Source organism: Phyllobates terribilis, unplaced genomic scaffold (genome assembly GCF_046119375.1).
Source record: "Phyllobates terribilis strain yellow unplaced genomic scaffold, ASM4611937v1 Scaffold_5__5_contigs__length_657084704, whole genome shotgun sequence".
Lineage (NCBI taxonomy): Eukaryota > Metazoa > Chordata > Amphibia > Anura > Dendrobatidae > Phyllobates > Phyllobates terribilis.
The window spans coordinates 14771503-14843591 of NW_027362765.1; the positions used below are offsets into that span (position 1 = coordinate 14771503).

General features: G+C 45.7%; 1 protein-coding gene across 1 annotated transcript; it reads right to left on the reverse strand.

The window, feature by feature from the left end:
- Positions 1 to 23522: 23522 nt before the first annotated feature.
- LOC141270567 (uncharacterized) lies at positions 23523 to 41241 on the reverse strand. Its single transcript, XM_073680640.1, has 6 exons — positions 41177 to 41241; positions 32659 to 32880; positions 32215 to 32338; positions 32037 to 32131; positions 31748 to 31838; positions 23523 to 26277 (listed from the first exon to the last, which is right to left on the reverse strand). Exons 2-6 carry the CDS (start codon positions 32674 to 32676, stop codon positions 25163 to 25165), a joined length of 1443 nt encoding a protein of 480 aa, XP_073536741.1. The 5' UTR covers positions 32677 to 32880; positions 41177 to 41241; the 3' UTR covers positions 23523 to 25162.
- Between the last annotated feature and the right edge of the window lie 30848 nt (positions 41242 to 72089).

Consider the following 72089-nt stretch of genomic DNA (forward strand, 5'->3'; position numbering starts at 1 on the left):
AGGCAGAGCAGTCAGAGTGTCCAGGCGAGAATTGACATTCCGCAGGTGACCCAGGATGGACTCCTGTTGGGACCTCTGACGGGACAGTTCATGACACAGGTCCGAGAGCGAGGGAGCTTGGGTGCCACCGGGTTCCATGGCCCGAGCAAACTGTAACGGGTCTGGGAGGCGGAACCTCTGAGCTACTATACAAGGGGGCGGTCCTTGTAAGGGAGCGGGTGGCGACCAGGGTAGACGGGCAGGCAGTCACAGCAGGTGACTGGGACAGTCTCTGAATGAACGGACAGGAGGTCATGGCAAGTGACCGGGGCAGTCTCTGGATGAACGGGCAGTAGGTCACGGCAAGTGACCGGGGCAGTCTCTGGGTAAAGGATTGGTACGACCTGTGGCGGCAGATGATAGACGTGAGCTCACAGGTGAGCAGGCGAGAGTCTCTGGATAATCGGGTGGTCACAGCATGTGACGGCGGAGCCTCCAGGAAGACCAACAGACAGGTAGCAGATGAGCGCTCCCAGGTGAGCGGGCAGGAGTCTCTGGACAGGCGGGTGGTCACAGCACGTGACGGCAGAGCCTCCTGGTAGGCTAGCAGACAGGCAGCAGATGAGCGCTCCCAGGTGAGCGGGCAAGCTGGTCCTTAGACAGACTGACAGGAGTTGGAAGGCAGACCGTCGGACCTCAGGCAAGCAGGCAGGTAGAAGATGTGCGCTCCCAGGTGAGCGGGCAAGCTGGTCCTTAGACAGACTGACAGAAGTTGGAAGGCAGACCGTCGGACCTCAGGCTAGCAGGCAGGTAGCAGGATATCAGGCAGGAATTAGACAGCAGACTGGCAGGAATCTGGCAGGAATCTGGCAGGTAACTGGCAACGGGACCTGAGGGCTGAAGCAGAGTAGTGAACAGTGCTACAACATTGCTCGGGCACCTCCATTTTGGAGGAGGTGCCTTATATATGGGAGGTCCTCCGGCAATTGGCCGGGGACTCCTTAGGACGGCGCGCGCGGTCCCTTTAAGAGAGGGGGAGCGCGCGCCCTAAGCACACTGCCGGGGAAGGATCGCGTGCCGGAAGCAGCGGGGAGAGCAGTGCTGGAGGACGCCGCGCCAGGAGCGGGGAGGTGAGAGGGACGGCGTCTCTGCCTAGAACGGGGCAGAGACGCCGATGCTACACAGTGATGGTATTCCCTGGAAGGAAGCGTCATAAGAAAAGTTTAAGGTCTCTTCTTGTTTTGGTCGTGTTTAGGGTTGTTTTTTATAAGTTGAATGCTGTCAAAGTGCACAGTCTTTTTTTCTTTGTTTCCATGCAATATAATCTGTTGGGACTCATGGGGGTGATAGACCAACCTGGTGAGCCCCATAAATATATAAAATGGGTGGAAATGGTTGGATATGTCAAGCGGGAAATAACGAATATGGGCAGTAATAGTGTAATGGCCACTTGTTCCCATCTTCTTAAATTAGGTAAATGGCGTCGCAACTGAAATGTATGACATGGAATATCAGAGGCCTTAAATCCCCTAAGAAGAGGGTTAAAGTATTCTCGCAAATTAAAAATGACCAGCCACATATCCTGGCTTTAGTCAAAACACAGCTCACTAGAGATTCAGCTAGGGGCTAAATAAACCCTGGGTGCAATGGTCAATACATTCTTATCATACAAGCTATTCAAGAGGAGTTTCGCTTTTGATCCACAAGGCCATTAGTTGGGAGGTTAGGGAGGCCCGCAGAGACTCAGAGGGAAGATTTGTTTTTATAAATGCTACAATTGACTCCAGAGAGTATGTAATACTATATATATAACCCACCCCCTGCTAATCTAATAATTATCCAAAAGGCAGTAAGCTTTGCACGAAACCTTCCTGATGCTCAGGTCTTGTGTATGGGGGATTTTAACCCGATTATGGACGAAAATTTAGATAGATTGAGACTAGGTGACAACACCATCTTCTAATTTGTTTTCAACCTATAAGGAGAGTATTGGTTGGATAGACTTGTGGAGATTACATCACGCTGGAACTGAAGAATACACATGTCATTCCTCAACAAAATCTACGTTATCCCGGTTAGATTATATTTTCGGTTCTAGTAATACGGCAACCTAGGTAGATAGTATTGAGCATGGGGTAAGAGGGATCTCAGATTATAGTCCGGTGATACTAATACTTAAATTTGACCAGATACGAGACAGGCCCACATAGAAACTCAATCCTTTTTGGTTAAAATTAATAGGTCCTAATGATAGAATACCGGATCAAATAGACTGTTTCGTGGAAGTACATCCATTGTCAAGGAACATTAAGATTTTTTGGGATACACTGAAGGCATACCTTAGAGGATGCCTCTCCTCATACATCAAGAGAACGACTTCACAGGTTGATACAGAGTTTGAACATAAATTAAAGGAAGCTGAACAGACTTATGTTTCAGACCCGTCTGATGAGAATGGAGTAAACTGGCTACACTCATATAGATTGTATACACAAAACTTTGACACTAAATCTAAACGTAAATTATTCTAGACAATCATATTTTGAACTGGGGAACCAATCAAGTAAGTTGTTGGCCTTTATGGTCCGCAGACAAAGACTCTAGTGCTATTCTTAGGATTCGAACATTAAGGGGTCAAATTAGTGATGAGCGAGCACTAAAATGCTCGGATACTCATTGCTCGGGTCGAGCAAATTGGAATACTCGGGTGCTCGACCCGAGCAACGAGCCCAATGTAAGTCTATAGGAAACTCGAGCATTTTTCAGGCGGCTCCCCGCCGGCGGTCTGCAGATGGCCTAAAAATGCCCAAATCGATGGGAACAGTGCTCAAATGACATGGGAACAACATGGGGAAGACCCCTGGAAGCATTTCTGACTCCCAGGTCCCTGCTGTCAACAACGTTGTTAGAGGTATTACGCCACTTTTACAGACTCACATTGAAACATGCAAGAACGAATCCAAAATAGATTTTCCTGGGAAATATGTTAAGGAACATCCTTTCCAGGGTAATGACTTGTATATAAGGCAAAATAAATAACCAAAAGCAAAAATACTCCTCCACACCTTGGGCTATGTTCACACGTAGCGTTTTTTATGCGTTTTTGCACTTTTGCATTGCTTTCAACCAAGACAAATGCATTCACTGGGAAATGTCATTTTAAGATTTTACGACCTTATCTGGTCATGTGGCGTGTGACACATCATCAGACACATGCATACAGTGCTGAAAAGACATGGGAACAGCATGGGGAAGACCTCTGGCAGCATTTCTGACTCCCAGGTCACTGCCTAAAAGTGTGCCCATCATAAGTGATCCTTGGCACATACGAAGATGCCTCCCGCCATGCACATGTCGTTGCAGACTTGCAACAATCACCGTCCACGTCCTTGTCCCTATCCCATTCCTTGGAATGCAAGCGCAAGTATGCAGCCAGCCACCCACCCTCCCGCAGGCTGCAATACTATACTGCCATATTTTTGACAGCTGCTTGCACTTGTAATGTGGCCTTTTAGGCTCGTGGAGATGGAAGCTGTCCAAAATCTTATGGCGGTGGCGACCGGGTGTCCATACTCCCCAGCCGCCACTATTTTTTCCAGTATCGTCTCCGCCTTCCACAAGCACGGGTCCCACAACATTACCCGTGCCCTCCCCAGTGCACTTACTGGGAAGGACCGCCTAATCACAAACACGTGGACAGGTGAATGTGGCCAGGGACGATACGGAGCCAGTCCACAGCTTTTTTTGCTGAGTTGTATTTAGCTCGGTGAAAGGACTGGCATAGAGGGAAACCGTATCTACTCTGGGTGTAATTTCTCCCAGGAAGTCCTCTAATGCAGCTTGTTGCAGAAGCAATGACAACCCGTCCAACATCAACTCTCACTTGTCGGTGGTGCTTTGACACACACACAGATCTTTCTTTTCGTATTTAATTTCATGACTACAGAGTTGGGCAATGGCCTGATCTGCAATGCAGTTTGAGAAATAACATGCATAAGCACGTCTGATCCACATTAAAAAATCATTCATAGTGTCTGGGAACCTTCCCCCCCACTTTTCTTAGCCAGGGCTGCTTCCTGGCAGGGTTGGACGGACCCCCTAGAAAACCAGAGACTCCTCCGGTGGGCCCTGGCTTCTCCTTCAGGAAAGTTCATAGTGCCGAGGTGAGGCCATGATGATGATAGAGACCATCATCTGCTTAGTTTTCTGTTACTTGGAATGCAAGCGCAAGTATGCAGCCAGCCACCCACCCGCCCATCCACAGGCTGCAATACTAAACTGCCAGATTTCTGGGCAGCTGCTTGCTCTTGAAATGTGGCCTTTTAGGCTCTTGGAGGCGGAATCTGTCCACAATCTTATGGCGGCGGCGATCGGGTATCCATACTCGGTCCCCAGCCGCCACTATTTTTCCCGGTATCGTCTCCGCCTTCCACAAGCACGGGCCCCACAACATTACCTGTGCCCTCCCCAGTGCACTTACTGGGAAGGACCGCCTAACCACAAACACGTGGACAGGTGAATGTGGCCAGGGACGGTACGGAGCCAGTCCACAGCTTTTTTAGCTGAGTTGTATTTCACCACCGCCATATTTTTTAGCTTGGTGAAAGGACTTGGGAAACCATATCTACCCAGCTGTCATTTCTCCCAGGAAGTCCTCCAAAGCTGCTTTCACTTGAAATGTGGCCTTTTAGGCTCATGGAGGCTGAAGCTTTTCATAACCTCATGCCGGCAGCGGCCGGGTGTCCATACTCAGTCCCCAGCCGCCACTATTTCTCCCAGTATCGTCTCCGCCTTCCACAAGCACGGGTCCCACAACATTACCCGTGCCCTCCCCAGTGCACTTACTGGGAAGGACCACCTAACCACAAATACGTGGACAGGTGAATGTGGCCTGGGACGGTACACAGCCAGTCCACAGCTTTTTTTGCTGAGTTGGATTTAGCTTGGTGAAAGGACTGGCATAGAGGGAAGCCGTACCTACTCTGAGTGTCATTTCTCCCAGGAAGTCCTCTAATGCAGCTTGTTGCAGAAGCAATGGCAGCCCGTCCAACATCAACTCACACTTGTCGGTGGTGCTTTGACACACACACATCTTTCTTTGCACATTTAATTTCATGACTACAGAGTTGTGCAATGGCCTGATCTGAAATGCGGTTTGAGAAATACCATGCATAAGCACATCCGATCCACATTAAAAAAGCAGCCATAGAGTGTCCGGGAACCTTCTTAGCCTGGACAGCTTCTCGGCAGGGTTGGACGGTCCCACCAGAGAATCCTCTGGTGTGCCTTGGCTTCTACCTCAGGAGAGTTCATGATAGCGCTAACTTTGCAGCTGCTATGTGGCTCTTGAGGAGGGGAGAATGGTGAGCCCTCAGAATCAAATGCTCTGGTGGGCACAATGTTTTCCAATCTGAAACAGCTTCTCAGTGGGAGCTGTATTTCACCACAGTCATATTCTTTAGCTCGGTGTAAGGACTGGCATAGAGGGAAACTGTATCTACTCCGGCTGTCATTTTTCCGTCACCAGGTTCCGCCAATTGTCACACACGACCATGCCTGGCTGTATGTTCAGTGGTGAGAGCCTGCTGCTGTGTTACAGCTTTCAACAACTCTGCAGCGCTGGGCGGTTTGTCACCTAAGCATTAAGCATGTTATCTTCAGCACAGCCTGTTGCCGCTTGGCCAAGGCAGTGCTGCAGTGCTGTCAGCTTGTGACTGATGTGGTCATTTCGGAGATGGAGGAGGAGGTGCAGGAGCTGAACAATGTGATTACATTGAGGTTAAATTGGTGACACTGTCTTTTATACTAAAGAAAGATCCTATTGTTTTGGGGTTTTTTACGTTATTTTTAAGACAAATGCATTCACTGGGAAATGTCATTTTAACATTTTACAACCTTATCTGGCAATGTGGTGTATGACACATCATCAGACACATCCTGTTTTATTTATGATGGAGGGACTCTGAAAGTCATAAAGTCTATTTTTATAGGGCCATCAGACGGCCCTTACTATTCTTAAAAGGTTAGCAGTCGGCCCTCGCTATTGTTAGAGAGCCATCAGCTGGCTATGCTTTGTTGTTCCCATTATTAACAAGTGGGTCTCCTATACTGTTATTGCGTATGCAGTGACTGCAAGGGCTGCCAAAAATTTGGACGCAACCCAGTACCCCTTTGAAGAGAAATAGAGGAGGGTCTCAGTAAAAAAAAAATGTTCCCATTATAAAGGAACGGGTCTCCTATAGTGGTAATGCCCATGCTGTGACTGCAAGGGCTGCCAAGATTTGGGAAAAACCCCACTAAGAATTTAAAGACACATACAGCAGTGCCACAGTAACGACAAATTCCCATTAGAAAGGAGAAGGTCTGCTATACACTTATAGGGTATGCAATGAGTCCAACTGCTGACCAATTTTAGGAAAAAACCCACTAAGAATTTTAAGACACATAGAGCAGGGCCACAGTAACGACAAATTCCCATTAGAAAGGAGAGAGTCTGCTATATAGTTATAGGGTAAGAGACAATCGCCTTCCTCACCACTTGTTTCGGCGCAATAACATCTCCTGAGGTATAATCCATATGGCAAAAAAAGTTGTTGATTGATTGGGGACGCAATTGTGTTTTGTTTGACTTTACGGAATAGTTACCATACATTAGGCTATTATGCTTTTTTGTGCTATACCACTAGGTAATGGGGCAATACGGAGCTCCATAGCATGGGTTGATAATTAATCATCCTTTTTGGCCATTTTCTTTAGTTTCTCCTTATTGTGTCCCATATCAACATCGATTTACATAATACTTGCCATGGCTCTATTCCCCTCTCCACCCTTTCACACACGCCATTTACTTCCTATATTTGTCGTTTTTATGTGTAATTTTGCACTAATAAAGTTCTTACCTTTTGCATCAACCTGTAAGACTTCAGTTTTTTGCCTTTTTTCATGTTTTTTGAAGTGGTTGTTTCTAGTGATATTCATCTGTCATCTGCGGCAGATGCTTTTTTCACTGATTATGTATTTGAGGTTCGTGGTTCTAATAGTTATACGGTATGCAGTGAGTCCAACGGCTGACCAATTTTAGGAAAAACCCCACTAAGAATTTAAAGACACATAAAGCAGGGCCACAGTAGCGACAAATTCTCATTAGAAAGGAGAGGGTCTCCCATAGTGTTGGCCTATGCAGTGAATGCAAGGGCTGACAAAAATTTGGAGGCACTCCAATGCCCCTTGGAAGAGACTTAGAATGCCTCATAAAAAAATGTTCCCATTAGAAAGGAGCGGGTCTCCTATACTTGGAATGCCCATACACTAAGTGTATGGGCTGACAAACAATTACCCCTGGGAGGTATACATGAACATACTGTATAATTATTATTTTTTTTATGGGCATCATAAACACCCTTTAAAAAAATTATGTGGGTGTTGCATCACGGACCACGGTCACCCTGGTGATATTGTGGTGGAGGATGAGGAGAAGGAGGGGGACAAGAGCAAATAGCCAAAATCAGGAAGCGTATACCCATGTGTGGGTGTGAAAAGGTGCATGGGAATACACCTCCCAAGAAAAGACACTGGATTTGAGTTTATGTTACGCTGCTATCATTCGGTGGTGTTGAGAAGTCTGGCCCAATCCAGCCCTTTTGTAAAAGTGAACGAGTCAGCCTGTCAGCATTTTCAGTTGACAGGCGGATGCGCTTATTAGTTATAATTCCACCAGCGGCACTAAAAACCCGCTCTGATAAAGCGCTGGCGGCAGGCCAGGCCAGGACCTCCAAGGCATAGAGCCAGTTCATTCCACGTATCCAGCTTGGATACCCAATTATAAGGCACAGCGGAATCACGGAGGACATTGGTACGGTCGGCAAGGTACTCTCTCAGCATCTTCCCAAACTTTGCACTCCTTGTGAGAGTACCCCGCACCTCAGGGCCTGTGCTATTGGGAGGGTCTGAGAAAACTGTCCCAGAACTTTGACAGTGTTGCCCTGCCTCTGCTGGATTGAAGTTGTGTCTCTCTCGCCTATACTCCTTGGCTGTCCAATGAACTGTGACCTCTGCCGCCAGCGTTTTCAGATGGGAATTTTTTTAATAGTTCGGCAACAAGGGCCTTCTGGTACTGCCCCATTTTTGTACACCTGTCCGCCTCAGGAATAAGAGATATAAAGTTCTATCAGAGGCCAGCAGCTGACATCTGCGTCCCAGCGCAGCAGCGTATGACGACACTGCCATGCGCAGATGTCAGCTGCTGGCCTCTGATAGGCCGGCGCCTGGCACTGGTATTGCTGTGCAGAAAGCCGGTCTCTGCGCAGCAATACACTGCATTACAGCACTGATGTTGACGGCTGCTGGAGAGAGCCGCGATCGTTATGGGGTCTGTGCCTGCAGGCCACAGGTGCAGAAAGGACGCCAAGGGAACGGAGGACAGGTGAGAATCTTTTTTTTTCTCTGTCATGTGAAATACAGCACAGGGGACCTTTGCTCAGTATGGGGGGGGGTACTGTGCGCAGTATGGGGGGGGCCCTGTGCGCAGTATGGGGGGGGGGAACGGACCCTGTGTGCAGTATGGGGGGGGGGTGGACCCTGTGCGCAGTATGGGGGATGGACGGATCCTGTGCGCAGTATGGGGGGGACCTGGATGGGGGACATGTCTGCAAGATAAGGATCAGGATGGAGGACCATGTCTGCAATATGGGGGACCATGTCTGCAATATGGGGGACCTGGATGAGGGACCATGTCTGCAATATGGGGGACGTGGATGGAAGACCATGTCTACAATATGGGGGACCTGGATGGGAGACCATGTCTGCAATATGGGCACCATGTCTGCAATATGGGGGACCATGTCTGCAATATGGGGGACCTGGATGGGAGACCATGTCTGCTATATGGGGACCATGTCTGCAATATGGGGGACCTGAATGGGAGACCATGTCTGCAATATGGGGCCATGTCTGCAATATGGGGGACCATGTCTGCAATATGGGGACCATGTCCATGTCTGCAATATGGGGGACCAGGATGGGAGACCATGTCCGCCATATGGGGGACCTGGATGGGAGACCATGTCTGCAATATGGGGGACCTGATGGGAGACCATGTCTGCAATGTGGGGGACCTGGATGGGAGACCATGTCTGCAATATGGGGGACCTGGATGGGAGACCATGTCTGCAATATGGGGGACCTTGATGGGAGACCATGTCTGCAATATGGGGGACCTGGATGGGAGACCATGTGTGCAATATGGGGGACCTGGATGGGAGACCATGTCTGCAATATGGGGGACCTGGATGGGAGACCATGTCTGCAATATGAAGGACCTGGATGGGGGACCATGTCTGCAATATGAAGGACCTGGATGGGAGACGATGTCTGCAAGATGAGGACCAGTTCAAAAGGTGTATAGAAAATAAAATGGTATCACTAAAAATGTCACTTTGTCATGCAAATAATGCGGCCCCCCAAATTAAATGTTTCTCTGTGTGCGGTCCATATGCCCAGCTGAGTTTGAGACCTCTGACCTACACTAACTAGAAACAAGCGAATCTCTCCCTAGCTCAGCAGCACCTCTCCCTACACTGTCTGATTCCGGAGTAACTGTGACGAGCATGGCGGCGCCAGGTCTGATATAGACCTGATGATGCTGTGCGGCCAGCCAATCACTGTAATGCCACAACCAATATGGCTATGCCATTACAGTCAGTGGCAGGCAATCCCTGCATGTTCATTGGCTCTCTAAAGAGCGCCAAACATGCAGGGAGGAGACTCAAGCTCCCACCGAGCAACCCGGAAATACTTGGCAAGCAATGAGCATGTCGAGCAGTGAGATGCTCGTGCGAGCACCGAGCAGTAGCGAACATGCTCGCTCATCACTAGGTCAGATAATTACATCGGCAGAAGATATTCTAAGTGGCTTTCATAACTTTTATAAATCATTATAAAAATCCCAAAGTGCCCACAATAAATTAGAATGTCTCAATGGCAGATCTTGAATTTCCAAAACTAAGTGTCACACAACAATCCTTTTTAGATGCAGATATTACTCTAGAGGAAATAAATGCAGCCCTGGCAGATATGACTTTGGGTAAAGCTCCGGGCCCTAATGGCTTACCACTAGAACTCTACCATAGATACCAAAAGGTCTTGATGCCGCACCTTCTAGAGACTTTCTCAGAGGCGATGCAAAGTTCTTCCTTTCCTGAATCCTTTTATGATGCTAATATTATTGTCTTAAAAAAGGAGGGAAAAGATCCTCTGGAGTGTGGATTATATCGCCCTATTTCACTATTAAACGTGGATTACAAAATTCTTACAAAAATTCTAGCCATGAGACTTAATAAGGTGATATTATCTGTTGTCCATTCGGACCAAACAGGCTTTATGCCAAGAAAAAAAACACTTCTATTAACATCAGAAAGGTACAATCAAAAGCTTAATATAGCTCTCTGGTACGGGGAAATGACTGGGCCTTGGCTTCATTGGATGCGGCCAAGGCTTTTGACTCACTGGAGTGGCCGTTTTTATTTGCTTGCCTACAGAAATTTGATTTTGGCCCTAAATTTCGGGCCTGGATTCAAATATTGTATGCGGCCCCCAAAGCTAAGATAGTGATAAATAATATATCCTCTACATCTTTTTCAATGGAAAGGGGAACTTGCCAAGGATGCCCTCTGTCCCCGACTCTATATTCGCGCAGGCAATTGAAGCATTAGCTATAAGAATACGATCATCTGAGGATATCAGGGGAATTACAATTGCAGACAGAACTGATAAAATTGGTTTATATGCAGATGACATGATAATTTTTATGGACTAGGTTAAAGGTACTCTCCCATATGCTATATCTACTATTGATAAGTTTAGTGAATATTCAGGTCTCTTTATAAATTGGGATAAGTCTTCTCTTATGTCTCCGTCGCCCACTCCGAATGCTGATTTGGAAACGTTATCTCCTTTACCTGTAGTGTCATGTTTACTTGGGAATTATGATTAATAGAAATGATAGAGAGGACATTTCGAGTAATATTCTCCCTTTATTAGAATACGCTAAATGTAAATTTTCTTTGTGGGAGAAATTACCGTTATCAGTGTCGGGAAGGATTAATTTAATTAAAATGATTTTACTCCCTAAATGTAACTATATATTACAACAGCGCAGTACTGGTCCCTAAAAAATTCTTCATGTCTCTTAACTCTTTGATGTCCACATTTATTTGGGGGAATTCCAGACGTAAACTCAGCTTATCTACCCTTCAAAGGCCTAAAGATATGGGAGGAGTAACTCTGCCCGATTTCCATCTGTATTATCTAGCAGGTCAACTAAAAGCGATCCGTAGTTGGATGCCTGACTCCCAGTTACCGAATTCTGAGAACCACTTGGCACACGTTTTAGGCACTGGTTGTTTACTGGGTGCTACGCACATGCCCGTACTGACTGGCATGAGCGTGGTTAGTGATCCCAGTGGACCATGAACCGAGGAGTGCATGGGGGGCGTGACTAAGTATCAACTCGGTCCGACCAAGGTCACACGGCGGCTCAGTCGACTCCGTGAACCAGGGAGGAACCGAGCAGAGGGACCAGGTGCTACTCCAGGTCAGACCCCGGTCACAGCTGTTGACCCACACCGGGGAATGCAGGAACAGGCAAGTTAGGCTGGCATACAGACAGGTGGGTACTGGCTGGCACGGCTGGTATGCAGACAGGTGAGTACTGGCAGGCATGGCTGGTATGCAGACAGGTAGGTACTGGCAGGCACGGCTGGTATGCAGACAGGTGGGTACTGGCAGGTAGGAACGTAGGCAGGATAGGGACCAGTACAGAGTGGGATACAGGAACAGAGCCGCAGGTGCGGCAGACAAGCAGAGCAGAGCAAAACCCGCAGGTGCGGTAGATGAGCAGAGCAGAGCAAAACCCGCAAGTGTGGTAGACGAGCAAAGCAGAGCAAAACCCGCAGATGCGGTAGACAAACAGAGCAGAGCAAAATCCGCAGGTGCGGTAGACGAGCAGAGCAAAACCCGCAGGTGCGGTGGACAAGCAGAGCAGAGCAAAACCCGCAGGTGCAGTAGACAAGCAGAGCAGAGCAAAACCCGCAGGTGCAGTAGACAAGCAGAGCAGAGTGTTGCTCAGGCACCTCCTACTGGGTGGAGGGGGTTTAAGTATCCAGTGACCCACAGCAATAGGCTGGGGACGCATTAGGAGTGCGCACACAGTAACTATAAGAATCAGGCAGTAACCGTGCCGCCACCCTAAGCAATCAGACAACAGACATGCACGCAGCATGCCGCCAGGGATGTTACACTGGGTTTTCTAGAATTGAATAAATCTACTGCCATTAAGTTGTTACCCCTACATAGATTGGCGAGAACAGTATGGAAACAGGCAAAGAAAAGGATTAACTCTTTACATGTTATAGCTGAAATGCCTATATGGGGGAATCCGTACTTTGCGACATTAGTGGGACATCCATCTGCCTCCTTTTGGATTGCTAGTGAGGTTTATTTGTTAAGAGACATTTATGAAAGGTCTATACTGATGTCATTTGAACAGGTGCAAAATAAATTCAAAATTCCAAGATCTCAATTCTTCAGGTACCTCCAACTTAGAACTGGGCTCAGATTTCACAAACAAAATTTAGATATAAATCAAAATATTTCCTCATTTCTCTTAATAGGAATACTTAAATCTCAAGGTCCACAAAGTCTTATATCCAGCTTGTATACATACTTGTTATCAACAGGCTTAAATCGGAACCCTTTGCCAGCTAAAAATAAGTGGAGACTTCTCATTCTGAATATGGGGGAGGAGGAATGCGAGGGAGTTTTGGAGTCCCCGTTCTTTGTCTCCCCCTCCACCAATAATAAGTTGATTCAGAAATATATTATTCATCTATCATACCTCACACCCCTCAGACTATATCAAATAGGGCGTTCCTCTAACTCAGAATGTTTACGATGTCATGCCATAGATGCTGACTTTGTTCATTTAATTTGGGACTGCTCAATTATTAGGGCCTTCTGGCAGGAAGTAACCTCTTTATTATCTTCCTTAATATCCATCCCAATTCCATGCGATCCTTTGATTTGCCTTTTTCGGGTAGTGGAGGATGATGCCTGGAATCACTATATTAAGATTTTATTAAGAGAAACCTTATTTTTGGCCAGGAAATTGTTGGCATTGAGATGGATGGGCAATACACAGCCAACATTGCGATCTTGGATTGCTTTGGTTAACTCAATCATCCCATTCAAAAAGATAGTATACCAAAATAGAGGTTGTCCGTTAAAATTCTCCAAAATATGGGACTATTGGAATTCTTCGTGTCTTACTGTCTCTACTTAGGCAAAGGGTCTGAGCTGGGATAGTAAATCTGAAATGGATGTGAGAACAAATAGAAAACTACAACTTATAAGTGACAAATGTTGTTTATAGGGGCAGGCATGTAGGTTCATGTAAACTGCTCAAAAAAATAAAGGGAACACTTAAACAACGGAATATAACTCCAAGTAAATCAAACTTCTGTGAAATCAAACTGTCCACTTAGGAAGCAACACTGATTGACAATCAATTTCACATGCTCTTGTGTAAATGGAATAGACAATAGATGGCAATTATCAAGACACCCTCAATAAAGGAGTGGTTCTGCAGGTGGGGACCACACACCACATCTCAGTACCAATGCTTTCTGGCTGATGTTTTGGTCACTTTTGAATGTTGGTTGTGCTTTCACACTCATGGTAGCATGAGATGGACTCTATAACCCACAGAAGTTGCTCAGGTAGTGCAGCTCATCCAGGATGGCACATCAATGCAAGCTGTGGCAAGAAGGTTTGCTGTGTCTGTCAGCGTAGTGTCCAGAGGATGGAGGCGTTACCAGGAGACAGGCCAGTACACCAGGAGTCGTGGAGGGGGCCGTAGGAGGGCAACAACCCAGCAGCAGGACCGCTACCTCCACCTTTGTGCAAGGAGGAGCACTGCCAGAGCCCTGCAAAATGACCTCCAGCAGGCCACAAATGTGCATATGTCTGTACAAACGGTTAAAAACCGACTCCATGAGGGTGGTATGAAGGCCCGACGTCCACAGATGGGGGTTGTGCTCACAGCCCAACACCGTGCAGGACGCTTGACATTTGCCACAGAACACCAGGATTGGCAAAGTCGCCACTGGCGCCCTGTGCTCTTCACAGATGAAAGCAGGTTCACACTGAGCACCTGTGACAGACGTGACAGAGTCTGGAGACGCCATGGAGAGCGATCTGCTGCCTGCAACATCCTTCAGCATGACCGGTTTGGCAGTGGGTCAGTAATGGTGTGAGGTGGCATTTCTTTGGAGGGCCGCACAGCCCTCCATATGCTCGCCAGAGGTAGCCTGACTGCCATTAGGTACCGAGGTGAGATCCTCAGACCCTTGTGAGACCATATACTGGTGCAGTTGGCCCTGGGTTCCTCCTAATGCAGGATAATGCCAGACCTTATGTGGCTGGAGTGTGTCAGCAGTTCCTGCAAGATGAAGGCATTGAAGCTATGGACTGGCCCGCCCATTCCCCAGACCTGAATCCGATTGAGCACATCTGGGACATCATGTCTCGCTCCATCCACCAACGTCATATTGCACCACAGACTGTCTAGGAGTTGGCGGATGCTTTAGTCCAAGTCTGGGAGGAAATACAACAGTAGACCATCCGCAACCTCATCAGGAGCATGCCCAGGTGTTGTAGGGAGGTCATACAGGCACGTGGAGGCCCCACACAATACTCAGCCTCATTTTGACTTGTTTTAAGGACATTACATCAAAGTTGGATCAGCCTGTAGTGTGTTGTTCCACTTTAATTTTGGGGAGTGACTCCAAATCTAGGCCTTCATTGGTTAATAAATTTGATTTCCATTGATGATTTTTGTGTGATTTTGTTGTCAGCACATTCAACTTTGTACAGAACAAAGTATTCAATGAGAATATTTCATCCATTCAGATCTAGGATGTGCTATTTGAGTGTTCCCTTTATTTTTTTGATCAGTGTATATTATGATGAGAGTAAATTTGAGCATGGAAAGGATAAAGACAGCACAAGTTTGATAAGTTGTGGTTGAGGGTTCAAAGTTTGAATTGTATCCTAATTAGGTAAATAACCTTTTTTCTTTCTTTTTTTATATAAATCCAGAAGATGCGACATCCACAGCGCAAAGAAACCACTCATATGTACGTGATAACTCATCCGACCAGTTTATTTTAATGTGTTCTCATTGCTGTAAGAGATGTAGAGCTGTGTTGATGTGATGTCTCTGGATGTTTTCTATTACCAAATGTAATGTCTAATTGTTTATAAGATTGTTTAACCACTTCGCGCCAGAGCCTGTTTTTGCCTTCGTGACCAGGCCAATTTTTTCAATTCTGACCACTGTCACTTTATGAGGTAATTACTCTGGAACGCTTCAGCGGATCCCCCTGATTCTGAGATTGTTTTTTTGTGACATATTGTACTTCATGATAGTGGTAAAATTTCTTTGATATCACTTGCGTTTGACTGTGAAAAAATCGGAAATTTGGCGAAAATTTTGAAAATTTTGCAATTTTCAAACTTTGAATTTTCATGCCCTTTAATCAGAGAGATATATCACACAAAATAGTTAATAAATAACATTGCCCACATGTCTACTTTACATCAGCACAATTTTGGAACCAAAATTTTTTTTTGTTAGGAAGCTATAAGGGTTAAAAGTTGACCAGCGATTTCTCATTTTTACAACAAAATTTACAAAAACATTTTTTTAGGGACCACATCTTATTTGAAGTGACTTTGAGGAGCCTTTATGACAGAAAATACCCAAAAGTGATACCATTCTAAAAACTGCACCCCTCAAGGTGCTCAAAACCACATTCAAGAACTTTATTAACCCTTCAGGTGCTTCACAGGAATTTTTGGAATGTGGAAGAAAACAATGAACATTTAACTTTTTTTCACAAAACTGCTACTTTAACCTCAAATTTTTAATTTTCACAAGGGCAGCCAGAAAAAATGGACCCCAAAATGTGTTGTGTAATTTCTCCTGAGCACGCTGATACCCCATATGTGGTGCAAAGCCACTGTTTGGGTGCACGGCATGGCTTGGAAGGTAAGGAGCGCCATTTGACTTTTGGAATGGAAATTTGACTGGAATGGATAGCGGACGCCATGTTGCATTTGGAGAGCCCCAGAGGTGCCTAAACAGAGGAAACCCCCAAAAAGTGACCCCATTTTGGAAACTAGACCCCTTAAGGAAATTATCTAGATGTGTGGTGAGCACCTTGAACCCCCAGGGGCTTCACAGAATTTTATAATGTTGAAGTGTGAAAATAAAAAAACAAATTTTTAACACAAAACTGCTACTTTAGCCTCAAATTTTTAATTTTCACAAGGGCAGCCAGAAAATATGGACCCCAAAATGTGTTGTGTAATTTCTCCTGAGCACGCTGATACCCCATATGTGGTGCAAAGCGACTGTTTGGGCGCACGGCATGGCTTGGAAGGTAAGGAGCGCCATTTGACTTTTGGAATGGAAATTTGACTGGAATGGATAGCGGACGCCATGTTGCATTTGGAGAGCCCCTGAGGTGCCTAAACAGAGGAAACCCACAACAAGTGACCGAATTTTACAATCTACTCCTCTGTATAAATTAATCTAGTGGTGGGAAAATAAGTAGATAGGTAAATGGTCACTAAACCCATAGATGAATTCCCACAGAGGTGTTATTTCTATAATGGGGTCACTTCAGGGGGGATTATGCTGTTCTGGCACTTTTCAGAGTACCAGAGCTAAAGAATCCCCCCTGAAGTGACCCCATTTTGGAAATGAAACCCCTCTGGGAATTCATCTATGGGTTTAGTGACCATTTTAACTCAATGGATGATTTCCAGAAACAAGCACGCAATGGAAGGTTTAGATTCTGGAGAACCCCCCCTGGAAATTAAGTGAGCTCTACTCGAATGTGTCATTCACTAAATGAACCAAATGTTTGAATGACAAATTGGGATACATTTTTACAGTTTAAAAACGTGGTTCTGTGTGGAAGATTTTAAAGCAGTCAGTGATGCATAAGGCTGGCAATGATGGGCATTGTGGGCAATAGTAGCGGGTATCACGCCTCATTCCTCTCTTAGTACATACACGACATCTTTTCTGGGGGTTCCTTCTTGTTTCCGTTGCTGGAATAAGTGCAATAAAATGTCGCTCAGTGAGTCTTTTCACATCCTCAGATTCTAATGGATGAGCGGGGCTAACACTTTGAAAGACAAGATTTTCAATTACCTTTTCTTGATAATCAAGAAAAGGATCTGAATTTCCTGCTTTTTTGTACAACACAAAAGAATTGTATGTGGCCACCTGAAACAAATAAATAACCAACTTTTTATACCAGGTATAGGACTTTTTTGATACCTGGTATGGCTGTAGAACCTGGTCTGCAAGGTCCACACCCCCCATGTGTTTGTTGTAGTCAATGACTGACACAGGTTTTTGCTTCGGAGTGGTGGATCCTAGTTCTACAGTGGCCCTTGTGGCATCTGTGTGGATCGAGTAGAAGGACAAAAATATCCCTCTTATCCCTATATTTCAGGGCAAGCAGCTCTCCGTTGCGTACAGCCCCTGACTGCCCCTTTTGAAACTTTTGGTTGACCAATGGTTGTGGAAACCCCTGACGGTTTTTACGGATGGTCCCACAAGCCCCGATGTTGTGTTCAACCAGACTTTTAAATAGGGGTATGCTAGTGTAATAATTGTCCACATATAGATTGTAGCCTTTTTGAAAAAATGGACTTATCAGCTCCCAAACAATTTTTCCAGATGTCCCCAGTTAAGTAGGGCATCCTGGTGGGTTTAGTTGGCTATCTTTCTCCTCATATATGCGAAAAGCGGATGTGTATTCGGTTGAACTTTCGCACATTTTATAGAGCTTTATTCCAAATCTTGCCCTTTTAGATGGGATAAATTGCTTGAGGTGCAGTCTTCCTTTGAATTTTACAAGGGACTCGTCTATAGAAATATTTTGTGTTGGGGTGTAGAGGCTTAAGAATTTTTCTGACAAATTTTCAATGATGGGTCTAATTTTATATAACCTGTCATGTTCTGGGGCATTTCTGGGCAGGCATTGACTATTGTCGTTAAAATGCCAAAACCGCATGAGCATTTCATAACAGGTCCTAGGCAGAATGACTGAAAACATAGGGGTGGCTTGAACAGGGTGGTTGGACCAGTAGGAGCAAGTTCAGAGAAGAGCGACCAGAATGGTGACTGGTCTGCAAACCATGTCCTATGAGGAACGGTTGCAGGATTTGGGAATGTTTAGCTTGCAAAAAAGAAGACTGAGAGGAGACTTAATAGCTGTCTACAAATATGTCAAGGGCTGTCACATTGTAGAAGGATCATCTTTATTCTCATTTGCACAAGGAAAGACTAGAAGCAATGGGATGAAACTAAATGGGAGGAGACACAGATTAGATATTAGAAAAAACTTTTTGACAGTGAGGGTGATCAATGAGTGGAACAGGCTACCACGAGAGGTGGTGAGTTCCCCTTCAATGGACGTCTTCAAACAGAGGCTGGACAGACATCTGTTTGAGATGATTTAGTGAATCCTGCTTTGAGCAGGGGGTTGGACCAGATGACCCAGGAGGTCCCTTTCAACTCTACATTCTATGATTCTATGATTCTATGATCGAATGCTCGGTTTTTTAACAAGCCCCATGGCAAATGTAAGTCCTAAAAATTTTTTTATTTCCGGGACATTAGTTGGTGTCCATAAATTTGCCCTAGCATAGTAAGATCGGGGATTCTGGCTTATGAATTGGGATGCATATAAATTTGTTTGCACGACAATATGCTCTAGCAAGCTGTCTGTAAAAAACAAATTAAAAAAATGAATTGGTCCAAAATCTTCCACCTCCACATTTATACCAGGAATGGCGTTGAAATCAGGGCTGAATGGAGCAGCCGAATCTGAAGCCTCCCATCTGGGAAATGCTAGATCATGCGGCAATGCCCCTTGTACACTGGCGTGCGCCAATTCACTAGTAGCAGGGACAGCGCTTGTACAGGGCAGTGTTCCCTGATTTGGAACAGAATCACTGCTCATTTCTGGGCTCTCAGTGTCGCCGCTACTAAAGCCCTCAAAATCCATATCTCCATCTGAGATTGCGCTGTCATCAGTGTCAGAACACAGCAGGGCATACACCTCCTCTGCAGTATAAGTCTGACAGGCCATTTTATTTTTATATTTTTTGACTGGACTGAACGGACCGGACTGAAAGGACGGGACCGGACTGGACTGACCGGACTGATCTGACAGGACTGACTGACTGATCTGACAGGACTGACTGACTGATCTGACAGGACTGACTGGACTGATCTGACAGGACTGACTGACTGACAGATCTGACAGGACTGACTGACTGACAGATCTGACAGGACTGACTGACTGATCTGACAGATCTGACAGGACTGACTGACTGACAGATCTGACTGACTGACAGATCTGACAGGACTGACAGATCTGACAGGACTGACGGACTGACAGATCTGACAGGACTGACGAACTGACAGATCTGACAGGACTGACAGGACTGACTGACAGATCTGACAGGACTGACTGACTGACAGATCTGACAGGACTGACTGACTGACAGATCTGACAGGACTGACTGACTGACAGATCTGACAGGACTGATCTGACAGATCTGACAGGACTGATCTGACAGGACTGACTGACTGACAGATCTGACTGGACTGATCTGACAGGACTGACTGATCTGACAGACTCACTAACCCTAACTCTTACTTTCTTTTTTATTTTATTTTTTTTTTACTTTCACAGTGGCAAGGCTGACAGCTCTTGTCACACTGTTTCTCCTCTGCTCTCTCACTGAGATCGGAGGAGAAACTGCATTTATCAGGCAGATCGCCCGGGAAAGTTTGTTGCTAAAACAAACTTCCCTGGTGATCTCTCTGATTGGCTGGTGTGACGCTGACATCATCGAGACCTGAGCCAATCAGGTCTCGATGATGTCAGAGGTCACAGCACCGGGATCCCCGCCGCTGACAGGTATGTGGGGGGTCCCGATCGCCGACCACCGGCTGTCCCTATCTTTTAAATGCCGCGATCGCTATGGATCGCGGCATCTAGAAGATAGGAACAGGTTAACATCATGGGGACCTGATCCAATCAGGTCCCCATGATGCCACATGTCAGAGCTATCGCTCTGAACCGGTACCGCAGCGCTAGCAGGACCCTGGGGGTCCTGAGCGCTGCGGGACCACCCACCGTTTTTAAACGTCGGCGCTGCACAGAGCCCAGGCAGCGCCGACGTTTATGTACAGTGGGCGGTCCTGAACCGGTTAATAAAACAAATTAAGTATAAAAAAAAGATTAATTTCTTACATTCGATTCTAGACTTCTTTCTACCAAACTGCGGAGCAGTGAGCGACGGCACAGTGAGAGATTTCACTAAGATACTGCGGATATGGATAAAAGATATCAAGGAAAATGGAATCCATCAATGCTTGCAGATTACTGTTAGACAATTGTAAGAAATGACTCGATGCAGGAGTACAAGAGACAAGCAAAAAAAATGGTAACTGACGGAGGACCAAATTTTGTAGTGCAATCTCTGTAACTGTTTATAATTCGCAAGTGTTTAGACAGGTTTTACTTACTTGAATTGTTGCTAAGTTTCCTAGAAATAACTATCAGAAAATTGGTATAACAAAATATTCTGCACCTTGTAGGGAATGCTACTCACTTTGGTGCATGGGGAGGCAAAACAGGATGCATTTCCATTTAAACGTCTATGTTGGTTTATTCATTAAACCATTCATTGGCACAGGAAAAATAAACAGCCTTCAGTGCAGGCGAAACAAAGCAAACAGTTCCTTTGATAAAGTCTCTTGAGAACCAGTCCTGGTCACACAGGCTGGATAGCCTCGAGTACGCTGGCTCAGTCTGGATATACAACACAGGAGGCCTTGTCCCTCACACGGACCAAGCGTCAAAACAACGGACTCCATTTTAACCTGTTAACCACACCCAGAGCTGAGGTATGTAGGCAGCCAGATCTCTCAGGCTTCCAGGAAAACCTGGCCCCAATGCACCAAACAATACTCTTAGTGCTGTATGCTCTAGAACACACATGTCCAACTCTGGCCCGCAAAAGGATTATATTTGGCGCGCAAAGCCGGCAACCCCCCCCTCACCATTATCCTGTATGGAGGACTATGTGAGGTCCATTATGTTGAATAGAGGACTATGTGGGGCCCATTATACTGTATGGAGGACTATGTGGGGGTCCATTATACTATGAGGAGGACTGTTATTAGATATCAAGGTTGGCCTACGACTTTGTCCAAGTTTTTTATTTTTGCCCTCTCTGTATTGGAGTTTGACATCCCTGCACTAGAGCAATACTCCAGGATTACCTCACAGATGACAACCATCTCTGTAATACATACCTCCCATCAACTATATGTCCAGTAGCTGCCTTACAATCTTTCTATTTGCAAAAATAATAATGTTTCAAAGTACTGAAATGCTTATGCATTAATTATGTGTAGCAGTAAACAGTTTGGTATCGTAGAAACAAGAGACAACAAAAATTTTCATTGTCAGATTTGAATTCAGGAGGCTTATTTTATAACTGAACTTGACAACTTTAACAGTGTTACATGGTCTGAAAGTCCTTTAGTTAGTCGGGTGGAAGGTTCTTAAGCTGCTCACTCAGGACGTGCAACCTCTGTGCAGCTCCCGGTACCTTCCTCTCCTGCTCTGCACCAATCAGTTACCGTATTTTTTGGACTATAAGACGCACCGGACCATAAGACGCACCTAGGTTTTAGAGGAGGAAAATAGGAAAAAAAAATGTGGTCATGATGTCCTGTTATGGGGGAGGGGGTCTGCTGCTGACACTGGTATTGGGGTAATGTCCCCCAATTCTGTTAATATGCTCCATCCTGGTATGTATGGCCCCTCCTTCCTGGTATACGTGGCCCCCATCCCATCCTGGTATACGTGGCCCTCATCCCCATCCTGGAATGCATGGTACACATTGATCCCCCATCCTGGTATGCATGGCACCCCTAGATCCCCCATCCTGGTATGCATGGCACCCCTTGATCCCTCATCCTGGTATGTATGGCACCCCTTGAGCCCCCATCCTGGTATGCATGGCACCCCTTGATCACTCATCCTGGTATGTATGGCCCCCTTCATCCCCATCCTGGTATGCATGGTACCCCTTGAGCCCCCACCCTGGTATGTATGGCACCCCTTGAGCCCCCATCATGCTGCCCACAAAAAAAAAAATAAACAAACAATCATGCTCACCTCCTCCAGCGCTGTCCAACTCTGCTGCCAAGACTCTCACTGTGTGAGCCGCGCATGGCAGGGCGCGCACAAGGCGTTTCTGCCATGCGCCCTCACACAGTGTGAGATGCTGTGCTGGAATAGTCACTGCTCCCCACGCCAGGACTCTGTGCGTGGGGAGCAGTGACCATTCAGTCTCTTCAATAGCCAGCGCAATGCACCGCAGCGTGGCTCCTGCTGCCGCTCTGCGGTCAGTGTGCCCGCTACTAAAGACCATGAATATTCACTACAACCCATGGGCGTGGGTTGTAGGGAATATTCATGAGCTTTAATAGCAGGCACACAGACGGCAGAGCGGCAGCAGGAGCCGCGCTGCGGCTACAGTGTGCCGGCTATTAAGGAAAATTAATATTCATTGCTGTCCACGTCCATGAGCATGGGGAGCAGGGAATATTCATTTTTTTTAGTAGCGGGCACAGAATAGACTGCAGCAGGAGGCTGCTGCCTCCTGTGCCCCGCTCATCCCAAGCTGCCGCTCCCCCACTCCCACCACCATGCATGGCCATACAGTAATATAGTATTCGGACTATAAGACGCACCCCCCACTTTCCTCCAAAATTTTGGAGGAAAAAAGTGTATCTTATAGTCTGAAAAATACGGTAGATAATTGTGGTGCTGGGGAACAGAGAGCAGTTCTTTCACTGTTCAGGATGGAGACTAGCAAAAACTGTGTCTTATGACTATGTTATATGTTTTTGTACAATTTGCCAATAACATAAAGTTTTCCCCCGTCTGAGTTATTTTTGAGGGTCAACAAAATATGATTTTTCAGCAATTCATTTTTCACACTCTAGGTATCATAATGACATTTCTCTGTGTGGGATTTTTGATGTTTAAAAGGGTTGTCCACTACTTGGACAACCACTTCTAATTCCTCATGTTTGGTTCTATTAAAAAAAAAACACTTATACAAACCTCCCATGCCGGCGCCATTCCAGAGGCCACTGATTGGGCGCAGGGCTTGTATGATGTGAACACCTCACGTGAGTGCCGAGAATTTGAGTCCAGACACAGCTGGAATGGCACCAGCACTGGAGCTGAGTATGAATCCAAACCTGAGGAATGACAAGCGAAAGTATTAGTAGTGGACAATCCCTTTAAGAAGATACAATTTTCAGTTAAAACGTTTCCAACATTCTGAACATGAAAAAGGCTTCTCCCCGCTGAGTGACTTCTCTGATGTTTATTAAAAGTTGATTTCCAAGTAAAACATTTCCCACATTAAGAACATGAAAAAGGCTTCTCCACTGTGTGAGTTCTTTGGTGGTTATCAAGATGCTCTTTCTGATTAAAACATTTCCCACATTCTGAGCATGAAAAAGGCTTTTCCCCTGTGTGAATTCTCTGGTGACTAACAAGATCTGATTTCTTTTTTTTAATAAGATAAATTTTTATTAAACATAACAAAACTTGGAACAGATATCATAGACTCATAGAATGGTAGAGTTGGAAGGGACCTCCTGGGTCATCTGGTCCAACCCCCTGCTCAAAGCAGGATTCACTAAATCATCTCAGACAGATATCTGTCCAGCCTCTGTTAGAAGACGTCCATTGAAGGGGAACTCACCACCTCTCGTGGCAGCCTGTTCCACTCATTGATCACCCTAACTGTCAAAAAGTTTTTTCTAATATCTAATCTGTGTCTCTTCCCATTCAGTTTCATCCCATTGCTTCTAGTCTTTCCTTGTGCAAATGAGAATAAAGATGATCCTTCTACAATGTGACAGCCCTTGAGATATTTGCAGACAGTTATTAAGTCTCCTCTCAGTCTTCTTTTTTGCAAGCTAAACATTCCCAAATCCTGTAACCGTTCCTCATAGGACATGGTTTGCAGACCAGTCACCATTCTGGTCGCTCTTCTCTGAACTTGCTCCAATTTGTCAGTCTTTTTTAAAATGTGGTGCCCAAAACTGAACACAGTATTCCAGATGAGGTCAAACCAAAGAGGAGTAAAGTGCGATAATGACTTCACGTGATCTGGACTGTATGCTTCTGTTAATACATCCCAGAATTGTATTTGCCTTTTTTTCTGCTGCATCACACTGTTGACTCATGTTCAGTCTATGATCTATTAGTATACCTAAGTCTTTTTCACATGTGCTGTTGCTTAGCTCTATTCCTCCCATTCTGTATATGCTTTTTTCATTTTTATTGCCCAGATGTACTTTGCATTTTTCCCTGTTAAAAACCATTCTATTAGCTGCTGCCCATTGCTCCAGTTTATTTAGGTCTTTTTGAAGCCTCTCTCTCTCTTCTCTAGTATTAGCTATCCCTCCTAGCTTTGTGTCATCAGCAAATTTAATCCGTTTACCCTCAATTCCTTCATCTAAATCATTGATAAAGATGTTGAACAATACAGGTCCCAGGACAGAGCCCTGTGGTACCCCACTTGAGACATTCATCCAACTGGATGTGAAGCCATTTATGACCACTCTTTGAGTCCGATCACTAAGCCAGTTATGAATCCACCTAACAGTTGCCTTGTCCATTCCATACTTGGTAATTTTTTCAATAAGGATGGTGTGAGATACTTTGTCAAATGCTTTGCTGTAGTCAAGATATACTATATCTACAGCATTTCCCCGATCCACCCAGTCAGTGATTCTGTCATAGAAGGAAATTAAGTTAGTCTGCCATGACTTGTTAGTTACAAACCCATGCTGACTCTGGTTAATCACTTCATTCTCATCCAGGTACTTACATACAAGATATTACATGGCAATACTCATTTTACAATACTACAATAAGTCCCCCCATGGAGACCTTTCTTTCATTTTATTTTATTCCCCCCTTCTTTCCTTACTTTACTTCTTTTCTTTCCTTCCCCTTCTCCCTTTCCTTTTCTTCCCCTTTTCTTCTTTAACAAGATCTGATGTCTGGTTAAAATATTTCCCAAATTCTGAAGATGAAAAAGGCTTGTTCCCTTTGTGACTTCTCTGATGATTATTAAGGGTTGTTTTAAAGGTAAAACATTTCTCACATTCTGAACATTTAAAAGGCTTCTCCCTATTGTGAGTTCTCTGGTGACTAACACAATTTGATTTCTCTGTAAAACATTTCCCACATTCTGAACATGAAAAAGGCTTTTCCCCTGTGTGAATTCTTTGGTGATTATCAAGATCTGATTTCCGGTTAAAACATTTCTCACATTCTGAACATGAAAATGGCTTCTTCCCTGTGTGACTTCTCTGATGATTATTAAGGGTTGATTTCCAAGTAAAACATTTCCCACATTCTGAACATGAAAAAGGCTTCTCCCTAGTGTGAGTTCTCTGGTGACTAATACAATTTGATTTCTCTGTAAAACATTTCCCACATTCCAAACATGAAAATGGTTTCTCCCCTGTGTGGGTTCTCTGGTGACTAGCAAGATGCGATTTCTCTCGATAACATTTTCCACATTCTGAACACGAAAAAGGCTTCTCCCCTGTGTGGGTTCTTTGGTGACTAGCAAGATTAGCTTTCTGGCTAAAACATTTCCCACATTCTGAACATGAAAATGGCTTGTCCCCTATGTGAATTCTCTCATGCCTAGCAAGATCTGATTTCTGGTTAAAACATTTCCCACACTTGGAACAAGAATATATTTTCTCCGCTGTGTAAATATTTTGATGTTTAAGAAAAGACTTTTCGAACGGAAAACTGTTTCCATATTCTGAACGTGAAAATGGCTTCCTTGATTTAGGAGCAGTTTGTTTTTTAATGCTTATTTTGTGACTTGGATTTTTTCTAGTAGTTGGTAATGAATCAGAAGACAGGACCTGTTTCAATGGATCAGATGATACATCTTTGCGCTGATGGCATGATGGTACATCTGGAGTAATGGAATTCACTTCAATTACATCCTGTGTGATCTCAAGATCATCTGATTTGAAAATTGAAGATGTCAGCTGTCCATCTGATCTCCTGGTACAGTCATCTGCCAAGAATAAAACAAATTATTATTTTTGAATAAAATATCCTTGACATTTATATTTTTTAAACATTTCTTTTTAAAGTTATGTAAAAATATTGACTTATTCACCAATACAATGACAGTTCACAGTCTAATAGAAAACCTCTTAGCATGAAACAGTGGAGCGTGGTTTTCAACTGTTTGTTCATTCTGTCTCACAAACATGGAATAAAAAGCCACCAAACAATATTACGTAGGCGAAAATGTTACCAATAAAAACTTCTCATCTCACAAAAAACAAGTCACCAATCAGGTCCATCATCTGTCAGCGGAAAAACAGAGGTTTCTACATCATTAGTGGCTCAAAGGCTCTTGAAAAGAAACATGGCTTCCATAAACTAATCCAGCAATATCCGCTCTCCCAAAGTCAAATCTTCCCCTCGCTTCTGAGTCTTGCAGTGTGCCCAAACAAACCACATTAAGCAATCATATATTAGGTATTACTATAGTGAGAAGAACCCTCTTAATTTACAGTGTGTGTGTCTCCTGGACCACAATCTGGGCACCATGTGTTGAGCAATAAAATGGCAAATGTGCAATTTTCACTTTGCAACATCCACTGCGTGCTAATTTACGGAAAGTGGCTGTGAAGCCAAAATTGTCAGTACTCCTATAGATTAATTCACAGAGGGTTAAAAATTTCAAAATGGAGTTACTTTATGGGGATTTCCATTGCTCTGGTTTTCTGCCATTTTGTTATATTAGGGCTTCTGTAAATGGTGTGTCCCATCTCCTCTGGGATCTGCTCCTGCGACGTCTGCTTCTGTCACCAGGAGCCGCCTTATTCATTCTGCAGGAGGCACTGGTGATGGAGGAGATGTCAGAACCAGAAGCTCTGGGTGGCTCATGCTCTGTCCACCCACTTAGATTAGGGTTGCTGGGACCAGTAGTACCATCCAGTCTGGGTATGTGCGGTCCAATCTGCTCCCTGCTTCAGCTATTTGGAAAGCACCACACCCTACTAAAGCTGGAAGCATATTGCCGGAAGCTGCCAGATACAGCCTTGTTCTCCTCTGGTTCAGTCCTCTGTGCTCAGCTCCCGGCTTGTGTATTTGTTTCCTGTTGTGACCTCGGCCCGTTTACTGACTACTCTTGTGTCTTCTGATTTTGTATTTTCTCTGCCCTCCTGGTTCTGACCCGGCTACCTGACTATTCTTCTTCCCATCTCACACCACAGAACAGCAGGTAACACCGTGGCCCAAGCCTAAGGGTCTCTGTGTAAGTCCATATCCACGTAGAAGGGTTAAAGGGTGATACGCATCGTAGCCAAGAGATAAAACCTCTTGAGCTTTGGAATACATTAGCTAGCACAGTAGATAGCTGTATGAATGGAAATATAACAAACCTCCTGGTGTACCCATAAAAGAGATGGGGGAAACGCGTTGAGGTGTATGAAACAACGGGAGGGAGTCTAGATTAAGAAAACCCTATATGAAAATCAGCTAATAATAAATGAATGGCACATGTAGGGAGTCCGGGATGCTGGGATAATTGTTCAATGTAATATTGTTGAAATAAAATAGGGGTGGCATAGTGGTCGCCTAACACAGGGGTCTCAATCTCAGCCGGGTAAATGGTCCGCACATAGAAAAACTTTGAATGTGAAGGGCCGCATTCTCTGCATGAGAAGATTACGTTTTCAGTGAGGCCATTATTTTTTTATATGACTTTTTGAGCTTTTTTTTTTTTTTTTTTTTTTTTTTTTACAAGTCTTCTCTCTATTACTTAAATTTTTACATAAAACAGCATTTTTAGTGGCCAAATATTATTCCTTTATTTTACTTTTTAAAAAAAAAATATATATATATGTTTTGCCTTTTTTTTTCCCCTCTCAATCGGCCCCACACAGTAATATACTGTAGTTTTACAATAAGCCCCATATAGTAATTCTGCCCCCCATCCTATAATGATGTTTCCAATCCTGTAATAATGTCCCCTGTCCTATAATAATGTCCCTTGTCATGTAATAATGTCCCCAATCCTGTAATAATTTACCGTGTCCTGTAATAATGTTCCCAATCCTGTAATAATGTCCCTCACCCTGTAATAATATACCCAATCTGGAAATAATATCCCTTGTCCTGTAATAAGGTACTCAGTCAGTAATAGTGTCCTCTGTCCTGTAGTAATATCCGCAAGCTTGTAATAATGTCCCCTGACCTGTAATAATGTCCCTCATCCTGTAATAATGGTCCCTATCCTGTAATAATGTAGCTGTCCTGTAATAATGTCCTTCAGCCTGTAATAATGTCCTTCAGCCTGTAATAATGTCCGCTATCCTGTAGTAATGTCCACATCCTCGTCCCATTTTATAGTAATGTCCCCGCCCTGGTCCAATCTTATAGTAATGTTCCCGTCCTGGTCCCATCTTATAGTAATGTCCCAGTCCTGGTCCCATCTTATAGTAATGTCCCCGTCCTGGTCCCATCTTATAGTAATCTTCCCATTATGGTCCCAGCCTATAGAGATGTTCCTTTCCCTGCCCCCCTTCTTGTAACAGTGTTCCACATTCTGTCACTCTTTAAACACACACACACAAAAAAAATCTTCTTATTTGACCTTGCTCCCTTTGAGAAAAGCGTCCTCTTCCCCCTCCACAGCCGTGGTGCTTAGCAATGACGTCATGTGCAGTCGCACCTGGACGCTGACGTCAGCTGCTGGCCATTGACTGGCGGGTGGCTGGTATTTTGGTGTAGAGAGCTGGTCTCTGTGCTGCACTACATTTCAACTGAATGTGTGTCCTCGGACACACATTCAGTTGAAAAAAAGCACTGACGTTCGTGACCCGTGGCTCATTGGATGCAATTGTTTGAGGAGCCTGAGGGCCGCACAACAGAGCCTCGGGCCGCGTGTTTGAGACCTCTGACCTAACATCTGGACAGTATTTGAAGAGCAAAGGGACCATACATACTATCAGCTGTGTATAAGTTGAATAATAAAGATGGTCTATTGAAGGAGCTATGATGCAAGCAGTATAATGCACCAACCATGTGCATTACAAAAAAATCCTTGTATAAAGAATATTTAATCCCCTGTGGGAAAAGAAAAATGTATTTCCCCTAATTAAAAGATTACCATTGATATTTCATTAGTGAAGTATTATCACGGTATATACATATAAGGTAATACTAGCAGCCTAAAGGCTCACCTAGTGCTCATTTGATTAAGGGAAATGTGCAATAAGTGGCAATGTATATAGCTGAAGGAGTTATCTGTTGCCTATTTCATTAAAGTGTAATAAGAGGTGTCTATACATACTGTATATAACAGTACCAAGCATAATTGAATTAAGTGTATAGTTTGGGGTAATTATACAATTATGTGAGGTAGGAATCAAAGTATAGTGCTGCTGTCGAATTAAATAAAAGAATTATTATGATTAGAAAAAAAAAACGCACATGATTTTTTAGTACATTTTGCTTATTGTTAGTATCCAGCTCTGACCTTATCCAAAGGCCAGAGAGGGTAGACTGCACGAATAGTATGGTGGATAATGGAATATAATTTTAATATCCTAATAAATGTTGCATTTTAATATAGTTAGTCCATAAGTCCACCCCAGTCAGTAAGTTGTTAAAGAGTGATGAGCAAGGCAATCCCTGGGATCTGGAAAACTGAGTAGATAGCTTCAAGCCTGTTCGTGGTAGCCATCTTTTGAGCTGCCAGGTGAACACGAACAGTGACCTCAATACATTGTGTCTACAAACTATTCCACCAAAAGTATGCAGAGAAGAAAAGAAAGGTAGCACTCACTATCGGAAACAGTAAAACATTCTTCAATTCAGACAAAACTCGTCATGAGAAGCGATAGGCTGGTGCGTATGGGGGTGTGCAAGACCGGATGACGGCCATTCCGCGCCGGGAATGCGCTTCTACGGGTGCATACTATACAAAAGGAGAAAAAAGCAGCAATGAAATTTTTTTGGGAAAAAGTATGCAAAGTTATTAAACATATAATATACAAAATATATGGACCAACAATGAGGAGGAACGCAGCAGATGTAATAATGTACTAAAGGTAGCATCAAGTGTAGGACACATGGAAGATGACTTTCAGAAAAAGGGAGGAGGGGGGGAGGAGAAACCACCCAATGTATGCATGTGTCTACTGATCCCGAGTCAACCCTTAACCAAGGCGGCAGTCACACAGGATAGACATGTGCACCCACCACCCTTCACCTACTCCCCCTGACTTGACTTTTGGCAGCTGTACTCTTGGTAGGTACCACTTATCCTTTGCCCATGTTCCGTCTTTCCTTCTCCCTCCCATTGTGTCTATGGAGTCTTTGACAAGACTGATATTTTTTGCACATGTTCATCCTGTGTGACTGCAGCCTTGGTTTAGGATTGACTCAGGATCAGTAGACACATGCATACTTTGGGTGGTTTCTCCTTCCTTCCTTTTTGGGGCTTATTGATTGCTTCATGCCATCTCTGTGCAGTCTATTTATACTTATTAGTTTCAAACAGTTTGACTTTATTACTGGCCAGTGGGCATTGTGCAATTACATTATACCAGAATTTCTGGGTCATGATTTGGGTGTTTTTTGTCATCTTCCATGTGTCCTACACTTGATACTACCTTTAGTACATTATTACATCTGCTGCGTTCCTCCTCATTGTTGGTCTGTATATTTTGTACATTATATGTTTAATAAATTTGCATACTTTTTTTTAAAAAAAAAATTTCGCTGCTTTTTTCTCCTTTTTTATAGTATTACTCGGCAGCACTGTTCTAGGGTCATCCCCAGATCCACTGGGACGGGGTGTGATCCACCTGTTCTATATGGCGAGTTTTTGTTATATAAGGGTCCATACTACTGTAGTTTTTTGTTTGTTTTTTTTTCATTATAGAGGACTACAAGTCCCATAGGCTTAAGAAAATGGTGCCCTTGGTACTCCATTTCTTTTGAGACTCATATTTCAGCAAGATCTGAATTGAAATAGCTAAATGGCGCTCCTTCCCTTCTTAACCTGCCATGTGTCCAGACAGTATTGTACAACCGTATATGGGGTATTGTCGGATTCAAGAGAAGTTCGAAAATTATTTGCAAGGTCCATTTGTTCCAATTATCCTTTGTGAAGAATTCCAAAGTTATCACCACATAAAGTGACACACGTCAGATTTGAAAAATGGGCCCTGATTAGGAGCACAAAACTGGCTGCAGGAAGGGGTTAAATCAGAGTATTTTTGGGCACTAACTACTGTAGTCAAAAACTGTGAGTATAGACAATAACATCTACTGAAATGATCAAACTCAACCGTCTTTATCAGTAAAAAAAAATGAGTAACCATTGGAGAATGTTAATGCTCTTGCAGCAAAATGGTGATCACACGATTGTGATACGGCCGGACTACACGACCGGTAAAGCAGCCACAGCCGGTTTCTGAGAAGAATCTGTGACTTCTCTGCATTTAGTGGTCACTACTCACCTGGGTAGTCATATTTAGGAATCTCCTCCTTACACCGCTCATCACCCCTCACATATGTCTCTGTAGTATTAATATGGGTCTGATCTTCACCCTGAAACAAATATTATAAAAGTCACAGACAGATGGAGGAGTCACATCTATGATCAGCTCTAATCCTGCCATCTCCACCGTTCTCATTACACAAGTATAAAACATATAATACTGGTGGATAAAACAAGACCAAACACAAGACCTTCACAGCCGTCTACACATCATAGGGGAGATCTCATGACACCTTCTCTCCATCTACCTGATGATCCTGAGGAACATTGGGATCTTCTTTACAGTCCTGTGGAAGAAGAGGACGGGGACATCTCTCTGGTGTTGTCCTCTTACTGGACAGATCTGGAGGAAACACATACAAGGACTGAATTCATTCTTTACATACAGATAATTATAGGCCGTGAGTATTTCGTCCTGTCTATTACCTGGAGATGTGAGGGGCTGGGGAACCTCCATCATGACGTCCTTGTACAGATCTTTGTGTCTTTCTAAATACTCCCACTCCTCCATGGAGAAATAGACGGTGACATCCTGACACCTTATAGGAATCTAACACATACAATGATACTGTCATCCCCCCGATACCTTAACAGTGTTACTGTATAAAGTCCCAGCATTCCCAGCAGTGTCACCCCTCCAGTGAGCAGCTCAATCATCTTGTAGGTGAGTTCTAGGATCTTCTGGTCATTGATGTCCTCATGTATCAGGGGGTAAGGTGGAGGCCCCGTGATTGGGCTCAGGGGTTTTCCCCATCCCTCAGACACATGGACCTGACGGCGCTCACTAGAGGTCTTCTTCACTACTGTATAATCCTGGTTATGGAGAGACACATTAATAAATCTCACTACAGACATTTCCAGAGTCCTCACCTCTCCAGTTCTGTCCATCTGTTATTCCCATAGATAAGAATGATGTAATGTGACGTCATCAGAATCTCTCACCTCTCCAGTAAGTCGGAAGAGAATCTCTAGGGTGAGGTATAATATCCTCTCCGCCATCTTGTCTCTGTCCATATCCATTTTTTATGGGTAAATCAGGAAAATTCTCTTATATAGAAGATCTTCACTGAGAGGATCCGATATTGTAGAGACCTGAATGAGAAGAAGATGAGCCGATGTAACATCATAAATACAGTAATAATTACTGGAGATAATAAGGGGAAACATATGAGGAGATTTATTATTTTCAGTATTCAGTTTTCTCTTTTAAATCTATATATATATGTATAAAGTAGAAAATTTGTGTGGTGGCCTATTGAATACAAAACTACATTTTTCACCCGGTTTGAGTGAAATTTTGCATGGCCTGTCTTTATCACCAGACTAAAAATACTGCGGACATTAAAACTCGAAATTTCCCCCTTCACGAGATTTGGTCCCCCAAATTTAGGCTCTATAGAAATAAAGGAGAATATGGGTGTCTGTATGTTGAATGCAAAACCACAGTTTTTGCTCAAGGGTCTTAAAGAATAAGGCGCCCAAAGAGTCGCTCTTGAAGGGGCAGCAACCATATAGTCGCTAAGGTAGGGCAACCTGATAAGTTGGTCTAAAGTCTGTAATTATAGCAACGGCTGTTGCAGAAGTAACCGGGGCCTCATTTATGAAAATTGCCCCACAGTAAGACTGTTTTGGTTGCCTATAGCAACCATAGAGCAGCTTTCAGCATTGAAGCAGATGAGGTAAAGTGAAAGCTGAGCTCTGATTGGTAGCTATGGACAACTAGAACAGTCTGACTGGGAAGCAGTCACAAATTTTCTGATTTATATACTGTATATAGATTCACCTATTAGATCTCTGATCAGTGTGGAGTGATTACTAAGAGTTATAATACTAAGGACTAGTTTTTAAAATGCTGCCCAAAAATGATCATATATTGGGCGAGATAATCCAAAAGCTAAAAAAGCAAAACTGTCTCAAACATCTGAGACAAGTGAACAATGTGAGTCCTGGCTTGAAAGAAAACAGATGACACAGGCTGAATCAAAGGCAGCTGAAACATCTGAACAACAGGAACATCGTCTTCAGGAGAATCGGATGAGACAGGTTGAATCAAGGGATACGGAAACATCTGAACAAAAGGATGAACATCGTCAAACTGACCGGAATCGACATATGCAACTTATGCAAAGACATAGGCAAGCTGACTTGAGTTTGGAAGCGTTTCACTATGACCCAATTTAGGACTATAGGTCACATCTGAAAATCATAATAGGCAAAATGGACATAATATGCGAACATTGTCAAGCAAAAAAGTTTAACTTGAAATCGCCTGGTATGTGCTGCTCAAATGGCAAAGTCAGTTTGCCACCTTTAATTCTACCTCCTGGGCCATTCTTTTCATACATGTCGGGAACAATTCCTGAATCCACGCATTTTCTGTAAAGTATAACGAGATACAATTCATCCTTCCAGATGACATCATTTGGTACGACAGCTGGACTCGAGGAAGCGGGATTTATGCCCCAGTCCCAGACTGGGACTGTCAGGATGCCATGACATATGCTCAGATATAAGGCCATCCAGATTTTTTTATTACATTGTAATACAACTTGGCCAGAGATAAGGGAAGAGCTTCTGAATAGTCTGGGCCCCTCTGATCAACATTATTTAACAGCAAGGGTGTTTAAAAAAAATGATCAAGGTCATGGAAGTAATTACAAAACGTCACATTTTTGGGGAAAATTTATGTTGGATGTACTCAATTAAGTAACAAAAAAGAGGTCTTTCGCATACACATACTGATATGGCTGAAGGACAAGATATGACCGTTCTATTTCGGCTGAGCTTCCAAACCCAGAAGAGGACCAGGTACTTTTTGAAATTATTTTGAAAAATATGACCACACGGGCCATGTGGAGCCACTTAACCCAAGATTGCCATGCATGAAAGAAGGAAAATGCACTAATAAGTATCCTCGCAATTTTATTGAAGAAACACAGACAGGAGATGATGGTTATCATCTGTACAGAAGACGGAAACCTGGACAGGGAGGATATATCACAATAATCAGATTTAAAATGTTTAATCAGTACACAGATATTGAAATAACCGATGGGTTGTACCTTACACTGCACTGCTTTGAAAAATGTTTGAAGAAGCACATTAACGTAGACTATTGTAATTCTGTGAAGTCAATCAAATAGCTTTGCAAATATGATAAGGTGGGCTTTGATGTGTAAATTTTTCAGCTACACAATCAAAAATGTGCATCTGATGAGATTATACTCTATCAGATGGGAAGGTATATAAGTACACTGCTCAAAAAAATAAAGGGAACACTCAAATAACACATCCTAGATCTGAATGAATGAAATATTCTCATTGAATACTTTGTTCTGTACAAAGTTGAATGTGCTGACAACAAAATCACACAAAAATCATCAATGGAAATCAAATTTATTAACCAATGGAGTCCTGCATTTAGCGTCACCCCCAAAATTAAAGTGGAAAAACACTACAGGCTGATCCAACTTTGATTTAATGTCCTTAAAACAAGTCAAAATGAGGCTCAGTATTGTGTGTGGCCTCCACATGCCTGTATGACCTCCCTACAACGCCTGGGTATGCTCCTGATGAGGTTGCGGATGGTCTCCTATAGGATCTCCTCCCAGACCTGGACTAAAGCATCCGCCAACTCCGGGACAGTCTGTGGTGCAAAGGGACGTTGGTGGATGGAGCGAGACATGATGTCCCAGATGTACTCAATCGGATTCAGGCGGGCCAGTACATAGCTTCAATGCCTTCATCTTGCAGGAACTGCTGACACACTCCAGCCACATGAGGTCTGGCATTGTCCTGCACTAGGAGGAACCCAGGGCCAACCGCACCAGCATATGGTCTCACAAGGGGTCTGAGGATCTCATCTCGGCACCTAATGGCAGTCAGGCTACCTCTGGCGAGCACATGGAGGGCTGTGCGGCCCTCCAAAGAAATGCCACCCCAAACCATTACTGACCCACTGCCAAACTGGTCATGCTGAAGGATGTTGCAGGCAGCAGATCGCTCTCCACGGCGTCTCCAGACTCTGTCACGTCTGTCACATGTGCTCAGTGTGAACCTGCTTTCATCTGTGAAGAGTACAGGGCGCCAGTGGCGACTTTGCCAATCCTGGTGTTCTGTGGCAATTGCCAAGCGTCCTGCACGGTGTTGGGCTGTGAGACAACCCCCATCTGTGGACGTTGGGCCCTCATACCACCCTCATGGAGTTGGTTTCTAACCGTTTGTGCAGACACATGCATATTTGTGGCCTGCTGGAGGTCATTTTGCAGGGGTCTGGCAGTGCTCCTCCTGTTCCTCCCTGCACAAAGGCGGCGGTAGCGGTCCTGCTGCTGGGTTGTTGCCCTCCTACGGCTCCCACCACGTCTCCTGGTGTACTGGCCTGTCTCTTGGTAGCGCGTTCAGCCTCTGGACACTACGCTGACAGACACAGCAAACCTTCTTGCCACAGCTCGCATTGATGTGCCATCCTGGATGAGCTGCACTACCTGAGCAACTGCTGCACTACCTGAGCAACTTCTGTGGGTTGTAGAGTCCGTCTCATGCTACCACGAGTGTGAAAGCACAACCAACATTCAAAAGTGACCAAAACATTAGCCAGAAAGCATTGGTACTGAGATGTGGTCTGTGGTCCCCACCTGCAGAACCACTCCTTTATTGAGATATTCTGAGAGAAAAAAGCTATGATTTGGAAAAGTTGAATGAATTTGTCACATTAAATAAGCCTCTTTTGGTTGATGACCAAACATCGGCGTATTTGTCAATTATGGCTCAGATTTCAAGTTGAATTGGGAGACTGTTTTTCTTTAATGCACCAGGAGGTAGCGGTAAAACATTTTTTAATTAGTTTGCTGCTCACAGAATTTTGGTCAAACAATAACATTGCTCTGGCCGCTGCATTGTCTCTTTTACATGGAGGGCGCATGGCTCATTCAACACTCGGATTTCCCTTGAATCTAGCACTCTTGGAAACTCTTGTCTGTAATATCGTTAAGGGCTCAGGGAAAACTAAAGTATTACAGCCTTGCAAATTAATTGTTTGGGACTGATATACCATGTCGCACAAGAAAGTGGTTGATACCCTCAAATCCACCTTGAGAGATCTGCGGGGATCCAATCATTTAATGAGGGGAATTGTACTTTTTGCAGGTGACTTCTGCCAAATGTTGTCTGTTCTTAAGGGAGCAAAACCAGCAGACAAGCTGAATGCCTGTTTAAAATCTTAGCTTCTGAATATGTCTCCATAGATAACTCTGACTATTAATATGCAGGTTCACTTGATGGGAAATACTACTGCCAACAAATTTACACGCCACCTACTATGCATCGGAAATGACAGGTTCCTTACAGATTCCACTACTGGTTTAATATCCTTCCCGGAAGACTTTTACAAAATGACGTCCTCGGTACTGGAGGTTATTGACCAAGTTTTTCCTGACATTTGTGACAATTTTAACGACCATCAGTAGCTTTGTGAACACCTAATCCTAGCGCCTAAAAACAACAGTGTCAGCTCCATAAATCTACAAATACAGGGGAGACTGCCCGATCCAGCGACCACATACACGTCCATTGATTCGGGCATGGATGGTGAACAAGCCATAATGTACACATTGGAGTTCCTGAATTCTTTGGAGCTTCCTGGAATGCCACTGCATAGGCTTACTATAAAAGTAGGAGCTCCGATAATGTAGCTGAAGAACCTTGACCCACCAAAATTGTTTAACGTTACAAGGTTGTGTATTAAGAGCCTGATGCCCAATGTTATTGAAGCCACTATTGTTATGGGAAACTGTAAGGGAGAAAATGTTCTCATTCCGTGTATCCCCAGGCTACCATTTGACATGTCCTTCCATTTTAAGCGTCTGCAGTTCCCAATCCAAGTTGCATTTGCGTTGACTATAAACAAAGAACAAGGTCAATAACTTAAAGTAGTCGGAATTCATTTGGAGAGCCCGTATTTTCACATGGTCAACTCTAAATTGCTTGCTCTAGGATGGGTAACCACAAAAATCTCATATATGCACCTGAAGGTAAAAGGAAAAACGTAGTTTACCAGAAAGCCCAACAATAGAAGGCTGTGTATCTGTAAATCAGTCTTACTCCTCTGTCCTTTACCCACTGATCATTTACATTGGGAGGGGAGGGGGTGCAGGGTTGCACTATGCTGTCCCCCTCTTAATTTACTATGTGTTTGTGAAAGGAGAGTAAATTTTAATATTTAATAAACATTTGTTCAAAAAGTCTTTGTTGTCGCCTCAGTGTTACCACAAATGTGTAAAAATAAACAACTGTTAACGACAAACTAATAAAAGAGAAAAGAGATGAAAAAACTAATTGTAAACACTGAAGACGTCAACTTCAGGGTGAAACGGAAAATTTATCCTTAGCGGCACCAACAATTTACATATCATTGTCCAGGAGCGAAGCCGCGAGTATTTTACTAGTAGGTTATAATCCGGTCACTCAGTGGACGGCGGTGGTTGTTCGTTTCTTCCTCTTTGTTGTTCCTTTTGTCATTTCTTACCGTTATATAACGTATGTGTATTGGTTCTGACATTCGGGATCTTGTTGTCATGTGACCATCACTATATAAGAAACACCCAAGGGACATGATGTCGGCTTATAAAAGGCGTCCATCCCCGGAATGTGGCAACTGAAGAGTGGTCACACCTCAACCCCCTTTCCATGAAACGCTGCTTGTGCCTACTGATGGATCTTACGTCACAGAGCTGACAGGATCTTCTCCTGAATTGTTTCATAGGATTTACAGGAGGAACCTGTCCAGAAAGCAGAAGATCCAGCAAATATCTGCCACCAGGGTCGGACTGGGGCACCGGGACACCGGAGAATTTTCCGGTGGGCCCGGGTCCTCAGCGGGCGCCCGAGCAGGACGCACGGGGGCCCCTGGTTAACATGGCCGCCGGTGCTTCGCACTGCAAGGGCCCGGAGGGCAATCTGGCCTGCTTCTCGGAGCCCCAGGCTCCAGGGGGCCCATGGCCAGATTGCCCTCATCCTGTGCGGCGGGCAGGGAGCGTTCCCTCCAGCTTCGCTGCCAACAGGAGGAAAATGGCAGTGGAGCTGGAGGGATCCGTCCTCTGCTTCCTGCCTGGCGCTTCTTCCCTGACACAGGCTCGCGCTGCTTGATGACGTCATCATGCAGCGCAAGCCTGTGTCAGGGAGAAAGATGTCGGGCAGGATGCAGAGGACGGTGCTGCGGGGGAGCGTGCTGAGAGGTAAGTTTTTTTTTGAGGGAGAGCAATGGTAATTGAGGAGGTGGGGGCAATGGGGGGAGATATGGCATGGCAATGAGGGAGGTGGGGGAATATATGGCATGACAATGGGGGAGGTGGGGGGAGATATGGCAATGGAGGAGGCGAGGGGAGATATGCATGGCATGGTGATGGAGGAGGTAGGGGGAGATATGTATGGCATGGTGATGGAGGAGGTAGGGGGAGATATGCATGGCATGGTGATGGAGAAGGTGGAGGCAGATATGGCATGGTAATGGGGGAGGTGGGGGGAGATATGACATGGTGGGGGAAGATATGGCATGTCAATGGGGGAGGTGGGGGGTGATATGACATGGTGGGGGAAGATATGGCATGGCAATGGGGGAGGTGGGGGGGAGATATGACATGGTGGGGGATATATGGCATGGCAATGGTGGAGGTGGGGGGGAGATATGACATGGTGGGGGATATATGGCATGGCAATGGTGGAGGTGGGGGGATATGCATGGCATGGTGATGGGAGGATGTAGGGGGAGATATGCATGGCATGGTGATGGAGGAGATATGCATGGCATGGTGATGGAGGAGGTGGGGGGAGATATTACATGGTGGGGGAAGATATGGCATGGCAATGGGGGAGGTGGGGGGAGATATCACATGGTGGGGGAAGATATTGCATGGCAATGGGGGAGGTGGGGGGAGATATGACATGGTGGGGGATATATGGCATGGCAATGGGAGAGGTGGGTGGGAGATATGCATGGCATGGTGATGGAGGAGATGTGCATGGCATGGTGATGGAGGAGGTGGGGGGACATATGACATGGCATTAGTGATAGTGGAGTTGGGGGAGATATGGCAATGATGACGGAGCAGGTGGGGGGAGATATGGCAATGATGACGGAGCAGGTGGGGGGAGATATGGCAATGATGACGGAGCAGGTGGGGGGAGATATGGCAATGATGACGAAACATGTGGGGGAGAGATATGGCAATGATGACGAAACATGTGGGGGAGAGATATGGCAATGATGACGGAGCAAGTGGGGGGAGATATGGCAATGATGACGGAGCAGGTGGGGGGAGATATGGCAATGATGGAGGAGATGAGGGAGAGCAATGATGGGGAATTATTTGGATGCTATATGCTGCTAATATCTGGTCTGGTCATGGTGTGGTGATATTTCTCCCTTGTATGTAGTATTATTTGGTCACTATGTGATGGTAATATGTAGTCCAGTCATGGTGTGGCAGTATTTCTCCCTTGTATGTGGTACTATTGGTATAGTGAATTGTGTTGTGTATGGCGGTCATTTGTTCTCTCTGATATTAATTAGGAGAAAATTCTTTATTTCCATTAGTGATTAAATACTTGGAACAAGATGCACTTACAGGGGTTCTCCGGGGAAAACAAGTAATCACCTCTCCACAGGATAAGTGATAAGTTATTGATTAGTGGGGGTCTGACTGCTGGGACTCACATCGTTTGGTAGAATGTATAGCTTTTATCCCCATTAGACTGGAGCTCATGTGTGACTTGACCACTGATCCATTCATTCCCTCAGTGGCTGTTTTTTTCTGGAAGCCCCAAAGAGAATGAATGGAGCTGCGGTCAGACGTCCCACCTGTCGCTGCATTTTAAAATGGGGATAAGTGTCCTGTCAGGGATAAAACTTCCCCATTCTTCCGATCGGTGCGTTTTCCAATGTTCGGACCCAAATGATCAATAAGTGATCACCTATCAGGATCAGTGATCATGTGGAGCCCATGGATCGGTGATAACTTATTTTAACCAAAGAACCCCTTTAATGCAAACTACCGTAATTGCAAATCCCAGCATGTGATTTACAGTCGACGCTCCACTATAACAGGGATAACGGCTAACAGTTATTTGCATATTGCTGTAGGGTGGGCCCCGAGGATCAATTCCTCATGTGGGCCCCAGACACCCCAGTCCAACACTGTCTGCCACGTATTCTTGCAAATCCCCCGAATGTCATCACTAGTATCTACATTATTGTGCTGGACTTCGGAACCAACTAAGCTGCATTCTGTCCACAGCTGTTATGTCACTGTTCACACCACACAGAGACCCCAAAAGAGTCTCCGTGCTGAAGGGGTTAATGCCCCCTGCGCCCAGTAATGGGGTCTCCACATACCTCCACCTGCAGAGCCGTCACCACATATATGGCTGCTCTGTGCGCACAGGAGCTGTGATGAGGTCACAGGAGGGGAGGAGTCAGGGGTCACATGATCAGGGGCCTCAGTGGATGCAGGACTCTGCTGTGCTGGTTGTCATGGTGCTGGATGAGCTGAAGTTTATGTGTGGGGTCAGGAGGGGTTTACAGTGTGGATGTAGCAGAGCCGCGTGTGTACGAGGTGTACGGAGGGGAGCCGCGTGTGTACGAGGTGTACGGAGCAGAGCCGTGTGTGTACTAGGTGTACGGAGCGGAGCCGCGTGTGTACGAGGTGTACGGAGCAGAGCCGCGTGTGTACGAGGTGTACGGAGCAGAGCCGCGTGTGTACGAGGTGTACGGAGCAGAGCCGCGTGTGTACGAGGCGTACGGAGCAGAGCCGCGTGTGTACGAGGTGTACGGAGCAGAGCCGCGCGTGTACGAGGTGTACGGAGCGGAGCCGCGCGTGTACGAGGCGTACGGAGCAGAGCCGCGCGTGTACGAGGCGTGCGGAGCCGCGCGTGTACGAGGCGTACGGAGCGGAGCCGCGCGTGTACAAGGCGTGCATAGCCGTGTGTGTACGTGGCGTACGGAGCAGAGCCGCGTGTGTACGAGGTGTACGGAGCAGAGCCGCGCGTGTACGAGGCGTACGGAGCGGAGCCGCGCGTGTACGAGGCGTACGGAGCAGAGCCGCGCGTGTACGAGGCGTGCGGAGCCGCGCGTGTACGAGGCGTACGGAGCAGAGCCGCACGTGTACGAGGCGTACGGAGCGGAGCCGCGCGTGTACAAGGCGTGCATAGCCGCGCGTGTACGAGGCGTACGGAGCGGAGCCGCGCGTGTACGAGGTGTACGGAGCGGAGCCGGGCGTGTACGAGGCGTACGTAGCGGAGCCGCGCGTGTACGAGGCGTACGGAGCGGAGCCGCGCGTGTACGAGGCGTACGGAGCGGAGCCACGCGTGTACGAGGCGTACGGAGCGGAGCCGCGCGTGTACGAGGCATACGGAGCGGAGCCGCGCGTGTACGAGGCGTATGGAGCGGAGCCGCGCGTGTACGAGGTGTACGGAGCGGAGGCGCGCGTGTACGAGGCGTACGGAGCGGAGCCGCGCGTGTACGAGGCGTGCGAAGCCGAGCATGTACGAGGCGTATGGAGCGGAGCCGCGCGTGTACGAGGCGTACGGAGCGGAGCCACGCGTGTACGAGGCGTACGGAGCGGAGCCGCGCGTGTACGAGGCGTACGGAACCGAGCCGCGCGTGTACGAGGCGTACAGAGCGGAGCCGCGCGTGTACGAGGCGTACGGAGCGGAGCCGCGCGTGTACGAGGCGGAACCGTGTGTGTACGAGGTGTATGGAGTGGAGCCTTGTACGGAGCGTTGTCGTGTGTGTACAGAGCAGAGCCATATGTGTACGGAGCGGAGCAGTGTGTGTACAGAGCCGTGTGTGTACGAGGTGTACGGATCGGTGTATATATGGAGCTGTGTGTGTACGCTTTATACAGCTGTATACTCCCAGGTCCGGTCGGAGACACCACGGCTCTTTATCAGACTGTAGAAGAACTGACACTGGACACTCGGTAAAACTGCGCTCGGACGTCTCTTGTTTCTCGCACAGATATTGATAACATAAGATGGAGTCAGACGAACCCTCCTACAAAACCTGATAAAGTCATTACTACAGGACTGGATGAGAAAGGGGTTTATTCTACAAGAAACGCTGGGGCCACAAATGAGAGAATCCGGGCCCCCAGCGTGTTAGGACCAGACGGGGTCTTTGTCCCTGGAGCTTCTCTGCTCGGTATAATGAGACTCTGATCTTGTTCTTATAAAGAGGGTTGGAGTAAAATAGAAGCTGCCTGAATATGAGGACCTTGTCTGATCTCTATGTCCTTGTGTACAGAGCTATGGAGATAGCGCTATTCTCGATATAATAGATGTGATGTCGCTGGAGCCCTAATATTCCTGTACAGGGGTCTCTGTAGAGATAAGCTTACCCCAGCATTAGAGATTGGGAGAAGGGAAAAAGGGGATGGGGGACATTTTATTGCAATTTCCCTTTTAAAAAACTGTAATTAAAAATAACTGATTAAAAAAAGTGTTTTGTTTTCCCACCATGTTGTTTGTAGGAGGTAAAGAGCCGAGGCTGAAGATGCTTTATCTCCAGAAGTCTACAAAAGAGGGATGATGAGCTACTCCGAATGTCCTTGTCTATTTTGGGATTAAGAGACGGGGCAGGAGAACATTTTGGGTTTTGTTTTGGGGGGTAGGGGCGAGAGATGCAATATTTGTCCATATAGTATCAATATATGAATACAGTTAGATCCAGAAATATTTGGACAGAGAATCTTCCTTATTTCAGCTATGCAGGTCACTTATTTGGATTTAACCCCTTCCCGACCTTGGACATACTGAGTACGTCCAGGCGATTTTGCACGCACAGAGGCTTGTACGCGTGATTGCCGCCGGGTGTCAGCTGATTCTGACAGCTGACATCCTGCACTCATTGCCAGGAGCGGTGTGCACATTGCTTCCAGCACTGTTACCCCCTAAATGCTGCCGCCTGCACTCCGATGAGCGCACCCGCGACGTCATCGCGGAGGGCCGATCGTTGCCATGGTGACCCGATGGTGTCTCCAGGCACTAGAAAGTTAGTTAGGTCATGTGCAGTGCATCATCTAACTAACTTGTGTCAGTGCAGAACTGACAGTTACAAAGCATAACAATGCTCCTGCATTGCTATGCCTTATAACTGCAATCAGACTGCTAAGAGTCAAAGTCCCATAGCAGGACTAAGTAAAAAAAATTGTAAAAATATATTATTTTAAAAATCAAAGAATAATATACATATATTATACTGATAAATTTGTAATGTTATGTAAAAAAAAAAATGATAAAAAACTACACGTTTGGTATAGCCGCATCCGGAACGACCTGCCCCATAAAACTGTCACACCAGAAATTACACCGCTTACATCATACCGCTGTCACACCAGCGGTATGATGAAAAGCAAAGAAATTATGCTTTTCATCATACCGCTGAACAAAAAGTGGAATAAAACTCGATCAAAAAGACAAAATAAATAAAAATGGTATCGATGAAAAATTATAGCTTTCAGAATAATAGAAATCTTTATGTAGTGCTAACATATTCTGCAGCGCTTTACATACATTATTGTTGCTGTCCCCATCAGGACTCACAATCTAGATTCCCTATCAGTATGTCTTTGGAGTGTGGGAGGAAACCCATGCAAACACAGGGGGAACATGCAAACTCCTTATAGATGTTGTCCTTGGTGGGACTTGAACCCAGGACCCCAGCACTGCAAGGCTGCAGTTCTAACCACTGTGCCACCGTGCCACCCAGAATAAAGTCAAGCAAAAATAATTATTTTTTCTATAAATAGTTTTTTTTGTGTAAAAGTGGCAAAACATAAAAATACGATATAAATCTGGTATCACTGTAATCGTACTGACTAGTGATGAGCGAGCACTAAAATGCTCGGGTACTCATTGTTCGAGTCGAGCAAATTGGAACGCTCCAGTGCTCGGACCGAGTAACGAGCCCAATGTAAGTCTATGGGAAATTTGAGCATTTTTCCGGCGACTCCCCCTGGTGGTCTGAAGAGGGCCTAAAAATTGCCCAAATCGATGGAGGCTGTGCTCAAATGACATGGGATCAGCATGGGGAAGACCCCCGGAAGCATTTCGGACGCCCAGGTCACTGCTGTCAACAATGTTGTCAGAGGTATTACGCCACTTTTACGTACTCAAAATAAAACTTGCAAAAAACGAAACCAAAATGGATTTTCCCGGGAAGAATGTTAAGGAACATCCTTTCCAGGGTAATGGCTTGTATATAAGGCAAAATAAATAAACAAACACAAAATTTCTCCTCCACACCTTGGGCTATGTTTACACGTAGCGTTTTTGATGCGTTTTTGCACTTTTGCATTGCTTTCAACCAAGACAAATGCATTCACCTGTAAATGTCAGGGAAAAGCATGGGGAAGACCCCTGGAAGCATCTCTGACTCCCAGGTCACTGCCTAAAAGTGTGCCCATCATATGTGATCTTTGGCGCATGCGAAGATGCCTCCCGCCATGCACCTGTCGTTGCAGACTTGCAACAATCACCGTCCATGTCCTTGTCCCAGTGTAGTGTTCAGTTGTCCTTGGAATGCAAGTGCAAGTATGCAGCCAGCCACCCACCCACAGGCCACAATAGTAAACTGCCGGATTTTTGGGCAGCTTTCACTTGAAATGTGGTCTTTTAGGCTCAGTGAGATGGAAGCTGTCCACAACCTCATTGTGGTGGCCGGGTGTCCATACTCGGTCCCCAGCCGCCACTATTTCTCCTGGTATCGTCTCCTCCTTCCACAAGCAAGGGTCCCTGAACATTACTGCTGGTACTTTTCTGTGCGAATCTGCTTGCCTCCTACCAGCCTGTAATATTTCCAGTGAACTATGGTACGACGCCATAGTATTAGCACTGACCCCAGTACCAGTAGTGAAGCCATCCCCAATTTCCTTCTCAGGAATTCTATTTGGAAGTTTCTCACAAAGGAGCTGAAGATAGAGTGGCAGTAGGTGCAAGTTTCTCCAGCCTGTTAGCTATCAGAGGGCAGCACATTGGATCAGTGGTTAGCACAGAAGCCTTGGAGCACTGGGATCCTGGGTTCAAATCCCAGCAAGGACAACATCTGCAAGGATTTTGTATGTTGTCCCCGTGTTTGCATGGGTTTCCACCACAGTAAAAAAAGGAGCCATAGAGTGTCCGGGAACCTTCCCACACACTTTTCTGCTTCTCGGCAGGGTTGGATGGTCCCACCAGAGAATCATCGGGTGGGCCCTGGCTTTTCCATCAGGAGAGTTCATGATAGCGCAAACTTTGCAGCAGCTATGGGGCTCTTCAGCGGGGGAGAAAGGTGAGCCCTCAGAATCAAATCCACTGGTGGGCCCAATGTTTTTCAGTTTGAAACTGCTTCTCAGTGGCAGTTGTATTTCACCACAGCTATATTCTTTAGCTCGGTGAAAGGACTGGAATAGAGGGAAACCGTATCTACTCCTGCTGTCATTTCTCCATCGCCAGGTTCTGCCCATTGACACACGACCATGCCTGGCTGTATGTTCAGCAGTGAGAGCCATAGATCAGGCTGCTGTGTTACAGCTTTCAACAACTCTGCAGCAGTAGGCAGTTTGTCATCTAAGCATTAAGCATGTTATCTCCAGCACAGCCTGTTGCCGCTTGGCCAAGGCAGTGCTGCAGTGCTTTCAGCTTGTGACTGATGTGGTCATTTCGGAGATGGAGGCCGAACTGGAGGAAAAGGTGCAGGAGCTGAATAATGTGATTACATTGAGATTACATTGGCGAGACTGGTTTTTATACTAAACAAAGATCCTACTGTGTTTTTGTTTTTTTTTGAAAGTCACAAAGCCTATTTTTATAGGGTCATCAGGCAGCCCTTACTTTCTTAAAGGGCCAGCAGTCGGCCCTCACTATTGTTAGAGAGCCATCAGCCGGCTATGCTTTGTTGTTCCCATTATTAACGAGTGGGTCTCCTATACTGTTATTGCATATGCAGTGACTGCAAGGGCTGCCAAAAATTTGGACGCAACCCAATACCCCTTTGAAGAGACTTAGAGTAGGGTCTCAGTAAAAAAAATGTTCCCATTATAAAGGAGCGGGTCTCCTATAGTGGTAATACCCATGCTGTGACTGCAAGGGCTGCCAAAATTTGTGAAAAACCCCACTAACAATTTAAAGACACATAGAGTTGGGCCACAGTAATGACATGTTCCCATTAGAAAAGAGAGGGTCTGCTATACAGTTATAGGGTATGCAGTAAATGCAACGGCTGCCAAAAATTTGGAGGAACTCCAGTGCACCTTGCAAGAGATGTAAATATGTTGATATGGTACATATGGTGGTGGAGGATGAGGATGCGGAGAAGGAGGAGGACAAGAGCAAATAGACAAAATCAGGAAGCGTATACCCATGTCTGGGTGTGAAGACAGAGGTGCATGGGAATAGAGTTAGACCTCCCCAAAAAAAGACACTGTATTTGAGTTTATGTTACGCTGCTATCATTCGATGGTGTTGAGAAGTCTGGCCCAATCCAGCCCTTGTTCATTTTTAGTCAGCCTGTCAGCATTTTCAGTTTACAGGCGGATGCGCCTATCAGTTATAATTCCACCGGCGGCACTAAAAACCCGCTCTGACAAAACACTAGCAGCAGTGCAGGACCTCCAAGGCGTAGAGAGCCAGTTCATGCCACGTGTCCAGCTTGGATACCCAATAATTATAAGGCACAGCGAAATCACGGAGGACGTTGGTACGGTCGGCAAGGTACTCCCTCACCATCTTCCGAAACTTTGCACTCCTTGAGAGAGTACCCCGCGCCTCAGGGCCTGTGCGATGGGAGGGTCTGAGAAAACTGTCCCAGACCTTTGGCAGTGTTCCCCTGCCTCTGCTGGATTGCATTTGTGGATCCCTCACCTGTACTCCTTGGTTGTCGAACGAACTGTGACCTCTGCCGCCAGCGTTTTCAGATGGGAATTTTTTTAATAATTCCACAACAAGGGCCTTCTCATACTGCGCCATTTATTAGGCCTGTCCTGCAAGGGAATAAGAGACATAAAGTCCTCCCTGTAGCTTGGGTCTAGAAGCGTCACCAACCAGTAATGACTGTCACCCAAAATTTGGACAACACAAGGGTCACTGAAAAGGCAAGCATAACATAAACTCAGCCATGTGTGCCAGACTGCAAAGAGGCAAGACTTCCGTGTCCTCAACAAGAGGACGACTGACCATACTCTCTTCCTCATCCTCCTCCTCTTCCTCCTCCTCCCTGTCCTCAGGCCATCCACGCTGAACAGACAGTATGACAGTTGTGCAGGTAGTACCGTCTATAGCACAGGAAACTAGCTCCTGTTCTTCCTCCTCCTCCTCTTCCTCATTGTCTCCCAATCCATGTTGGGATGAGATGAGGCTGCGCTGTGTGTAATCATCCTGTATGGTTCCTTGCTCCATCTCATTGTGCTCCGCCTGCAATGCATCCTCTTTAATTGAGAGCAGAGAGCGTTTCAGAAGACAAATAAGTGAGATGGTGACGCTAATTATGGTGTCATCGCCGCTCACCATCTTGGTGGAGTCCTCAAAGTTTTGGAGGATGGTACAGATGTCTGACATCCATGTCCACTCCTGAGGTTTTATGTGTGGAGTCTGACTTGAATACCGATGGCCTTGTTGATGCTGGTAGTCAACAACTTCCCTCTTCTGCTCACAAATCCTTCCCAACATCTGCAATGTAGAGTTCCAATGCGTGGGGACATCGCAGATCAGTCAGTGAGCTGGAAGCTGCTAACACTGCTGAAGCACGGCAAGGGCAGCGGAAGCTGTTGCTGACTTTCTAAAATGGGCACACAGGCGGCGTACTTTGACAAGCAGATTCGGGTAGGTTTTGAGAAACCGCTGAACAACAATGTTAATCATATTGGCCAGGCATGGTACGTGTGTGAGCTCGCCTCACCTCAGAGCCGCCACCAGATTCCAGCCATTGTCACACACGACCATGCCTGGCTGTAGGGTCAGTGGTATCAGTCACAGATCTGCCTGCTCTTTCAGAGTGGTCCACAACTCTTCAATGTTGTGTGGTTTGTCACCTAAGTATATTAGCTTCAGCACAGCCCGTTGCCGCTTGGCTGAGGCAATGCTGCAGTGCTTCCAGCTTGTGACTGATGTGGTCAATTTGGAGATGGATGCTGAAGAAGGGAGGAGGAGGTGCAGGAGCTGTAGAATGTGGGGGCAACCCTGATTGACCCAGGGCCCGCAATCCTCAACGTCGGGAGGACATGTTCTGTCCCAAGGTCCGACTGGGTCTCGGCTTCCACTATATTAACCCAGTGTGCCGTCAGCGAGATGTACCGTCCCTGCCCACAAACACTTGTCCACGTGTCCGTGGTTAGGTGGACTTTCCCGGTAACTGCGTTGTTGAGGGCACAGCTAATGTTTTGTGACACATGCTCTCGTAATGCGGGGATGGCACACCAGGAGAAATAGTGGCGGCTGGGGACCGAGTACCGATGGACGGCCGCCGCCATCAGGTTGCAGAAAGCTTCCGTCTTCACGAGCCTAAAAGGCAACATTTAGAGCACAAGCATTCACGAAATGTGTTAATTTAGTAGACCGACCTGTGCGGCGTTAGCTGCTTATGGGGTATGGACAACTGAACACTGTGCTGGGACCAGGACGTGGACGTGCTTGCTGATGGTGCTACTTGAGAGTGTGCAACGACAGGTGCAGGGCGGGAGGCATCTTGGCAAGCACCATGGACAGGGGATTGGCGTGCACGCACAACAAAGGAAGAAGCAGTGGTGTCACCTGCAGACACTGTTGCTGGACTCTGGGGCTCGGCCCACTTAGTTGGGTGCTTTGCTGCCATGTGCCTGATCATGCTGGTGGTGGTCAAGCTGGTAGTTTTGCTACCCCTGCTGATGCTGGCCTGGCGGGTGGTGCAAATGGCCTTTTTGGGGTTATCTGCAGAGTCTTTAAAAAATAACGAGACTCGGGAAGACCTAACAGTTGTACTGGCAACTTCCGTCGTGTTGGTGTTACGAGGAATGCTTTCCCGCCGTGTGTCTGCGGCCACCACACTGCTTCTTCATGCCTGTTGTGGTGCTATGCCTCCCTTCCCCTGTGTGCTGTTGTCCTCCCTCTGTGTGTCCCCTGCCAGGTTGCATCAGTTACTATATCATTCACCATCTCGTCTTCTACTTCCGCACCCTGGTCCTCCTCCTGACTTTCTGGCAATTGTGTCTCATCATCATCCACCTCTTGCGACAGTAATTTCAATTTACCACCGTCGCCTTCGTGTGACCATGGCTGCTCCAATATTTGGGCATCACTACACGCGTTCCCCTCTTGACTCGCTTGAAGCTGGCCGGGCGAGTGGCCCAAATCTACAAATGGAAAAGTGTCTCCGGGCACTCAGCATGGTGGGAGGAAGGAGGCTCAGGGTGAGGAATATGCGGTCCAGACTCACGGCTACTGAGACTTGACCGTGTGGAAGACAGGGTGGAGGTGGTGGTGGCCAAGTGACTAGAAGCATTTTCTGCTATCCAACCAATAACCTTTTCACACTGCTCTGTGTTCAATAGTGGTGCTCTGCGGTCCCCTAGTAATTGGGACAGGAAGGTCGAGCGACAAGATGTGGGTGTTTGTTTTGGCACAATTTCACCTTGTCCACGGCCATGTCCTCGGCCTCTGCATGCACAATCTCCATCATGTCCACTTCCCCGTTCCTTGCCACGCACTTTGCCCTTTTTAAATGGAGGACAATATTTTCCATGTTCACGAGAAATGGCTGATTTTGGAACGCAGTTATATGTGATATGTCTGACAGAGAACCATGATTTTAAATAGCAGGCCTGTAATTTACTAATATTATTCTACTCGGAGAAGTAGTGTGAATAGCTTCACTGACACACTGCAAAGGATTGAAAATGGAAGAAATGTATGTTTTTTGAAAAGTCTTTTAGGTGATATGTCTGACAGAGAACCATTGCTTTAAATTGTAGGCCTTTAATTTACTAATATTATTCTACACGGAGACCTAGTGTGAATAGCTTCACCGACACACTGCAACGGAATGAAAATGGAAGAAATGTACCGTATGATTTTATAAGTCTTTTCGGTAATATGTCTGACAGAGAACCACAGCTTTAAATTGTAGGCCTGTAATTTACTACTATTATTCTATACGGAGACCTAGTGTGAATAGCTTCACAGACACACTGCAACGGAATGAAAATGGAAGAAATGTATGATTTTAGAAGTCTTTTCAGTGATATGTCTGACAGAGAACCATGGCTTTAAATTGTAGGCCTGTAATTTACTAATATTATTCTACACGGAGACCTAGTGTGAATAGCTTCACCGACACACTGCAACAGAATGGAAAAGGATACCAATATTTTCCACGTTCAGTTCAAATTTCTGGATTTTTATCGCTGTAATATGGAACAGATCTGGCTTTATTCTGCAGTGATCAGAAAAATGGTGTACTCTGGATTGCTTTTTAAGCAAATAACCAGGAGTAAGATGAAAAAAAAAGAATTGCCCTGGCCCCTAATATCTGGGGCTATGTCTAGAAATATCTGTAATTATTACAGCAGTAGCAGATAGGACGTTCAATGGATCCTCTTGTGCTGTATCATACACTGCAGTCTGCCGTATAGACTGCCTGCCTGCCTAGCACTGATTATATGCAGCTTGATTAGTCCTCAGAAGGACTGTTAGTTCAGATTGATATAGATATATGTTGTGGAATACCTATACTAACTATGAACAAGCAAATCTCTCCCTGAAACAGCAACAGCTCTACCTACTCTGCCTGTTACCGGAGTAGACTGTGACGAGCATGGCAGCGCCCGGTCTTATATACACCTGATGATGCTGTGCGGCCAGCCAATCACTGTAATGCCTACAACCAACATGGCTACGGCGTTACAGTGCATGTTGGACAATCCCTGCATGTTCATTGGCTCTCTAAACAGCGCCAAACATGCAGTTTCTGCCTGAGCAACCCGGAAATACGTGCCGAGCTCGTCGAGCACAGTGATGCTCGGGCAAGTACCGAGCAGTGGCGAGCGCGTTCGCTCATCACGAGTACTGACCGAAAGAATAAAGCTGCCTTATCAATTTTACCACACTTGGAACGGCATAAAGAAGAAAACAAAAAAAACTATTCCTGAATTGCTGGTTTTTGTTCATTCTGCCTCCCAAAAATCTAAATATAAAGCGATCAAAAAATGTCATGTGCCCAAAAATTATACCAATAAAAACGTCAACTTGTCCCACAAAAAGCAAGCCCTTACATGACTCTGTCAGCACATATATGGACAAATTATAGCTCTCAAAATATGGCGATACAAAAACTAGTTTTTGCAAAAAAAAAGTGTATTTTAGTGTGTGACACCAACATAAAAACCAATATAAATCTGATATTGCTGTAATCGCACCAACCCGAAGAATAAATTTGTCTAATCACTTATACCGCTTGAGGAACGGTGTAAAAAATGAATAACACCAATTCTTCACCTGCTGTTGATTTGTTCAATCTGCCTCCCAAAGTTCGCAATAAGGTTCTGCTCACATTTATCCTGCGCTGAGCGCTTACTCCGGGGTTTCCATGTAAATTTCTGAAATACGTGATTCAGATGGAACCCCTGGTGGAAGATTCCTTATAATGAGGCAAGCGAAGGCAGTGTGGACCCGTCTGGCCTGTGATCCTGAGGAGTCCGTATTTTAGGCGTACATAAAAGTTGTAGCATCGGCGTCTCTGCCCCCTGCTAGGCAGAGACGCCGTTCTCCTCACCTCTCTGCTCCATGCTCGGCGTCCTCCTCCCGCGCTGCTGGCAGCGCGCGCTGCTTCCCAGGCACTGTGCTTAGGGCGCGCGCGCTCCCTCTCTCTTAAAGGGGCCACGCGCACCGTCCTAAGGAGTCCCCGGCCAATTGCCGGAGGATCTCCCATATATAAGGCACCTCCTCCAAAATGGAGGTGCCCGAGCAAAGTTGTTTGCACTGTGTCTTCCTGTGCTTCAGCCCTCAGGTCCCGCTGCTAGCCTGACTTCTCATCCTGCCTGCCAGCCTGTTATCCGCCAGTTACCTGCCTGTTACCTACCTTGTCTGTCAGACCGCTCACCTGGGAGCGTCCACCAGTTACCTGCCTGTCACCTGCCTCATCTGTCAGACCGCTCACCTGGGAGCGTCCACCAGTTACCTGCCTGTTACCTGCTGTCTCCGTCAGCCCGCTCACCTGGGAGCGCCCGTTAGTTACCTGTCAGGTATCCGCCTCGTCTGTCTGCCTGCTCTCCTGGGAGCACCTGCTTGCTTTCTGCCAGCCTGCCTGGAGATCCTGCCGTCACTTGCCGTGACCTCCTGCCTGTCTACCCAGAGATTGTCCTCGTCACTTGCCGTGACCACCTGCCTGTCTACCCAGAGACTGTCCCCGTCACTTGCCGTGACCACCTGCCTGTCTACCCAGAGACAGTCCCCGTCACTTGCCGTGACCACCTGCCTGTCTACCCAGAGACTGTCCCCGTCACTTGCCGTGACCACCTGCCTGCTTACCCAGAGACTGTCCCCGTCACTTGCTGTGGCTACCTGCTTGCCTTCCCTGGGAGTCACCCGCTTCCTTACAAGGACTTCCCCTTTGTATTGCAGCTCAGAGGTTCCAACCTCCCGGCCCCGTTACAAAAGTGCTGTCGGCCACAGTTTTGTGCACCTCTGAAAATAAGGACAATGCTGAACAGAGGCCAGACGGAGTCCAGAGTAACTCTGTTGCCTCATTATAGTGAATGTCTCCCTTGGGGGTTTCATCTGAATCACATCAATGAGAGATTTAGATGGAATCCCCGATGTAAGTGCTCAGCTTAAAGCGCTGGATAAATGTGATCCAAAAATTTATGTAAAATGTTCCTAACAAAAGCTTCAAATCAATCCATAAAAAAAGCTCACCCACAGATCCGTCATCTGTTAACGAAAATATAGGGGCTTCCACGCTACTAGTAGTAAAAGGGCTCTGGAAAAGCACTATGGCTCCTCGCCCCCAAAAGAAATTTTGAGGCAGATGGAGGCACTGTGTCTGGCCTATGACCCGGCAGTGTCCATCTTTTTAGGCGTGCATAAAAGCGCAGCCAGCCAAGTTTTGTGCCCTTCTGAAAAACGCCGCTGACAAAGTCCAGAGTAAATCTGCTGCCTCATTATAGTGAATGGATCCCTCGGGGTTGTCATCTGAATCACGTAATTCAGAGATTTCGAAGGAAACCCTGATGTATCCAAATCCAAATGCCCCTTCTTTGTGAGCCAAAGTGTGCTTAAACCACATTTAGTGTCCAAATGTTTGGCATTTCTGTAGTGATGAGAGCCGGCCTAATTTACGGGTGCATGTCTCCAGAAGCACAAGCTGGGCATAACCTACTGGGCACTACAATGTACAAGCACTACAATGTACTGGGCACTACAATGAACGGGCACTACAATGTACTGGGCACTACAATAGCTAATCTGCAACGTACACTCAGCAACATCCACTGCTGCTTGTTTCTGGAACACACCAATGGAGGCAAAATCATCATTACACCTGCAGATAAATTCCCAAAGGGGTATAGTTTCCAAAAAGGGGTCATTTGAGGGGGGTATTCTGCTCTTCTAGCCCTTAGGGGCTCTGTGGTCACAGCACCCTGAGGAAGCCCATACAAAACGCATATCGGCAATGCTGGTACGGTATCCCACATGGGGAGATATGGGTAAGAGATGATCGTGCTCCTATGCAGTTTTTTCTGATGTGTATGCAGTCTTGCACTTAGCACTGTTACAATTCAGGTCATATTGGCATATACTAATGGCTGCTATACATGGACTGGTTAGCCCTCTGATTTTTACCTGTTAGATCAGTATATCTGCATTGTGCATTACAGGCTACTATTATCTAAGCACTAGCACTTTATAGTACTCTATTTCCTAGTGATGTAGTGGACCATATGTCACTAATACCTTAGTCTATTTGCTATTGATTTTTTCCTTACATATGTACTGTGGGTACGGAAAGTATTCAGACCCCTTTAAATTTTTCACTCTTTGTTTCATTGCAGCCATTTGGTAAATTCTAAAAAGTTCATTTTTTTTCTCATTAAAGTACAATCTGCACCCCATCTTGAACAGAAATGTAGACATTTTTGCAAATGTATTAAAGAAAAACTGAAATATCACATGGTCATAAGTATTCAGACCATTTGCTCAGACACTCATATTTAATTCACATGCTGTCCATTTCCTTGTGATCCTCCTTGAGATGGTTCTACTCCTTCATTGAAGTCCTGCTGTGTTTAATTAAACTGATAGGACTTGATTTGGAAAGGCACAAACCTGTCTATATAAGACCCCACAGCTCACAGTGCATGTCAGACCAAATGAGAATCATGAGCTCAAAGGAACTGCCCAAGAAGCTCAGAGACAGAATTGTGGCAAGGCACAAATCTGGCTAAGGTATAAAAGAATTTCTGCATTACTCAAGGTTCCTAAGAGCACAGTGGCCTCCATGATCCTTAAATGGAAGAAGTTTGGTACCACCAGAAGTCTTCCTAGACCTGGCCATCCAGCCAAACTGAGCAATTGTGGGAGAAGAGCCTTGGTGAGAGAGGTAAAGAAGAACCCCAAAATTACTGTGGCTGAGCTCCAGAGATGCAGTAGGGAGATGGGAGAAAGTTCCACAATGTCAACTATCACTGGAGCCCTCCACCAGTCGGGCCTTTATGGCAGAGTGGCCCGACGGAAGCCTCTCCTCAGTGTAAAACATATGAAAGCCAGCATAGAGTTTGCTCAAAAACACATGAAGGACTCCTAGACAATGAGAAATAAGATTCTCTGGTCTGATGAGATGAAGATAGAACTTTTTGGTGATAATTCTAAGCGGTATGTGTGGAGAAAACCAGGCACTGCTCATCACCAGCCCAATACAATCCCAACAGTGAAACATGGTGGTGGCAGCATCATGCTATAGGGGTGTTTTTCAGCTGCAGGGACAGGACGACTGGTTGCAATTGAAGGAAACATGAATGCAGCCAAGTACAGAGGTATCCTGGAGGAAAACCTCTTCCAGAGTGCTCTGGAACTCAGACTTGGCCGAAGGTTCACCTTCCAACAAGACAATGACCCTAGGCACACAGCTAAAATAACAAAGGAGTGGCTTCAGAACAACTCTGAGACCATTCTTGACTGGCCCAGCCAGAGCCCTGACCTAAACCCAATTGAGCATCTCTGGAGAGACCTGAAAATGGCTGTCCACCAACGTTCACCATCCAACCTGACAGAACTGGAGAGGATCTGCAAGGAAGAATGGCAGAGGATCCCCAAATCCAGGTGTGACAAACTTGTTGCATCATTCCGAAGAAGACTCATGGCTGTACTAGCTCAAAAGGGTGCTTCTACTCAATATTGAGCAAAGGGTCTGAATACTTATGACCATATTTCAGTTTCTCTTTTTTAATAAATTTGCAAAAATTTCTACATTTTTTTTTTCAGTCAAGATGGGGTGCAGAGTGTACTTTAATGAGAAAAAATGTACTTTTTAGAATTTACCAAATGGCTGCAATGAAACAAAGAGTAAAAAATGTAAAGGGGTCTGAATACTTTCCACACACACTGTATAAATATATATGTATACTGTATGTATGACTACTTTGCCTACTTTTTATTATGATCTAATAAAAATGTATGAAATTTTAGTTGTCAACCATTGACTTCATGCTCTTAGTAGTTTATCCCATGTTTGGAGTGTCCATTCTGATTACTTTTATAAGCCTTCATTGACGCATAAGGGCCTTTTACATATGTTGAATATAATATGTTTTCTGTTTTGATTATATCATTTCAAATTATTAAACATGAACATTTTATTTACGGTAAAGTTAATTTGTCCAATTACTTTTGAGCCCCTGGAATCAGGAGGCATTGTCGAAAAATGGTTGCAATTCCTAAACGTTTCACAGGATATTTTTGTTCAACCCTTTTTAGTTAAACCTGAAAGTCTGCACTTCAGTTGTATCTGTTGTTTTATTTTAAATCCAAATTAGTGACCTTCAGAGCTGAAATCGCGAAGATTCAGTCACTGTCCAAATACTTCTTAACCTACAGTGATGAGCAAAAGGGTAACAATGTTTTGAACTTTTGACTTTCAGGCTCCATATCTTACCATCCACTACTTGTTTGAACGTGAGACTACCATCATATTATAGACAATCATCTTGGCTATCTCATACATAAATTTGACTTGCATCTATTTAGCAGATGATTAGTTATGCAGATTCTTGTCATGTCACTGCATTGTTACTGTTTTGCTGCTGGTGATGGAAAAATGTTTTTCTTCCTGTATACTACAAATTACAACCTGTTCTCACATTCCCTAATAGCTCAGTGTGTTATTAGGTTGATTCCAAAGCAAAAGGTCACTGGTTCAAATCGAGGAGCGACCATGAAAAAGATTTCCCAAGAAAAGAGAAATAGCATCATCCAGCTCATATAGCTGTCTCTCAGCCAAGAAAATTGCCAAACTGCATAATGTGAGTGCCATGACAGTTTTAAGAATACGAAATGATCCCCGTCCATCCATTTAAAAGCCAAGAGGTGAACATCCAGGCAAAAAATTGACATCAACAAGTCTGCTCATCACAAGATCTATCAGCTCTGGAGCGACAAACACGACAGTGGAGGTGGCTCGTATGCTTCGTAATAGTGAGATCACAGACGTCCATGTGACGCACGTTATGCAAGTCTGGAATGGTGGATCGAAAAAAGGTGAAGAAGCTTTGACTTCAATATCATCATAAGAAGTGTCAGCTCAAGTTTGCAAAAAAGTGGATAGTAGAAGATTGGAAACGGGTGATTTGGAGCAATGAGACAAAAGTCAATAGACTAGGCTCTGATGGGTGCAAATGGGTCTGGAAGAAACAAGGGAAAAGGGGCTAACAGATTGAGAGATTGAAGTAACTGTCAAGTTTGGTGGAGGAAGCCTGATGATATGGGGTTCTTTCACAGCCAAAGGCATTGGATACTTGACCGGGATCGATGGTGGTCTCAATGCTGAGCTATATGTGAGTATCCTACAAGACGAGTTACTTCATACACTTGAGTACTATGGGTTTCAAAAAGCCTCCAGTTCCTGTAAATTCCTGGGCTGTCTAGCATGAACTGGGCGTTTGAGATCTCCCCAGAGTGGCTCAATGATATTGAGGTCAGGATACTGAGATGGCCACTCCACAACTTTCACTTTATTCTGCTGTAGCCAATTACAGGTCGACTTGGAACATTGTCATGTTGGAACATCCAAATACGTTCCATGCACAGCTTCCGGGCTGATGAGTGCAAATTTACCTCCAGTATTTGCTGATAACGTGCTGCATTCATCTTTCCTTCAACTTTTACCAAGTTTCCTTTGCCTTTGTAGCTCACATCCCAAAAACATCAGTGATCCACCTCCATGCTTTACAGTAGGAATGGTGTTCCTTTCATCATAGGCCTTGTTGACCTCTCTCCAAATGTAACGTTTATGGTTTTGGCCAAAAAGTTAAATTTTGGTCTCATCACTCCAAAATACCTTGTTCCAGAAGTTTTGAGTCTTGTTTCTGTGTTGTTTGGCGTATTGTATGCGAGATACTTTGTGTCATTTGCGCAGTAAAGGCTTTCTTCTGGCGACGCGACCATGCAGCCCATTTTTCTTCAAGTGCCTCCTTATTGTGCATCTTGAAACAGCCACACTGCTAGTTTTCAGAGAGTCCTGAATTTCAGCTGATGTTATTTGTGGGTTTTTCTTTGCATCCCGAACAATTTTCCTGGCAGTTGTGGCCAAAATTTTTGTTGGTCTACCTGACCGTGGTTTGGTTTTTACAGAGCCCCTGATTTTCCATTTCTTAATCACAGTTTGAACGCGGCTGACTGGCATTATGAATTCCTTGGATATCTTTTTGTATCCCTTTCCTGTGTTATATAGTTCAACTACCTTTTCCCGTAGATCCGTTGACAATTCTTTTTCTTTCCCCATGACTCACAATCCAGAAACGTCAGTGGCTGGATGAAGGATGCAAGAGTCTTTCTGGATCCCAGAAACTCACTCAGCTTTTATGCACACACACTGATTACAAGCAAACAGGTCACAGGTGAGGATGTTACCTTTAGTAGCCATTCAAACCCATTTGTGTCAAATTATGTGCATGGTATCAGGCCAAAATCACCAGGTTATGTGAACTTTTGATCAGGGTCACTTGGATGTTTTTGTTTGTCATTAAGATTTAGAAAGAGAAAACACAGTAGTTTGACAATAAATGGCTTCACCCAACCAATAGCCATGAGGGAATAAAAAGTTTTTTTGTTATCATTCATATTCTCTGAAACAAGGCCAAGAAAGGAAAAATTATGCCAGGGTATGTAAAGTTTTGAGCACAACTGTATATATATATTTCAAAATGTTTATGAATTTCTTTATAAAATGATCTATGACAATGATTACATAATGTACATTGTGGACCATTCAGACTGAGATGCAGAGTGTGAACATTGCCAAAAATCTTTATTTTACATTTAACTAAAATAAATGATACAATTCATCAGAAATGTTAAACATTTAAATGATTTTCCGACATAGTTAGTAATACCAAAGTTTCAGATAAATACGAACAAAATGTAAATGCTGATTCATAAGCCGTGAATTCAGCGGGTCGGTCCTGGGGGAATTTACATCCCATGTAGGAATTCAGAGGATCTGGGAAAGGGATTTCACACCATATGAACAACACCGGATGGAATGGGCCCAGATAACCAGACACCCAGGCTGTAAAAGATCCATATGCTGGTTTTCTTCAATGCCTATATGAAAGAAATTAAAATATTTATTTTTTAACATTTTTCTATTTTTTTTTTTTAAATATGTGATATTAACCTCTTTACCACCTTGGGTTTCTCCATTTTTGCGTTTTCGTTTCTCGCCCCCCTTCTTCAAAGAGCCATGACTTTTTTATTTTTCAGCTAAATAGAGAATGAGCCTGCACCACCTTATAAATGCATAATGACTGCACCTGAATCTTAACGGCAAATACACATCGTATAAACTTGCGGTGCCAGCTTTAAAATGCAGAAACAATAGTCCAATAGAGAGGAGATGATGAAAAGCTGCACTCACCGTTTATGTAGACAATAGACTGTTTATGTAGACGATAGTGTACACGATATGGTAAAACCAATGGTGTCGTTCAAAAGTACAACTCGTCCCGCAAAAAACAAGCATTTACACATCCATATTGATGGAAAAATAAAAATGTTATGGCTCTGGGAAGAAGGGGAGCAAAAAACGAAAGAGCAAAAATTGAAAAGGGCCATGATGTGAAGGGGTTAAAAAAAAATTTTTTTTACTGTACACTGGCTTCAATAGTCTTGATGGAATATTAGAAGCTGTGATCTTCTGATTGCCTGTGTTACACATTGCAGGGCTTCAGCCCTGCTGTGTGTAGCATAAGTGCTCACGTGCTATGAGCGCCGAGCGCTGATTTTTTATCAAAAACAGTGTTACGAAGAACCCTGTTTTATTTAAATGCACTTTTGCTTTTTATTTATTTATTTACAGCAGGGTTTATGTTAATTTTGATTCTTGTAGGTTTTTTATGATGCCCGTGAGTTGAGAGGATTCGGCCCCCGGCACTAGAGATGAGCAAATATGTTCAAAAAATGATCGCCAATTTCAAATTCAGCATGAATATGGCACATTCGGATTATTGATCAGACACGCAAGCATTTTTTCTTAAAATTGGCAAAATTCGGTAAAAAGTTGGTTAAAGTGTGGGAAATTATTGCTTTGCCACTAAAGTATTTTTATCACTTTGGCTAGGATAGTGGTGATATATGATGAGCGGCAGGGGGACGTGTTTGATGAGGGGAGGGGAGGGGAGTTCAGAGCAGAGGCGTGTTTGTAATCTAATTTTTTTCTAACTTTATGTGTGTAAATTGCGGCTAGCCAATCAGGGCGCAGTAACCATCCACAATGTCCAGATACAGGGGCTTGTGCCATTGGCTGTTGAAATCACATGTCCCTTTCTATATAAAGAGCAGACATGTTGTTTTAGCATGATTTTGTGACCATAAAGCCACAACCCGACTATCAGTATTTGGTCAGTATTCGGTCAGTATTTTTTCCTCAGGAGTGGGAGTCAAAACAGGAGTGGGTGATAAATGCCGAATTGGTGACTAGTTACTATTATAGCTTTTCACGGATTGTTCCTCACCTGGTTTTGGCTTCCACTCCTGAGAAAAAATACTAACCGAATATTGACCAAATACTGATAGTGGAGCCGTGGCCTAAAAGATCAGAGAGGATACTCCTGGTCTGCTCCTGGATTCATTAGAGATTTTAGCTAGTTATCTAGGCAGTTGCTTCTAAGTCAGATAGTTTAGATAGTTAGTGTCCTGTGTTGTTGTGAAATTGACCCTCCAGCAGATTTTTTTTACTTGTGCCATTAGTGAGGTCCAGACAAAGACAGCAGGGCACATTTTATAAAAGTCTGTTGTGCACTATTTCTATTGTACTCCATGCACGAGTACACCTTTAAAAATCTATTTTTTTCTGTTTCTAACGTGATACAGCAAGCCATATCTCAGTTTGTAATTTTGTGGCGCTGAAATTCAATTTTTTTTCTGATACTATCGTGATACAGCAGGGGAGATCTCAGTTTGAAATTGTTTGAAGCATATATTCTATGTTATACAGGCCTCATTCACAGTAAAAAAAAAATACTTTATTCTGTTACTAACGTGATACAGTAGGGGAGATCTCAGTTTAAATTTGTTTGGAACATATATCTATGTTGTACAGGCCTCATCCACAGTAAAAAAAAATATTTTCTTCTGTTACTAATGTGATAGTAGTCAGGGCAGTTGGGGCTGGCTGAGGATGCAGTGCTTGCGTTGGTTGCATAACTCTGTGGCTGTGTGGGAAGCCGCAGCATAACCTCGTCGTCTTCCTCCTCCTCCACCTCTTCTAGTAGACTCCATACTGAATAAGGAGGGAGTCACTGACTGTGGTGGCCCCTCCCCAGGCCATGGCGATTGGTGACCCCCCTTCGCTGCCCCTTACTGACCAGTGATCCTGAAGCCCCCGGAAGGATCCAATGAAGCGAAAGGGGACGCTACAAGCGGTCCCATGGATACATAAACACCGGGACACCCCACGTTACTTCCTTTCTTTGCTGGTCACTGCTGCTGTATGGTCCTGTCCTCCATTCTCGCCCGGCCGCCACAGACGCACAGCCGCAGGCCACTCATCGTGGCTCACCCCCTGTTTCGGGGGGACGGGCAGCTGTTGCACCTCGGCGGCCACGCGACGTCGCAGCAGAGCGAGCATGTGGGGCGGTTTGGCAGGCGCCTCCCGGCGTTGGACGGCGATCGGCTGCGGAGCCTCTTTGTGTTCTTGCTGGGGCGAGGGAGTGGGGGTCCGGAGCGGGGCGGTGTGTTCGTGCCGGCGTAGGGTTGGGGGGGGTTCCTCTCGGCAGTCGCGCGCCGGAGCAGGGAGGCGGGCGCGCGACGCGACTAGGCCGCAGAGGCATGCTGGGGGAGGCGGAGCTAATGTTCAGGAAGCGCAGGCCGCGCCCCCCAGTCCAGAATGCTGCGCGACAGAACAGGAAGCGGCGGCTAGTGCAGCGGTGGATTCTGCGCCGCACTCACAGCGGGCGCAGGGCTCCGCTGCGATAGTCATCGATTGTGGGGTGTCTTCGGTGTCGGCGGCGGGCACAGCGGGGATTCAGGTCTCCTGCCTGCCGCCGATGCTGGAGACAGCACCGAGCACATCAAAGCCCAAATCCCTAAATACTCCCATCCCGCATCCTGCCGAAGGGCGCCCTGGAGAGCGGAGGTCCAGCAGGCACTCCCGCCCTCCAGAGCGCTTTAGGCACAGCACCCCGCTGCCACAGAAAAGAAGTTGCGGGCCATACATTTATTCATCACCTCCCCCTCAACACACAGCAGGGGCTGTGGCGGAGCACAGCTCCGGACAGGAATCCTCTGCCGGGGACTGTGCTCTGCCAAACCCCCAAACACCCCCCCGCAGAAAAACCCCTATTAAAAATAAAAGAAAAAGTTCCCAAAACAGCACACATGTCCCTACACATCCAGGGGACATGGCTGCCCCTGTAATCTCCGCAGCCCATCCAGGGCCCAGTCAAATGATCAATACCATATACCCCTTTGATAGCGCAGCGATGCACGCGCCTGACACCGCTATAGCATCGCCCTCTAGCTGGACACAAATAGCACCGCCTCATCCCGGCGGGACACACGTATACTGTGCAGAACCCCACATACACCGTCAGGGACACAGAGACTCCAGACGTACTCGCTCCAGGCGAACTCGCTGTAGTTCCTCCTCCGACAGATCTACATCATCGCACACGAGTCACCAGCAAAGGAAGAGGTCGTCGCAAGCAAAGCGGAGATCGGCATCCCACAGGAGGGGTCACAGGTCGCGGTCCTCAAGGTGGGGCTCACCATCCTCCGCATCAGAGATGTCGGGCACATCGTCAAACCACAGCCGCTTGCACCGATCCCGTCCTTCGGGGGGCAGAGATCATACAAGGGCACCCTCCAGAGCTTACAGCCTGCACGATGAAGCAATTTCACGTAGGTCTACAAGCAGATGCACGCCGCTCACCCCGAGCGAGACTGGTGTCGGAGTCCCTCCAAACATCGGAGTCCCTCCTCCAGCCGCAGAAATGAGTGAGTGCAATATAAGTATAACTGAAATGGGAAATAGTAACAGCAACTTAATAACGGCCCTTAAGGCCATAGTCGAAAAACTATCCGCGCCACCAGGCGCAGTACATAATCCTACTAAAACAACTCCACCATTAGCCAGCGTACACAAGGACGCATTCTTTTGCGGAATTAGCCCATTAGGTGCACACATAGACGAGGAAACCAGAATGAAAATATGGAATAATGACTACATCGACATTTGGTCACTAGTAACCGCTGTCCAATATACTATAGACAAAGAGAGAAGGGTAGCCGACCGACCATTCGACAGAAACAGACAAAAGGTCGCAAAGACAATGAATAACTGGTTACAGGCGTTTTCTGTGCTGAGTTGCATCATGGGCCAAAAGCATCCGGAGCGCTGCTCAGAACTATTCATATACCAGGATACTGTGTATAACTCATACAAAGCCCACGGCGGTTCAGCATGGTGGCGCTACGACGAAGAGTTCCGGAGGCGGTTGGCCCTGCAATCACAGCTAGACTGGGGGGGGTAAAAGCTACAGACGTATGGTTGCGATTAATGCTGTCACAGAAACAACATCCCTTTCCAACAATGGCTACTGGACAACCGGCAACAGCAGGCCAAAATTCAGTGGTCGTACGTAGACCAGGGGCCTGCTGGCAGTTCAATGAGGGACACTGTCGTTTCTACACTTTATGCAGATATAAACATGAATGTTCAGCCTGTGGAGGAGCCCACCCTGCAGCGAGATGTTCTCATCCCGCAAGCAAATTATCAGTTAAACTCCCACAGTCAGAATCCAAGGACCCCGGTGAGCGTAAACGCGATGGGACCCTGGCTGGATCAATATCCTAAGAAAGATGCAGCGGGGCAGTTACGTTTTGGTTTCACATACGGTTTTTTCATCCCTTTCAAACTTAATAAATCGCCCACCTTTGCAAATAACCTTAAATCTGCAAAAGAACACCCTGAAATACTTAGGCAAAAATTACAAAAAGAAGTAGCTCTAGGCAGAGTGGCGGGCCCTTTCCCAACACCACCATTCAGTAACCTAAGAGTTTCCCCTCTAGGAATAATACCAATAAAAGAGCCAGGTTCATTCCGGCTTATCCATCATTTATCTTACCCAAAAGGAGAGTCTGTAAATGGCGGTATTACATCTGAAGACGCCTCGGTCACCTACGCGTCGTTCGACAGAGCAGTAATGTTAGTACGCGATGCTGGGCCCGGAGCGCTCCTCGCTAAATAAGACATAGAATCTGCTTTTCGCCTACTACCGGTGCACCCAGATTGCTACCACCTGTTGGGATGCCAAGTGAACAATGAATACTTCTACGACACTTGCCTCCCAATGGGTTGTTCAATTTCTTGTTATTACTTTGAACTATTCAGTTCCTTCCTAGAATGGGTATTGAGGTATGAAACCGGCAATAGATCCGTCACACATTACCTAGATGACTTCCTATTCGTCGGACCAAAAGACTCAAATCAATGCCAATCATTACTTAACAAATTCACAAACATCACTCGACGGTTCGGAGTCCCATTATGCCCAACAAAAACCATAGGCCCCACAACAAAGCTATCGTTTTTAGGCATCGAAATCGACACCACAGCAGGATTGTTCCGCCTCCCAACGGAAAAAATGCAAAAAACATTACACCAGATCGAGGGATTTTGTGCGGTACGGAAAGTAACACTACAACAGATGCAAGTGTTACTAGGTCTCCTAGTGTTTGCGAGCCGAGTTATGCCAGTCGGAAGGGTTTTTTCTCGTCGTTTATCCCTTGCAACAAAACGTGCATTACAACTGAGTCATAGAATCAGAATCACCAGGCAGCTTCGGGCGGACTTAGAGGTGTAGAAAAACTTCTTACAATCATTCAATGGTCACGCGTTATTTATGTCAGCAGAACAGTCCAACATTGAGCTAAGATTATTCACTGGGGCAGCAGAATCAGACGGATATGCAGCGATACTAAATAAGCAATGGTGCACAAGCTTATGGCCTCCATATTGGTCTGAACAAGGATTAACAAAAAACCAAACACTCCTGGAACTCTTTCCAATATTGGTAACATTAGAAATATGGGGCACGTTCCTAGCTAACAAAAATATACGCTTCATAACAAATAACACCAGCCTAGCGCTCTGCATTAATAAGATGGCATCATCGTCTCTCCCAGTGCTAGGCCTACTGCGCCGGCTAGCATTCCTGTGCCTAAAACACAATATATGGGTTCGCGCGAGCTACAATATTGAAGAGTCTAATTCTGCTGCTAACGCTTTATCACAATTCAATTGGCAGGTTTTCAGAGAGCTCCTCCCCAACGCCCACCCGTCGGGCACCAGTTGCCCACCCTCCCTATGGGATATAGTGGCGAACAGCTGATGCCATTAATCAGAGCATCAGTCGCCCCGTCAACGTGGAAGGTATACGGTAAAGCATGGGAAGACTGGACACGATTAGTAGCAGGCAGACGGGTTGACCTATGTGAACAAGCCAGACTAGATGTAACCATAGAATTTCTCCACCAACTAATGATGAGGGGCATATCAGGGGCGTCAGCGCAGCGGTGGCTAACTGGAGTAGCATTTCACTTTCAATTACTGAATTGGGGAGATATGACAAAAAGATTCATCATCAGGCAAGCCATAAAAGGGTGGAAAAGGGGTCAGCCAAGTCAGGAGTGCAGACGTCCCGTGTCAATAAAACTGCTGTCAGAAATCATATCCCTAACACCAGTAACATGCCACTCACAATTTGAAGCAACACTACTGTCTACTGCATTTGCGATCGCCTTCTTCGGGGCGCTACGCATAAGCGAATTAGTCCCTCGATCCAAAATCACTACCAGTGGAGGCTTATTACACTGTTTCCGGTAACAATAGTAAAAACATATACAGCCATCAGGCCACAAAGTAATTTCTTCCTATCACACATTGACGGAACTCCATTATCACGATACCAGTTCCAAGCTATATTTAATAAATGCCTAACATCAGCAGGGTACCAGCCCAAAGATTACGGGACACACTCATTCCGCATAGGCGCGGCCACGGAAGCAGCTAGAGCAGGACTGTCAGAAACGGAAGTGCAGAGGATAGGGAGATGGCGATCCACGTGTTTTGCGAGATACATAAGACCGGACTTGTTATCCTAACATGGTTTGTTTCTTTTACAGGTGACGATAAGCCAACAGTGTGGGTGATAGGCAACTCGTATATATATTGGGCAGAAAAAAGGGCGAAAGTCCGCCCAGGCGGGAGGAATATAGGGTTTCATAACATATATTTCAACTGGAGAGGTATTAGAGGCCTGCGATGGCCACAGGTACTAATGGAGGTAATCGGCATAGGCAGAAAAGCATCAGGTCCGGTCATCTTAGTTATACACGCCGGGGGAAACGACCTCGGTCATTACTAAAGTGCAGAACTAATGGCAATAATGAAGCTAGACACTGAGCGCTTCAGAGCATTTTTTAGTAAACTAACTATAGTATGGTCGGAGATTGTGCCGAGAGCTGTATGGAGAGGTGCGAGAGATATCACGGCCATCGAACGGACAAGGAGGCTAATAAATATTCGGATGGCAAAATTTGTAAATGAAAGAGGTGGTGTAGTGATAAGACACCGAGAACTGGAAGGAGATAAAACAGGCCTGCTAAGGCCCGATGGTGTTCATTTAACGGATATTGGACTAGACATATTCCAGTCAGGACTCCAGGACGGAGTGGAACAAGCGTTAATGATGATGATGGGTGGGGGTCGGAGTCCTGCCTATGAGTATGCAGGATCCTCCATGGCCTGGAAATAGAAAGGACATGTTGGAAAGTTATTCTTGTTGGCCAACTTGCCGGTGTGGAGAGACAGGGCATGCTTCAACAAGCGGAATTATTTTTTGGAAATAAAATGCCTTTCTAATGGAATGAGTTAAAGTGTTAATAAAGCTGTGACCGATCCTCACCCATCCAGTTGTAAGAGTTACATTATTGTATAATGTACTAACCACCAAATCCAAGCGACACTAGTTTGTCCTCCTCCTCCTGCACCTGGCATCTGCCTTCGACACAGTGGACCATTCCCTCTTACAACAGACTTTCTGATCTCTTGGCATTAGAGACTTGGCCCTTTGTTGGATCTCCTCATACCTAACAGACAGGACATTCAGTATCTCACACACCACCTCCTCATCTCACCCCCATTGTGTCGGTGTCCCCTAAGGTTCAGTTCTAGGACTACTGCTCTTCTCCATCTACACCTTCGGCTTGGGACAGCTCATAGAGTCTCACGGCTTTCAGCATCACCTATATGCTGATGAAACACAGATCTACCTCTCTGGACTGCATATCACCTCCTTACTAACCAGAATCTCATAATGTGTGTCCCTTATTTCATCTTTCCACCATCTTATTCATCCCCCCAACTGAATTATCCACCAGAGTGGCTGCCCACTCTCCCCAGTCCCGCAAACTTGACGCTGATCTGTCCTTCAAACATCAGATTCAAGCATTTTCCACTTGCTGCCAACTCCAAAATATCTCCAGGATCCACACATTCCTCGACCATGAATCTACAAGAACACCAGTGCATGCCCTCATCATCTCCCGCCTCGACTACTGCAAGCTGCTGCTCTGTGGCCTCCCCTCTATCACCCTCGCACCCCTCCAATCTATAATAAACTGTGCTGGCCGACTAATCCACCTGTCACCCCGCTATTCCCCGGCTTCTCCCCTCTGTCAATCCCTTGGCTGGCTCCCCATTGCCCAGAGACTGCAGTTAAAAACCCTAACTTTGGCATACAAAGCCATCCAAAACCTGTCTCCTCCATACATCTGTGACCTTACATCCTTACAAGATCTCCTCTACTTCCCTCTAATCTCTTCTTGCCACAATCACATACAAGATTTCTCCCGTGCATTCCCCCTACTTTGGAACTCTTTACTCCAACATATCAGACTCTCGCCTACCGGGGAAACCTTCAAAAGGAAGCTGAAGACCCACCTCTTCCGACAAGCGTACAACCTGCAGTAACCATCGCTCCACCATACTGCTGCACGACCAGCTGTACCCACACCTACTGTATTCTCACCCATTATTTATGCACTCTCGAAGGCAGGATCCTCTCTCCTTTTGTACCACTTGATGACTCCTTTTCACATTTAAAGCGCGATGTAATAAATGGTGCTATAATAATAAATAATAGTTACACTACTTGTACTCTGCGTCAATTGATGCCACTTTCCTGGTGTATGGCCCTAATTTGATCTGTTTTGGCAGCTTTTGGGCCCGTTTGAAGGTGTTGTGTATGCATTTGGTTTTTGCCTCCCATTGAATCCAATGGGGTTCGGATATGTTCGGCGAATGTTCGACTAATTAATCGGAGAGTATTGCTAATTCAACGATTGTAAACCGAACTTAACATTGAAATGTTCGCTCATCTCTACCTGGCACCCTTTCCTTCCCCATCATCACAATTTCAGCGATATCCACATTCCCATGACGGTGATACCATTAGCAAATCAGGGAGTCAGAAGTTCCCTGATCCACCATTCAGCCTTCGCCTGTGAGTCTGAGACTCCGTGCACTGCAGGCACAATCATGTCACTACATGGAGCCTCAACTCACACTGCACAAACTGGAGCAGTGCACCTCGGGAACGTGGTTTGTTGAGTAGTGTGTTTTTTTTTTTAAATGTCAGGAATTTCTCCTGCAGTATTGCTAATGCCGATTCCAGTGTTGGTAAATTAGACAAGAAGTAGTGTTATAGAAGATGAGTCTATGAGAAACATATTCAACTGCCGACGAGGAAAAAACTGCTTGTTGTCGGTGGCCTAAAATATATAGCTTTTATTACTAGATGTAAAGAAGAAAACTAAATACTGTAAAATAATAAATCTCCTCATATGTTTCCCCTTATTATCTCCAGTAATTGTATTATTACACAGGATTTTTATGACGTTACATCTGCTCATCTTCCTCTCATTCAGGTCTCTACGATATCGGATCCTCTCTGTGAAGATCTTCTATTTAAGAGAATTTTCCTTATTGATCCACCAAAGATGGATATGGACAGAGACAAGATGGTGGAGAGGATATTACACCTCACCCTAGAGATCCTCTTCCGGCTTACTGGAGAGGTGAGAGATTCTGATGATGTCACATTACATCATTCTTATCTATGGGAATAACAGATGGACAGAACTGGAGAGGTGAGGACTCTGGAAATGTCTGGAATGAGATTTATTAATGTGTCTCTCCATAACCAGGATTACACAGTCGTGAAGAAGACCTCTAGTGAGCGCTGTCAGGACCCTGTGTCTGAAAGATTGGGAAGACCCCTGAGCCTAATCATGGGGCCTCCACCTCACCCCCTGATCAGGGCCGGCTCCAGGTTTTTCTGTGCCCCGGGCGAAAGAGTCTCAGTGGGCCCCTTTAATACATACCACGATTCATGATGCACAGATACCGCAGAGAAATATATATATATAGTACAATGCAAAGATTTCACTTCTTACATTACATGAGCGATATCTATTGTAAATTCTACAATAGCTCAGAAACCGGCGAATCGCTCCACACAGAATACTGGCCCCCATATAAGACCCCATACGGAATACTGGCCCCCATATAAGGCTCCAGACGGAATACTGGCCCCCATATAAGGCTCCATACGGAATACTGGCCCCCATATAAGGCTCCATACGGAATACTGGCCCCCATATAAGGCTCCATACGGAATACTGGCCCCCATATAAGGCTCCATACGGAATACTGGCCCCCATATAAGGCTCCATACGGAATACTGGCCCCCATATAAGGCTCCATACGGAATACTGGCCTCCATATAAGGCTCCATACGGAATACTGGCCCCCATATAAGGCTCTATACAGAATACTGGCCCCCATATAATGCTCCAAACAGGATACTGGTCCCCTTATAAAGCTCCATACAGGATACTGGCCCCCATATAACGCTCCATACAGGATACTGGTCCCCTTATAACGCTCCATACAGGATACTGGCCCCCATATAATGCTCCATGCAGGCTGTTACCCCCCACATAATGCCCCATACAGGCTGCCCCCCCCTTATAATGCTCCATGCAGGCTGTTACCCCCACATAATGCCCCATACAGGCTGTCCCCCCCCCTTATAATGCTCCATGCAGGCAGTTCCCCCCACATAAAGCACTATGCAGGCTGTCCCCCCCCCCCCCTATAATGCCCCATGCAGGCTGTCACCCCTCCTCTTTACCTCTTTATAATGCCCCATGCAGGATGTACCCCCCCTCTTTATAAGGCCCCATGAAGGATGTCACCCCCCCTCTTTATAATGCCCCATGCAGGATGTACCCCCCCCTCTTTATAAGGCCCCATGCAGGATGTCACCCCCCCTCTTTATAATGCCCCATGCAGGATGTCACCCCCCTCTCTTTATAATGCCCCATGCAGGATGTCACCCCCTCTATTTATAATGCCCTATGCAGGATGTCACCCCCCTCTCTTTATAATGCCCCATGCAGGATGTCACCACCCTCTCTTTATAATGCCCCATGCAGGATGTCACCCCCTCTCTATAATGCCCCATGCAGGATGTCACCCCCCTCTCTTTATAATGCCCCATACAGGATGTCACCACCCTCTCTTTATAATTCCCCATGCAGGATGTCACCCCCTCTCTTTCTAATGCCCCATGCAGGATGTCACCCCCCCTCTCTTTATACTGCCCCATGCAGGATGTCACTCCCCCTCTCTTTATAATGCCCCATGCAAGATGTCACCCCCCCCTTTATAATGCCCCATGCAGGATGTCACCCCCCCTCCATATTATGCCCCATGCCTCCATACATTAAAAAAAAAAAAATCAAATACTCACCTCACTCCTCCTCACCTGCTGCAGCTGCTCGGGTCCGGACTCCAGCGTCGCCGGTATCTTCCCGCTCTGCGCGTGCTCCCTGTGATGGCTCAGGGGAGCGCGCGGTGGAAAGACGTCACCGCACCCTCTGACCTGAGACGTCACAGGGAGCGCAAAGCAGGAAGACAGCGGATCTGCGGAGGCACAGGGAGAGGTAAGTATCCGGCAGCCGGGGCCCTGAGCAAGCGGGAGAGAAGGGCGGGCGCTGACACCGCTCTCCTCCGCCCATAGCCCTGCGGGTGCACGACCGCCAGTGGGCCCCTCTGCCTGCTCAGGGCCCTGGCACTTGCCCAGGTGCGCCGGGTGCTGACGCCGGCCCTGCCCCTGATACATGAGGGCATCAATGACCAGAAGACCCTAGAACTCACCTACAAGATGATTGAGCTGCTAATTGGAGAGGTGACACTGCTGGGAATGCTGGGACATTATACAGTAACGCTAAGGATCGGGGGGTGACAGTATCGTTGTACCTGTCAGGTTCCTATACGATGTCAGGATGTCGCTGTCTATTTCTCCATGGAGGAGTGGGAGTATTTAGAAGGACCCAAAGATATGTACAAAGATGTCATGATGGAGGTTACCCAGGTCCTTTGTTTCAGCCCTTCTATAGAATAATCTGGAAAGATCAAGATTTTGGATCCATTAATCATTAGATCTGGGTGATCCCTTGCCTGT

Bases quoted from the DNA above. Each gene is read 5' to 3' on its own strand.
- LOC141270567 (XM_073680640.1), bottom strand. The intron at 32,132-32,214 runs GTAATAGACAGG...TGTTTCCTCCAG, and splicing joins CCAGCCCCTCACATCTCCAG to ATCTGTCCAGTAAGAGGACA. The intron at 26,278-31,747 runs GTGAGTAGTGAC...TATTCTTGGCAG, and splicing joins TCCTAAATATGACTACCCAG to ATGACTGTACCAGGAGATCA.